Raw genomic sequence first — 70658 nt, 5'->3', positions numbered from 1 at the left:
GTCACAAAAGTGTAGTGATAGCGTTCTTACTGTTGCATCACTTAGCAGCCTTTCTGTATTCAGAGGCTGTGGCGTGATGAATGTAATGTCTGTGGTCAAACCCTGCTTTTCTGTACCCAATTCTCTGTTACCACGTGTAGGCCTCCTGCCTTACTTGTGTTGCCAGCCTCCACTGGGATTACTCGGTCTGAACCGGTTGCTCTTGCTCCATATCTCATCAACAGAGAGGAAGAGAAACTTGCAGGGAGCAAACAGTCTCATCCAGGAGGGGCATTTTGAAAGCGATCAAATTGCATTGCATGCAACACCAATTTCTTCTGCTGTCTGGAAAAAGTATATGGCTAGTTTGATTTCCACCACACGTGTAGCAAGTTAGATTGGAAGTGTCCACTCATCTTCATAAAACTCTACGATTATCAGTTTCTGTAGTAACACTTGATGTTCAGTCAGTTACTAAAATGGCAACTATAGCAGTATTGACTGGTAAAGGAAAAATCCTCACAGATGTGGTGGTTACTGCTGGGCTTGCTTTAGTCACGACTCTGAGCTGGGCCACCACCCCAGTGAGTGGCAGAGAACCAAGGGATACAGCACAGCTTATATATGCTTATCAAACCATTAGTCAATGTCTGACATTTTTAGGAATTTCCTTTGGTCCTGTCAGTTCTGCGAATCCATCACCTGACTCTGTCCTAGATGATTGATCTGTTCAGTTCCAGTCTCTGCCTCAGTTCCAAGCTCCTCCTCGGATCTCGATCTTCTTTCTGCCTGCTTTAACTCACATGCTCCTTCAAGCATGCTTAATCTTTGAACGAGCAGTTCATATTCAAATATACTGATTTTTCAAAAAACACCTGCGTTTCTGAGAGCACCTGTGTGCACAAATTGATCATCTGTTGCTTCTCTGTTCTCCCACCAATTAACTGGACTTGTTTTAAACCAGCCTTGTATTAGGGCTACGCTAGGGACATGGCCTGCTTCTGCCACTTAGCTGCTTCAGCACTTCACATTTCTGAATTCAAAACACATTTTCGTTAACAAGCAATAACAGAACAATGGAGAACAATTAACAATGGTTTGGTCACTGCTGATGAAAATTATGGTTTCTAGTGTATATTGCTATATGTAACATTTTTGAAACCTGGATCTGCAGGAAGAAAAGTGTTCTGTTTCATGCCCACAGATGAGCTCCCTGAGACGAGCATTCACATTTTAACAAGCTTTTAAATCAAAGGCTGTAAATGAGCATCAGTCTGCACAACCAGCTGGGATCTTCTGTTGTTCTAGGCCTGTATATTTGTCCCATTCAATACCTTGTCTGTGTCCTTTGCCTTTTTGTCTGTCCTGTGCTCTCCTGCTAAAGACTTCGTAGGCTTCGGTCTTCTAATACTGCTCCGGCTCCCGCATCTAATGCTCCTTATCTCTTATCTGCTCCACTGAGGTATCGCCATAACAAAAAAGTCCAAGAGTTTCAGGCAGTTGCCTCCTCTTCAGGAGGAAGGGAAGAGAAACAGCTTGTCAGATGAAGTGCTGATCCATTTCACCTATGCAAACAGGAAAGGAGTGAAGAAACAATGAGAATGTAGGTGAGATGCAAAAACCCAGGATTTCTGGGTAATATTACTGTATTCTGGTGTTTCACACACACGCACTTTTTTATTTTTTTCAAATCACTATTCTGTTAACTCTTTTTTTTTTTTTTTTTTGGTTAGATCTAGAAGTAGCCTGCTACTAAGCTACTCAACTGACCTGAATATCACCTACACGTGGACTTCAGAATTGCCTTTCTGTGGCCAGGATTAAATGCAGCCAAGCAGGAATGCCTGAACAGATCAAGCTTTAATGTTCAGATCTGTAATGGCGGGGTTCTGGTACACCCTTTTTTTCATGCCCCACAGACAAAAAAATACTACCGTTCTACAACCACACACTTTGCCCATCTGAGAGATGAACAAAACATCGTGGCGATTGGAAAAGAGTGGCATAAAGATAAAAGAACCTAGGTGATACCAATTTAAGCTATCTATGTTTAGGTTAAAAGAAAAGTTCAGGCTAGAAAAAAAATTTTCACACGTGCATAATAGAACAAGCTTAACTGGAGAATTCTTTAGGGGAACCGATGAAATGCAAACCATTTAAGGAGCGGTCACGATGTTTCCTAAAGGGATGCTTTCACAAAAAAAGTTGTTTTTCCCCTGACGAGTTTAATATTCAATGGAAATAAGTATTCGGTCAGAGTGAACATTAGTCACTGGATATGCCTTTTATTTTCATGAAGTCATCACAACAAAACATGTAATGTTATAAATTTCATGCATTTGCAGAACTGTTTTGACCCTGCTGAGGACACAGTTAACGTTCGGGATTCGGATGCAAATTTAGTGATGCAGGGTATGCATTTCTTTTGGACACTGTCTTCTTCCATTCTATCTCCAGCAATGTGCTGCTGAAAGAGTACGGTAACAGAGTCAAAAACAGCACAAGTTTTTTGTCGGTTTGTGTTTTGGAAGGATGGTTTTGAATCGCTAAGAGTTTTACTGTACTACCTGTAAGTAGATGTCCTAGGTTTTCTAGCACAGATCTATACAGTTCTTTAAGTATTTTCCCATGCGAGGGAACAACAATAAGAATGATATTTAGGGTGTTTGCTCTATGACTATAGCAACGGTCTTTTTGGAGGGGAGACTCGCTATTTGGTCAGTCTGGACAGATCAATAGTCATTGTGCTACAACAGGAAGTAGTGGGACTACAGGGCTGGAACAGGGGAAACGTGAGACAACTAGTTTGCTGCTTGCTGAAGCTCAGACACGCTTTTCCCCTGGATTATGGGACGCTAACCCACACATGGTAGTATACTATGACTCCGCTGCTGACTCCGCTGCTTGCTTCAGGAGAACAACTTTATAGTCGTTAGCTAACCAAAACGAAGCTTACTCAGCTTCAACAAGAATGTTGGGCTGTTGTATTAGACATGTGGGTTCCTAAGCAGCGGTGGCCTTCGGTGCCACATTCAAAAAGTACAGGAGAACCTGAAGGGAGGGAAGTGCTCGGCAGCCTTTCCCTGACCTGCTATAGGCTCGAGACTCACAGTTTTACTCAAAGAAGGACAGATTCCCTGGGGATTTAAAAAGCGACACACAGAATAGAGATTTGAACTCAATCTCCTTCTTCCTCGGTTAAAAAAAATAATAAAATACATATGTCTCATAGATGAAAAGAATGGTTAAGGGCAAGGGGTAGAGGGGCAGAATGTCTTGCTCTCTTCCCTCCCTCTCCTAGCAGACGGCGACATCATTCTCGCTACAGATGCATTACCAAATCAAATGCGTTACCTTGACACACTTTTTCCATTATGGTTAACACGCTATGCCTATGCACCATTTAATAATATCTCTGTATAACTTACATTCTACAAGCTTAGTGACAAGTGACAAAAGGAACCCTTGTTTTTTGCATCGTCCCACTTTTCCTCCAGCCATGATAAAAACTTTTAAGCATTTTGTCCTTGAAGTATCTTCAAAAGCCTAAATGTCCTGATAAATTAATGTGATAGCATCGAGGTGCACCATGACTTAACTACTGCTTTGCTGTAATCTCCCACCGGCGATGAGGCATGGATGGCCCGTTATCAATTACGAGGTGCTCTCTGGGAGGAGTTAGAGGAGACCCAGCACTGCCTGGGTCCTCATTCACTTACTGGACCCTGCGGAAGGCCACAGCGGTCCCAATTAGAAGGCAACACATGATGGCTGAAAGGAGGGGAAAACCCCTTTTCCTGATGTGATGTGTGTAAAAAATCGAATATGTGGCTCTCACTGTCCTGTCCATCTTACAGCTCTCAGCTTTCTTTCTAGGGCTAGCAATACTTTAAAACACTGTCTAAAAGTTTGTTCATGTTAGCCATCTCCTGCTTCGCTAACCTGTCTTTTCAGGTCTGCTTGTCTTAAGAGTAAGACACCAGATGTTTATATACGTTCATGAGTTTGTAAAATAAGTATAACTGCAAAATCCTTCTAGGAGCTCTGACATCCTGCTGAGTTCTCCTTAGCCACAGTGAATGCCCCATCCTTCCAGTGACTTTGGCCTTGGGAACTCGTAGGTCTCAATTGTGTCGGAGTTAGGTACAACAGAGTTACACCTCGATGCATCACATAAACCTGTGATGTCTCGCTAGACCAGGGGTCCTCAAACTGCGGGCCGGATACGGCCCCCCAGGGTCCTCAATCCAGCCCCCGGTATTTACAGGACCCTGCCGCCCCGCCCCCGCTGGGGATTGGGGGGGGAAACCAAGCAGCCGCAGATGACTTCCTGCCACGTCATCTGTGCGCCGGCCCCCTGTTTAGAGTCCTCAACCTTTTTATATTGTATAAATACCCCACAAAGTATTAAATTTGCCTGTTCTCTGAAAAAGAGTTATTAAAACACTAGAAAATGTAAAGTCCTTTGAGTACCAGTTACTCATATTTGCTTAAGTATTGTCTAGCTACTACTGAAAATACACAGATCTGTGAATCACCTGGACAAGTTGGAAACTGAGCAAAGTATACCAAAGAAGAAAAAAAAAAATCGTGGTATTTCTCCTTTCTTGGGTAGTACATTATACTGTCATGCTTTTAAATTTGTTTTGGACAGCTCGTTGAAACTAACAGAGTATGTCTAATTAAGGGGTTTTTGCATCCGTTTTATCAGTTGCCACAGTAATGTCTTGTGGTTTTATTCGTTTTGGTTTAGGAGTATTTTATTGCTCAGCTGAGATCAGGTGAAGTTGTTCATCTTCCTCGGCGTATTACCAATGAAATTATAAATAATACTCAATATGAATTTTACACACAAGGAGTCATCATCTTTGCAACAAGTCGAATCCTTGTGGTAGGTTTTCCTGACGGACAGAATTCCTGCAAACCTTATTACTGGTAAGAGTTTAATGACATAAAGGTAAGACTGTTCTACATAAAGCTTAATTCTGTGTGAAGAGTTCTACTAACTGGTATTGACAATTATTCCTTTTTTTTTTCCCCACAAAGACTGAGGTAAAAGGAACAAATATGTAGTTTTTTTTCAAATGGTTTTCTTTGCTCCAAACTTGTTTGCCTTATTTAATCATACAATTTGAAAACATCCACATTATGTTTAGATACTGGATCATGCATTTGTGTGGCTTTCTGATATCGGTTAGTGGCTAGAAAACAAATCAGCAGTTAAATGATGACATTGACATCGGAAACATAAAATTCGGACTGGCTTTCTAAGAACAGTTGATTGCACTTGGTGAAATAGCGTCAGATGGTCTATAGGACATTGGCCTATGATTAAAACTGATTTTAGATGTTGTGTTTTGTCAGCCATGCATGCTATCTATTTTTGGCATTAACAAATTACTCCTGATGACTTTTCCCTTCAAAAAGTAGCAATACTTTACTAATCTTTGTCTTGACGTGCCTTGGACACTATCTAAATAGCAGTATTCTGAAGTAATACTCTTACTATCACTGCAAAGATTTTGGGAATAGCTTGTGGCCTTTTTGTTTTTATGTAGAAGTTATACATGAAAGATGTTACGGTTAGCTTTTTCCTCTCATGTTCTATTCCCCTTCTGTCCCAGCCGCCATTGTTTTTATGTTCTTTTCTAAGCTGGAAACCTTGTTGCAGCCTGGAGAGCTAGTAAAATAGATCTCTAAGAGCCAGGGATGTAAGAATATTTTACTGTTATCTAAATGTTAACATCTTAATGGCTAAACGTCACTGAATATTGAACACTTAGAAGAATGTAAGTTTCTGCTTCAAAAGATGTATCCCCTTCCTTTTTGTCCGTGTATGACAAGCTGTAATCTGTGAAACATTTTGAACTGTTTTATGCTAGACCCAAAGGACACTAGATTTGTCAATTCTTTTAATTTCTAGGTTTAAAAAAGGGAACACATTTTCTGGGCAACTATTTTAGTTTCTGTTCTTACCCTTGACGACGACTCCTTCTGCTTTCTGCCCTACCAAAGAAGGAGGGGGCAGAGAAAGAAAACACACCTTTGGACTTTGTCAGGATGAAAAGAAGAAAGACGCTAAAGATTTTTAAAAAGTCCTGTCCTATAGTGATCCAGAGCTGTTCTAGGTTTTGCATTGCCACTAGAGGTCAGCGTGACAGCAACTTTGATAGACTTGTGGCTTCATTTTAAAAGTCGGGTAACACCTGGTCATGCTGGAAACATCTGTGTGTGAAATTGCAGGACAAAATCCACAAAAAATTGTAATAGTGTTTCTTGAGGAGTTAACATAGCAAAACTGTCTCTAGGCATTATAAATGCTGTGTATAGAATCAGTGTACAACCACTTGTGAGTTAGTATCTGATGAACTTATAAATTCAGTGAAATGAGGATAAGAAATTATCACTAGAGTAAAGAAGAATTATTCCTGGTGGTTCTGGCCAAATAGAAATTATGTACTTAATAGCATGCTAAAACTGATGCAAGTTGGTGTAGTAAACAGTGGCAAATTGTTTCTACTGAGGCTTACACAGCAGTGTGGATGCACTTCATAAGCTGACATATGTTGGCTGACAGTAGGGAAGTATTATGAAAAACACCTAGTTTTGCTGATCTCTTTACAAACTCTGTATCTCCTGTAATGTCCTTTGAGTCACATCTTGACAAACTGGAAGATGCTCAGAAACGAGTATGATCATTATTATGTCTTTAAGAAAATGCTTCACAGGAGAGATGTAAAAAGTATCTAGGTAGAAAAGTAGCTTTTAGTGGATTATTCCATGACTCGATCGTGAATGGCTAGCAGTTATTTGGAAGTCTTTTTCTTATAGATGCCTTGGCATTTGCAAAGCAAAGGCATATTAAAATCAATGCTTGGGTGCCGAGTTGAAATAACTTGTAGAAATTAAATGCACTGTACGTTTGTCAGCTTGTGTAGGTGCAAGGTAAATCTTGTGATGTTTGATGTCCTTTGCTTCCATGTCAGAAAGGCATTTATTATTCCACTGGAAGTTGTGAATGGTTAAAAGTGCCCCATGGGGCTCACCTCACTAGGGGGAGAGTGAAGAAATATTATGCGCTATTTAACACAAGTATCAGGAAGCCGTTGTTTTAACAGGTCTTGGCTGCGTGGAGTGTAAATCCCAGAAGTATGCACCTCAAATGCTTGATGTAGTCAAACTATTGTTTCACTTCTGCGTACCAAAATGTGCATGATAAATCTTTTTTTCCCTAATATACCCGTAGCCATGAAGAAAGTTGGAGGTGTGTTCATACAGTTGGCGGTGGTTTCTATCCTCAAGTGTGAAAATATATTTCACAAGAGGGGGGAAGCAAAATGTTTTCAAAAGTTCTTTGATTATGTAAATATGTGAACTGTTACGAATGAAACTTACTTGACAGCTCTGTTATTCTAGATCTTCTCTTAACAAAATAATACAAATGTCACAATCTTGAACATATCGAACTTGCTTTGTTGTAATAGCATGGTATGTCTTACATTCACTTTTACTCCTTTTAAAAGGCTCAGGTTCAAATTTTGCCTTAGGACTAAAGAATTTTCTAAGATATATCCTGCCACTCAAGGTTTGTTTTGGGTTGGTGAGGTTTGGGGTTTTTTTGCTAAAGATGCATCGTGAACCCAGTTCTGTTGTTTGGGGATTCCATGGCACTGAAACTGAGGAATGGCTTGGTTTGAACCCTGGAAAGTTTGTTTACTGTTGCTTTAGAATATCTAAATTCCTATTGTACTCTATTTAAGAAAACAATGTTAAAAGACAGTTTTGAGGAAAAAGCTATATAAAATTGGACCTCTTTACTTTTTTGTAACTTGAAAACCTTTTATTCTGCCATTCATTTTGGTATACAAAGTGCACAGAATCATTGAATCCTGTCAGGAGGCATTTATCTTAACGACTTTATCACCAGAACAACAAGCGAGGTTTCATTAAAGCTTTTACAGATAATGCGGTTGCATTTAACGCTGGCTTTTGCCATGTGGAAAAAGTGATGAGAAATCTTTTTGTCAGGAAACTTTATCTGTCGCCAAGGTAAGGCACCTCTTTATTTCATTGGAGAGTTAAACTTACAAAAAAAAAATTAAGGGTGTTACAATGGGCTCCTAAAACAATGAGGTGTATGCAGTCACGCTACTAATCTGTGTTTCTTCTTGTATTTCCAAACAAATTCAATTCCTTTTTTGACAGAAGAAGAGGTCTTAAATACCCTAAACTTCTGTATTTTTTAAAACAGACCCAAACTAAATCTATTAAGGGCTGAACCTTATGGTATAGCTGTCCTTTTAGCCAACAGAAATCACAGTGGAAAGTGACATTCTTAATAGCTTAAGAAAAACTTTACTTATTAAACAGATTATTTAAGCTGTGAAGTAACAGAAGTACATGCTCTCAATTCTGCCATTCATGGAGGTATTTGTTTCCAGCTGTAATGAAACTCCATGGGTTTCTTTCTACATGTCATATTTTTTTAATCAACTTTTCCATTTATGTTGTGTATGAAGAATATTTCTTGATGACTGATAGAAACCAGATTGCCAAGATTGTGACATGCATGAAGTCTTTTAGGAGCAGAGCCACAAACAGAATTGGGCACTTTAGCTGATCACCCATTCAATGCTCTTGCATTGGGCCAAGGAGGTCTGCTCATTTGTTCCTTTAGTCCAGAATGTGTTTCACTTTATCTTAATGTACTGTTACTCTGCATTGTAAACTCTTAACAGTCTTTCTTTTGGTATCACAAAGTAGAAATGGACATAACTAGGATACAAGAGGTTGAATAGAAGCTCTCGTAAATTTTCTTCCTTGGCTTCTAAACCATGCGGAGACCTGGGGGTGCAGCATGCAGTAAGGGAAACACCTGTTGAGTTTGGGGTCAGCAGACATGGCATTTTCTGAGTCTGTTCAGTTAGTAAAAGTCAGGTAGCATCTCTATACCTGTACAGCTGGGTTGGCTGTAAGGGCAGTGTGTTAACCTGCTGCTTACGACCAGAAGCTAGGAACATCACAGAATCTGCTAGTGGAACCATGTGATTCCAAAGGTTTTATGAACCCATTCCATTTTCTCCCTGACAAGATTTTTTTTTTGTTTTACTTTAATATGTGTTATGTGTAATAATGATGTAGGATGTAGTGCGGTAACTTTCTAGATGGTTTTCTGAGGCTGTTCCTGAGACTGCAGTCTTCACATCGGTAGAAACTGATTTTGCAATTAACTTCTTTATGTTTAAAGTAATTGTAGTTTATAAACTTCTGAATAGTTGTAGGTCAAGCAGACAATATATGTAAATCTTAATAAGCTGTTTTCCTCTTAGATTTCATATAGCGGTGAACTCATTTTTAGAGAAGCATAAACCTGAAGTGGTGGAAATACATGTGTCGATGATGCCTGCTATGCTTGCTATTTAGACTTCGATCCTGGACATTTTGAATGCGTGTCTGAGAGAACTCAAACGTTACCGTCCAGCTCTTGAAGTAGATCTATCTTTAGAAAATGCTATTGATAAACCTTTTGACAAGGTAACCATTTTGATTGTTCTGCTGTATCTAACTAAAGGGGTGTAGATCTTCAAACTGTCTACTATGCAAACAGAAATACTATTTGTAAAATAAATAACCAGCAGCAATTGATTATTATCCCATGACATGTTTATTACTGGTACAAGGAGAGAAACTGTGTTAATCCGTGATGGTGATGATACAGTTGCCAGTAGGGGGTTTGGTGTATTGGTATTACTGTTCTTTGTTTGCAAAGTCTCTATGGTAAGAACATCCTGATTCATGGTTGGTGTATTATGATGATCTGTGAAATTTCAGCTCAAAATACTTTAGAGATAAGTACGCGGTTATTCACCCCCACCCCCTTTTTTTCCTCTTGAATTTCCTGTTTGTATTTTTTATTGTCTCTATTAGGAGGAGCACTGTATACAATACATAATATACAACAGATGTATGCATGTGCATCTTTTAATCGCTCTGTATGTCATTAATTGTGTGTTATTTTTGGCAGTTCTGCCATGTTTGGCACACATGCTCTCTGTAGAGTAAAATCCTAAACACTGTATTGAAATACGGTTGTTACCTGCGATTGGATCTTGATGTCGGGCCTTCTGTACTTTAAATATTTGGAGGGGTTTTTCCTTATGCTCTATAGGTTGCATATCTGTGGGTACTCATCTTATTTTGAGAATTAAATGACATCGTAATGTTTTTTACTTTACCTAAGTAAAGGATACTAGACTAAAGGTGCAGGCCAATACCAGTAAAATAAGGGGGGGGTTAGTTTACCGGTATTTTATAATTATATGGAAAGTATGAACTGAAGGCATTAAATTATATACATCTGCTAATTGCTGAAATATTTTACATAAAGGCATCTATATTATGTTAACTTTGCAAAAAAAATTATTAGTTATCAAAAGAAATACCTCGTTATCGCATCCTTAATTGAGTGTTTAATCACTTTGGGAAACAAGTGACATCCCCTGTAAAGGAAATAAAAAATGTCCATTCTTATCTCTGTTAGTATACAATGTATTTGACATCCTGAACTCTCCAATTTCTATTTCTAGATGATACGTCACCTTCTAGATCCTCTGTGGCATCAGCTTGGAGCTAAGACAAAATCTTTGGTCCAGGATTTGAAGATACTATGTACTTTGCTACTGTATCTAACTCGGTATGATTGTGTTGCTTTCCTTAATCTTATAGAGTCACTGAAAGCAAGTGAAAAATCTTTTGGTGAGAATTCAGGTAAACACTGAATAACCATACAAGTTAATGCATGGAACGGTGAAATGCTGATGTCTTTAATTAACATTCCCAAACATATGAAGGTATCTAATTAGTTTTTATATAACCAGCCATAAGGACGTAGGTTTTTATTATTGATAGGTAATGCTTTCATCTTCCCACTTAACTGCTGTTGCTTAACAGTGTGAGATTTGCATTGCATTTCTGTCCTCTATTAAGCTAGTAATTGCATAGCAAACGGGTAGCACAGGTATTCCAGATAGATTCGTTTTTTTTACCGCAAGGGGTTGAAACACATACGCTTCGCAAATGTCAAACTACTACTGCTTTCTTTTCCCCTTTAGTTTGGCTGTTTCTTGACTCCGGTACTTCCATGTTTGTAAATGCCTGAGCTAGAGTTTATCGCATTGCAGATGAGAAACTGAATCGGAAAGGCAAAGCCTCTGAAAAAAGTGATGGAAAGAAGGAAAATGGTACTGATCATTCCTAATTTTAAGTTGGAGACTGTCACACAATTTCAAACACTCTACATATTACTGCTTGTGCTGTGGTTCCCTACGTGATCTTACACAGCTCAAGATCTCAATCTGTTAGCTGGGTTGAGACATAATCTTAATTCAGAAAGCGTATCGTAACATAAAACAGTCATGAAGAAGTAAGGGGTTCTTCAAGTTTGCTCAGCTGATCGTTGGAAGATCTTTTTTGGAGTTGTTGAATTACACTGGTATTTAGCTTGATCTTTTTTACGTGAACAGGTAGGAGGCTGCTGTCGCTTTCATTAAAAAAATATATTCGGGACTTCCAGAACTGAAGAATGAGTGAATATTTTAACTTTTTTCTTCATTAAAGCACTTAATCCCATTTTAAAATATGAGTGATCTCCAACCCATTAGCATAACAAGTTGCATATGTAGGATGTTGAATATTGTATTTGCCAACAACCATCACACGACTGACATCTAACCATTAAAGTTCTGAAGGATATTTTGGCTTTAAGAGCTGCTATGTTCAATCTTACTTTGTTTCAGTACTGAAGAGGGAATTTGTCCTAGAAAGTAACCCCAAATAGGAAGTTTTGAGAGAAGTTCTAAAAGAGATTGAAAATGAGAATAAGAACAGTGAAGACCTTGGTGGTCCAGGTGAGAGAATACCAAATGATGTAAGTTTTCACAGTACAGCTACTTTTTACCTCTACTTGACTTTTGAGAGAAGGAGCCTAACTCTTTACTGTAGTTTTATTAAAGAGGTAGTTTTACAGTTCATGATTTCTGGACTTAAGACAAGGAATTTTTGTACATATGTACATTAACTCTGTAAAACCATTTAGTTTTACTTAAACTCCTGTTCAGTTCTTGCTCTAAAAGAGAAATGCCGTTGGTTACTATGCAATACTGTTTAGGAAAAAAACTGTATAATTAAGAAAAAATATTTTAACTTATATTTCGATATTGTAACGATACCTTGGTATTAGCAACTGGAAACACTGAAAGATAGGAGAGCTACCTTTAAGATGAAGGTAAGGTGTGTTTTAGGATCGCAGTCAGGCTACATGAAGAAAAGCAGGTTTGATTAGAGTTGGCAAACCAGTTCACTTAATGTACTAGTTTAGTAAATCTGTAACTGTTGTTTCTTACTGGGAATATATCTGCTACATTTTTAGCAGCATGTCTAAAAAAGAGATCAACAACTGAAATTAAGCACATTTGCACTTGACAGCTTGACGTGAATGTTTCACGTTTGCTTCTTTAAATGAAACTGTTTTGTACTGCATTGACCACAGTGAACCGGTACTGCTGGCGTTGATTCTTAAGCATTTTTATCCTGAACCTGAAGTTCAAGAGCCTAAATTGTATAATATTAATTATGGAATAAAACTTTTTCAAACTTTTTTTCTGTGGTAAAGATTGACAGCTGCTGTAAAACTACTCGTTGGGGTTGTTGAGGCTCTGTTAAAGTCACAGCCACAAAAATCTTCCATATCCTGAAACTCCAAAGCAAATGCACATTACAGAATTTGTTAGAGCGTTCAGATTACTGTTACTAAATGCAGAAGTTAATACAACAGCTTTGCACTTGTGCAATAAACTGAATCTCTGTGATGGTTGACTCAGTAGACAGTATTTTAAGATTTCATATTTGGGTCCTTGGCTAAAGCTTTTAATTAAATGCTTGAAAACTGGCTTAAACCTGGGCACGATGCCAAAAGCAACACAGCAAGAGGGAAGTCATAGTTAAGCTCATTTTTGATCTTTACACTGACTAGTGAAATACAAATGAACAAAACACTAAAAATAAGACAAAAAGACAAAACCCACTGGTTTTCTACCCTTCTCAAACTGTGAAAATATGAGACATCATCCTAAGTTATATCCCTGAAAAATTAGACAATGGTATTTTTGATTCTAATGTTAGAAGTATGTTGGTAGGCTAGGGAACAGTTGCTGAAAACTTGATTAAAAATTCTGTAGACATTAAAGTTAGTTTGCCAGTCATTCTTTACTCTAAATGTGAAGGTAGCTCATAAAAATTCAGCAGAAAACCTAATTAAAATAAGAGTTTAAGTTGTTAGTGTGTTGCAGTAAGTTCTAGTTAGTACCCATAAATGTTTCTTCCATCTCATGAAGTGGGAAGTTTCTCAGTATTTCCTACACAAAAAAAAACCCCAAACAAACCAACCAAAACCAAAAAGCCACCCAGAATTCCAGCTATTGACATTCTGTTTGATTGTGTTGCTGGCACAACCCTTTAATTTTGTTCGCCTTTTTTAAAAATGAAAATGTATTGTTTGGTAAAGTTGTAACCCAGCAAAATTTTAGACTTGTTTATGAGACTAGAAGGTTTGCACAAAGTTGAACGCATGCTTAATGCTTTTTAGGATTTAGAACCACATGTTAGTAAAGCCTCAGGAAAGTAATAGTTGTGGTTTACACAGATTTCTTTGCTTATGTTACAAACATCGATGTGGCGGACATATTCCTTTGTGTACCGCAGTGTTACAGATGCTATTTTGTGTACAGGTAAGCTCTTTTACATTGGTAGGTATTCAGTGGAAATTGTGAATTATAGTCTTAGTGTTAAGATTAACTTAAATGTTAGTCTGAGAGAACATGTGATGATGCCATTAATGTAATTTTGTGTTTTAAAATGCTGTGTAAATTGTATCAATATTGTTGTATATTGTAGATTAGCCATCCTTGTCAGCACACCTCATTCTTGTATGTAAGTGACTTTGGAAGCAAAGGAGTGTGTTTGTACTTTTGTATAGTCTTTCTTTGGTGGTAGTCAGGCAGACGAGGAAGTTGGAATGTGTATTTTGAAAACAGAACTTGCTGAACATACTGAGATTACTATACAGAAATTAACAGGATCTTTATGTTCATTATGGTTGGTCTGAATTTTAACGCTTATGTGTTATTTTAGGAGTTTTTGAACAGTTTAATTTCTCAACTGTTTGGGAGCATCTGTTTGTTCATTATGATATCATGTTATTTGGTAGGTTATTTTTTAGGATTTTCTCTTTAAAAATATAATCTTAAAAATACCTTTCCATGGAAGATACAACTCAAGACAGGCAACCAGAAGAAATGCCTTGAAGTTTTGCTCATGATTTTCAGTATGTAAGTTACACTCCTTGTACAACTATACTTCCTTTAAATATTCTTAGTTTATTCAGAAGCATTTTTTAAAGACTTGTGTAAACTGTGCAAATTGGGAAATAATTTCTAAAATCTTTTTGAATCAGCTGTTGATGCCATTTAATAGTGATGCGTAAGGTTTTCTATTGATTCAAATCAATAAAATGGTTTTTTTTGGGTGGCAGTATGCTTGTTCACACGTTTTCATCTCATAGTTACACTTGTGCTTACTTTGCATGCAACCGAAGGAAATAAATTCATATACACTCCTAGTAAGATAACTCTGAAAATTTATACATTCGGACTCTCATTGATGTAGTATCACTGTGCAGAAGCATTTGCTATTAAATTGAATACAAAATTATCAATAAAGCTGTGTATTTGCATGCCAGTTCCTCATTTTTAAGTTTTTCACTGTTACAAAGCATATTTTTTGAAGCATATTATACCGTGGCCCTTTGCAGGTCTCTTGCTGTAGCATGCAAAAATGTATTTTCTTGCACTCACCCTATAGCCGAATGTCATTTTGATTCAAGTATATGTATGCTAAGACAAGTATTTCAGTAAACTGGCTGGTATGAGCTGAGTTTCACCAGCATGAGTTTGACAACACTGTCCGATGCAGGGCATCAGTTAACGCATTGTTACTTGGATGATTGCATCCTTTCCTAATTTTTTTAATTACAGAGAATCGCCATAGTTTTATATATATATATTTAAAAAAATTAGAAATTCTACAGCAGTTGCAGGTAAACTGTCAGGGTTTTTTGAAATATATTTTTTTATGATAAAGTATTCTATAATTATGCATGTGATTTTAACATTTAATATACAAGAATAAATCTCTTTCTGGTTTCAGTGTGTTGTATTAGAAGTCTCTGCGGTTTCTTTTCCTTCCCTGTTACAGGAGAGTTCTCATGAAACTTCTGTTACCTGTAAGAAGATTGTAACATTGGCACTGGCAATTTTAGTGCCTTTATCTGAACATGATGTACTGTTATCTGGATTATTGTTTATATGCATTGCTTCAGACAGAACTAGGGGGTTGGAAGAGGAAATTGAAATAAAAGGTTGTAGAGAAGGGGCAGAGAAAGAATGTAGAGAACTTAATTTACAATAAAAACATGTTATGTCTGCTGGTTCAGGCTCCTTGCAGAAAATAAGTAGAGGAGGTTGGTAAGGAACTTTTATGTAAGCAGTAGTCTAGATTTGCAGAGGGATTTAGCAGTGTCTATCCCAGATACTATTTGTGTTAGCAGAAGGTTAAATAGATCAGTAAGGTAAAGGAGAACACTAACTAGTTTGTATAGTATGTCACCAACATCAACTTGTCTTGAATTGAAGAATGTGTTACAGCATTTCATCGTTCTAAGTTACTTAGTAGGTGAGATGTGAAAGTCAATCCTACATATGCAAAGATAAAATGGTATTAAATGTATGTGTTCTATAGATTTGTCCAAGATAGGACCCTACTTAAGTCAATTTGGGCTAGTCTTTTTAGAGAGACGTGGGATTCTCCCCAGGCCTGCTTTGAGCAGTGTAACGTGAAGCAGATGATTACAAAAATGTTATGAGCAGCATGTGTATTGTACATACAAAGATCATAGCGTTTTCGTCAGTTTGCCATGTATCTGAAACCCCTGGCACATGTTTGTATTTCATTTTGTGAAAGGTGAGTTTTGCACATAATACACTGTAATACTGAATTGTAACTTGAAATGTTGGGTGCTGTGTTCTGGTTTGTTTGTTTTTAAGAAATGGTTCACACTTGAATGGTTTGTGTATCATTACACTCTGATGCTGCTACCTTTCATCGTGCTCGGCCCACTTTAAACATCTTTGCAAAGGAAGGATGCGGTAACATTATCAATCTAGTTAGTGTGCTTGACCTGAACAGCAGTAAAAGCAGCAGGCAGGTATCTTGAATGGCTGAACCATTTCTTTCGAAGTTAAGACTGACATTTGCTGCTAAAGAAAATTCCACTATTTGCATATGATGGTGGCTCTGCTAGAGGAGGGAAGGAGTAGGGCAGAGAGGCAAACTCGGAATTTCAGGCATGAAATGAAGGAAAGCAAAGAGTGCAAAAAGGGAAACGTGCACCCAAACCACCTCAAGATGATTCCACTGTCTATTCTTGTGCAATTGTTTCTTTTAAAAATTAGAACATTGTATTCACTGTGCCATGCAAAACACTTCTTGCTTCTCATAATGCCAGGAAACAGATGATACATAAACCTAGGAAGGAATTTGGACTTGCAAAAATAAGCTACCCCATCTTCTCCAGTGCGAGAAGTTTCATATTATGAAATGCTGAAAAGCAAGAAAAAGCTTATAGTTGAGGTAGTCTTTTTTTTTTTTTTTTTTTAATAATTAGTCCCTCTTTTTGAAATATAGAAGTAACTGGAAAGGGTAATGGAAACAGCTGGAGGTAATAAATCCCTAAACCTTACTAACAGAGAATAGAGAACTTTAATCGAAAAGTTACTGTTACATTAGGGGATTATTTGTGAATTCACAGAAAGTACCTACTGCAAAACGGTAAGATGCTGCCTGCAGCAGCTTAAATCAAATCTTTTTGTTATCATTTCCCCATGATGTGTCTCTTGTCATCCTTGCAGCCTCAGCCTTCCAGGCAAGCCTTAAGTTCAGTGGATCGTTCTTTCTCTGCTGGAGCTGCAGCACCACAAACTGGGTGAGGATTCCGTATCACGGTGGGGAGAGGCCATTTCTCTTAATTCCACAAAACTAAGAGTGCACAAAGTCTGCTGGGTGAGGACTGGCAGATAGGTGAGCCAGATTAAAAAAAAAATAATACTGTGCTGTTGTCGTGGCTCTTGCAACAATTAGAGAGGCAGTGAGGGGTGTGCATGCGCGTAAGGGAAAGTGAACCAAATCAAGCTGCCGAAGCGGAGAGGAGGCTGTATTTTTCGCAAAACGCTGTTTGTTACAAGAGTTGTCCTAAGACTGTCCCTTATAGAAGGTAAGATAAAACCAAGAGGAACCCAGGTCTCCGCCTCTGCTGCCGGCGGCTGGCGGTGTGCGCGCCGCGGGGCCGCCCTTGGGCGCTGCACACGCGCAACGTGCGCCCCGGAGCCAGGTCTCCCGGCACTGCCGGCCCGTTCCCGCCGCAGGCGGGCACAACGTTCCCAGCCGCCCGCCTGCCGCTCTCGGGGCCCGCGGGTGCAGCTCTCCCAGCGAGACCGCGCCGCTGCCTTCCCGCCAGGGCGGGAGGGAAGCGGCTCTCGGGCTACGGGAGCGCTTCCGGGGGACAGGAGCGCTTCCGGGGCGGCGGACCAGGGCCAGCAGCTGCAGCATGACGACGCTCCGTGCCTTCACCTGCGATGACCTCTTCCGCTTCAACAACATGTGAGCGCCGTCCGCCTCCTCCCGTCCCCTCTCCCCTGCCTTGAGTCCCCCGCCCGCTCTCCGCCACGCTCGGGCCGTGGGCGCACGCGGGGCTCCCCCTCTCCCCGCGGGAGCTCGGGCCCGTGGTGAGCGACGCTCTCCCCCCGCAGCAACCTGGACCCGCTGACGGAGACCGTATCCTTCCCGCTGCCGCCGGCCGCCGGGGAGGAGGCGCGGGGCCCAGCGCGGCCGGCAGCAGCTTGCTCCTTAACTGCGTGCCCCAGTACGGGACACCCTTCTACCTGCAGTACCTGGCCCACTGGCCCGAGTACTTCATCGTGGCCGAGGCGCCCGGCGGCGAGCTGATGGGCTACAGTGAGTGGCGCGGCCGCCGTCTCGCCGCCTTGCCGGTGTGGGGGGGCTGTAAGGCTTTTCTTAGGCTTCGTGTTTTCCAGATACTCCGCAGCGAGGAGAAACGTTATGCAGTGTCTTCCCATTCCATAAGTGGCTAAGCGTGTTGTATAGGGCTCATGGCAGTAGTTTTCGGTGTGGCGTTCCAAGCGCAGCAAGGAGGCTCGGCTGCGGTAACGCCCGCCCAGGTGTTACATGGGTGAATGTGTAAGTACGAGTGCTTCTGTGCTCACGAAATGAGGTGCCCGCACTCAGCTCTAACCTCACACGCTGCTAGTCATCAGTAAGTGAAAATGCTGGGCTTGGGTTTTGCCTTGTCCTGTAAGGGAATGCCCTGGGTCCAGATTTCAGTTGCTTATTTGCTGTGGGATATTCTTGTTTTTCAGAACTCATTCAGAGTAGAACTGTTGGTTTGTTTGTTCTTTCCAATTGGGTTTTTTCCCTTATTTTGGGGGGTTTGGGAAGGTGGACACAGAATGAGAGTCTTTGCAGGGACCCAGGAAATGAAGTGTTTAACAGTAAAGCTTAAAGCGTTTGCTGTACGGAAGGTTTCTCTGTACCCACCGCATCAGTTGCTTATTTAGCAGTGCCTGATGTTTATAAGAGTACCCTGTGGAAGTCTGAGTATTCATTAATGAGCTAACAGTAGCTTGGCTCTGTGTAGAAAGGAAAGGAACTATGAAGAACACACACCCAACCCCCCCCCTTTTTTTTTTCCCCCTTAAACATACAGTGTTTCTAGGGCCTTTGCTTTCTCTTGCCACATTGGCAAAGTTTCCCAACCTCTATTCCTCCATAGTCATGAAAAGTCTTCAGCAATTGCTGGGATGGTGAGTGAGTTTTGGGCTTCTAGCCCTCCTTTACTTTGGTCATGAATTCCACTCAGTTAAAGACTCACAAGAATTGCTTAAAACTTGCATTTGGGAGTCATGCCTCAAACAGTGAATTTGTGGAAATTTATTTATTTACATTAATCAAGAAACAACTGCAATACTTCATCAAAATGAAACTTAGTGGCTGTGAATCACTGAGTAATAACATAGAATCACTGCTTAAGCCTTTACCACGATCATTGCAATGTTTGTTTGGGGACTGCTTGGTTCTTTTGTAAAGTCGTGTGGCTGTGTGTGCTGCATTATTCCCAAGGTGCTCCTGCTCTGATGCTCTGTATGTTCGCAGTAATGGGTAAAGCAGAAGGCTCTGTGGCTAGGGAAGAGTGGCATGGACATGTTACTGCTCTCTCTGTTGCACCAGAATTTCGACGGCTGGGTTTGGCTGCTAAACTGATGGAACTACTGGAAGAAATTTCGGAAAAGTGAGTACTGTGCTTATCTTTAATCTTCTAAAAGTAATCTTTCTACAGACACCTGTCCATGGCTTAGGCATTTGATTTGAATGAAAGAGACCCAGAATTTTGCTTTAAGTAGTGTTCTGATTCGCTGAGGATTCCCTGTAATTAGAGAACAAGACTGAAAATGTTGCGTGGCAGTGTAAGATCTCAGGGTTTCTGTGAAAGCTAACTTGCCAGAATGAGTAGGATGTAGCCTAAATTCCAATAGAGATTCTGTGTAAAAGGTCCTTGTCTTGACAGCAAGAGTTTCATGACATGTCAACGATTTCCCGTAGGGTCTCCAGCATGCTTGTTCAGTAATTGTGGGCTTTTTGCAATTCCTGCAGGCAGCCTTAGAACCAATTCTGTATGGTAGACAGTAGCTTAGCTTACTTTCTATGTCGTGCTTGGCTGTTTGTACCTGCTGAAAATTTGAGTGTCAAATGAACCCACAGGGAAATGTCCTGAACTCATGATAGTAGGGCAACCCCACTGTAATTGGTAAAACTGGAAAATAGTACGTTTTGAAGAATCTGCCTTGTGAGGAGAAGGGCTGCCTTGTGTTAGGCAACTAAACTTTGTGACCCATTCTGCCACTGCCCCCTGCCACAAACGCTGAAGGAGGCAGTCCCTAAGCCAATGCAATCGAAAATGTGGATTTTAATTATTTTTTTTTAAATAAAATTTTTATTATGTATATGAGACCTGTGTGAGTGCTTAGCTTGCCCTGTTTGAATTTCTGTTCATAATTCTGAACCCATGGGCTGGTATAAAAGGATGGTTATGTGACAAAAATAGAATAAAATCTGAGTTTATAGAGGATTTGTCCCTTGGGAAAGGAGTGCATCTGTTACTGCAGTGTGAAAGGTGTTTAATTAGCATATAACATCATCAGACCTGCTTTTGGTCTGATTACAAGTTATTGATTATTTAGCAATACATTCACTTGCTATTCCTTACTATGGGTTTTGTTTGGTTTTATGTTTCCAAAGAAAGGGTGGATTTTTCGTTGATCTCTTTGTGAGAGTGTCTAATCAGGTTGCAGTAAATATGTATAAGCAGCTCGGCTACAGTGTGTACCGGACGGTATTGGAGTACTACTCTGCTAGCAGCGGAGAGCCAGATGAAGATGCTTACGGTAAGTGGTTGGTGTGCCTTAAGTTGAATGGAAGGGTTCTTCTGTTGAGGGTTCCTGAGCCTGTTTGTATTTTTTTTAATATGAAACAAGTTCAGATAGTCATTGATGAATGGGATTCTGTATACTGCTTTAGATAGCTTTTCCTACTGAAGAGTACATCAGTTACGAAACTTAATTGCAGGAAACGGAATGAATCTGTGTTAGGGGACGTTCAGGTTGGATGTTAGGAAAATCTTATCCACTGAAAGGGTGTTCAGTCAGGGCACCAAACCTGTCAAGAGCTCAGGGAGCATCTGGATGATGCTTTTAGTCATATGGTTTAGTTTTAGGTAGTCCCGCGAGGAGCATGGAGTTGGACTTAATGATCCTTACGGGTCACTTGCAACTCAAGATATTCTAGGATTCTAGGAAATCTCAAAAAATGATCTTAATGTAGTAGAGAAGTCACTTAATATGGCTTTGTGCAATGACTGTCTTTTATAATAGCATTATTTTCTTTTGCCATAGATATGAGGAAAGCTCTTTCCAGAGATATAGAGAAGAAATCAGTTATACCTCTGCCTCATCCTGTGAGACCAGAAGACATTGAGTAACTGTAAACGGTGATTCTCAGACAACCTAGTAAGAGTGTCAGTTTCCTTCTCCCCAAAGCCCCCAAGAACTTAAAGATGAGAAATATTAGGCTCCATGTTTTTCCCTGTGAAATACCAAAAAGCAATATTGAGAAGCTTACCAGCGCTACTTCTGTTGGTATTGGCTGCATATTCGTGCTTTTACCCTACTGTTCTTCCTTTCGAACCGTGACACTTTGGAGACTATTAAAATGGAATTGCCTCCTGTATGGTGTTGTCATGGTTTTCCTTCTCGGCCACGAAACAGTCCCCTCACTTTGTCACTCTCACAGAGCCCTGCTCCGAAACTGAAAATGTCTGGTCACTGCTCCCACACAGAAGGTGCCAGGAAGGAGTTCTGTTGCTGGCTCTCACCTTCCCTTTGCGGCCATATAACTGCTGCGACAAAACCTGGGCTATGTTCTTCCTGAGCCACAAAACCAGAAATTGGGTACATCAAAATATACTCTCCAGAACTCAAGAGGTCTCCCTTTCTCTGTGCCTTTTACTTACCTCACTCTCTAATATAATTCTTGGATCCATCTATCCCCTTCACCGTCTGTCTGGACGTCACGGATGCTGTTACTTGGAGGCATTGACCAGGCACTTAGTTCTAACAAAGGTTTCTGTCACTGTCTTCCCTGGAATTTCTTGGAGAAGCGTGTAGAGGAGTGAAGGCAGAGGGTTGATGAGCATTGATAATCTGCAGCTGTGGCCTTGCTGCCAAGGCAGTGGGTTGATTGACATGGACAATGTGCCGCTGTAGCTTGTTCTTGCTAAGTAGTTAAATAGCCCTGAGGAGTATGGGAGATGGGGGGGGGGGGGGGGGGGGAGTGGTGTGGTCTGACCTCTGGAGGAAGAGCAAAAAGCATGGAGAGTAGAATCTGACTGACCATAAAAGCCTTGTTGCAGCCTGATAGCTTGCTTGTGCTGCAACAGTGGGTGCCCCATGTGAGGCTGACTGATTTGGGCTCCGACTGCAACAACTGGCACCCAGCGTAGCTGAGGCAAGTGGGAGAACCTGCGCCCCATAACAGACACAGTGAGAGGTGAGCCGTTGCAACTAATTGATATGGGTGTATTACGATATTTGTTTTACATCTTAACTCAGATCGCAACTGAAGAGGACGTGTATTACTTGGGCTCAAACAATCTCCAGCTAGGGTTTTTTTCTTTTATTACAGTCCTGGGCATGCAGGCTTTTACTACTATTCTGGTTTTGCCCTTCTCCTTAAGTGGCCAGTGAGGTTTGCTCTGGCATCAGTCATGGCAGTTAATGTTCTCTTGTTCATCTGTTGTGTTTTTAGCACCAGTTTCTGTAGGCATAAGGGGTCCATTGTAGATCTTTGAGTCACTGTGTCATGCCATTCTGGTTTTTCCATTGGCGAAGTGCTGCTCTAATTCCCTAAGGGGCTTCCTAGGTCAGGAGGTAGTGGAGCAGGTTGCCACCCTGGGTCAGTGGTGAGTGTTGGCATGTATCATCTGACCTAGAGTTGATGTCTGTCACCACTTTAGCTCTAGAATTACTTGGAGACCAGGGACCCGTGAATCACCTGGGACAGAGTCAGGTGATGGATTTGCAGAACTGACAGGACCAAAGGAAACTCCTAAAAACTTCAGACATTGACTAATGATCTGATAAGCATATATAAGCTGTGCAGTATCGCTTGGTTCTCTGCCACTCACTGGGGTGGTGGCCCGGCTCTGAGTTGTGACTAAAGCATCTTTAACAACAGCAATCACTGGGGCTTATCCGTAGGACCCCACCATCCACCTGCGCCTTGTGCCGTGGGTTCCCCATGCTGCTGGCTGTCCCTCGGTAATGGGGTGGGGGCAGGGACAGAAAGAATCACCGGACTGTTAAAAGTTGTCAGATGCAAAGGATTTAACCGCTCGAGCCACGTGGTTGCTTTTTGGTACGGAGGCAACGGCTGGTAGCGGCTGGGCTGCGAGTGGGCAAAGGGCAGAGCGCAGTGAACCCTGCAGCCGCAGCGAGCAGCTCCCGTGTTCGGGCGGTGTGAACAGGCCCGAGATCCCGGCCAGTGCTCAGCACAGGGTCGGTGGAGCGCTGCTGCCACCCGGCTCCCAGAGGTCGGTACTGCAGCAGTCTTGGCGGAGCGCTGATCACAGGGCAGTGATCACCAGGTTGCAGACTCTTGCTCCATTCTTCTGATGTTTTTTAGTCTTTCTGTTGCCTGCTTCCTTAATTTCTAGTGCTTTGGTGTAAGTTCAGGGAACTCTTTTTGCAACTGGTGGCAAGCTCAGGACAGAAGGAGTACTCTCCCTTGCAGAGCGGGTAGCTGACTGAGGGAGGAGGAGAACAAACCACCACGAGTCTCTAGCGATGCTGCATGAAGTCTTTAATGAGAAGGAGGAAATGCAGTGGCACAGAACAGAGTCCAAGACACATGTCTGCAGGGTTTGGGAAGGTACAGAGAGAGAATGGCCCATTTCTCAAGGATGAACTGCACACAAAGCACTTGCCTTTTCCCATTCTGCTCTACCTGGTGGCAATCCCAGGCCCAAGAGCAGTCCCCAACTACAGCACCCTCCCCTGTCTCATCAGGAGGTTCAGCAAAGCAGAAGAGAACAAGCCCATTCTTGAGGGGGCTCAGAGGAAACCAGAGCCAGAGGAGACATGGCTGGGGGGGGGTGGGGTGTCTGCCATACAGCGAGGAGCAGCAGGCACAGGTCCCTCCTGCCAGGTGGGATAAGGACACCCAGCCTGCCTTTAAGGCAAGGGAATGCCTGAGCTGCTGCAGGGTTTCTGTCTTCCTTCTCACTCCAAAGGGGGTGATCCACCATCTTCAGCAGTTCAGACTGCAGCGGGGGATAGGCAGACACAGCCCTGCCCCCCCCAGACCAAAGGAGCCCCCAGAAGAGATGGGAACACCCCCAGCACTGAGGGAGCTCCCAACAGCAGCTGACAGAGAGGATCCCACGGCTGTGCTCTGAGGGAAGGAGGTGAGGATGGGGCCTGGCAGGGTCACCACCACTGGGGAGGCCTCAATGGCCACGGTCGAGTCTGCACAGCGGGCGACACAGGGCTCACTGCAGCTGCTTGCAAGAGCGGTTGGGCCATAAGCGCCACAGGGGTATGGAGGACAGGGTCTGAAGCAAGACATCTCTTGATGAGGGAGGCAAAGCTGAAATACAGAGCAGGCAGTGAGCACGAACCTCGGTATTGGTCTGCCCTTCCTTTCCTCAGCTCTCTCCATGGACACACTTTGTTTTAAAAATGGACAGCGTGCCTACGTGTGCCATGACCCTCATTGTGCCCTGCAAGTGGCACGGCACAGGAAGGCTGACTCACTTTTGGAGTAAGAGCCAGCAGAGTGGGTTTCAAGCACCTGTGGGTTACTGATCGTACCCCATCTCCAGAAAAAACATTGCACTGAAGAAGGCACTGGATGCACTGGGGCATTTGGTTAGAGACCATCTGCTGGCGGCAGGTCTGTTGGGCACACCTCCCTGCCGCTGAGCCCCATTGATCCCCTTCTGCTGGAAAGAACCCCCTCCTCTTCCCCAGCCAGCCCCATCAAAAGGGAAAGAGGTGACAGCCCTTAAAGAGTTCTACTGCAGGGCCAAGCTGAGGCAGCCCAAGGATCAACTTGAGTAGCCATCATGACAGCCGTTCAGCCCACAGGGAGAGATGGAGCAGACTTAGGCTTACCTCGTTTGTCCAGGAAAGGGAGGCAAGAGAGGAGGATGCAGGCCCTGGAGCATCGCAGGCTTTTATGCTGTGTCCTAGGGCCCTGGGGGGCCACTGACATTCCTTCCTCATGAAGCATCTAAATACCTAGCAGCTCCTGCCTGCCAACACCTCATGTTAATTAAGCCCTTGCCTCTTTCATCTGAAGTGTTTTGCTCCCGCTGCTTCGTACCACTTTAGAATCGTAGAAGGAATCATGGAATGGTTTGAGGTGGAAGGGACCTTTAAGAACATCCACCTCTGACCCTCTGCCTTAGGCAAGGCTACATTCCACCAGATCAGGCTGCTCAAAGGCCCATCCAGCCTGGCTTTGAACACTTCCAGGGAGGGGGCACCCACAACTTCTCTGGATGGTCTGTTCCAGTGTCTCACCATCCTCATAAAGAATTAATTTCTTCCTAATGTTTAATATGAATCTACTCTCTTTTGGTTTAAGACCTTTACCCCTCATCCTATCACTAGACTCCCTGATAAAGAGTCCCTCCCCATCTTTCCTGAAGGTCTCTTGGGCGCCTTCTCTTCCCTAGGCTAAACAACCCCAGCCCCCTCACTCTGTCTTCACAGGGGAGGTGCTCCAGACCCCTCATCATCTTTGTGGTCTTCTTCTGGACTCGCTCAAGCAGGTCCACATCTTTTCTGTGCTGGCGGCCTGAGAGCTGAACACAGTACTCCAGGTGGGGTCCCACAATAGCAGTGAAGAGGGGCAGAATCCCCTCCCTCGACCTGCTAGCCACACTACTTTTGATACAACCAACTTTGTGGGCTGTGAGCACGCATTACCAGCTCATAGTCAGTTTTTCATACACCAATACACCTAAGTCCTTCTCTGCAGGCCTGCTCTCAATCCACTCATTGCCCAGCCTGTATCCATTTGGGATTGCCCTAACCCAGGTGCTTGCACTTGACCTTGTTGAGCTTCATGAGGTTGACACGGGCCCAGCTCCCTAGCCTGTCAAAATCCCTCTGGATGGCATCCCTTCCCTCTAGAGTATCAACCACACTGCTCAGCTTATTCTCATCTACGAACTTGCTGACAGTGCACTCAATCCCACTGTCTGTGTCCCTGACAAAGATGTCAAATAATACTGGTCCCAATATGCCCCTAAGGGACACCACTCATCACTGGCTTCCACCCGTGCATAGAACTGTTGACTGCAACTTTTTGAGTGCAACCATCCAGCAAATTCCTTATCCACCGAGTGGTCCACCCATCAAATCCATGTATCTCCGTTTTGGAGACAAGGATGTTGTGCTGGACAGTATCAAATGCCTCACATGAATAGATGATGTCAGTCTCTTCCCTCATCCTCTAGTGCTGTAGATTCTCCACCGTAGAAGGCCAATGTTTGTCAGGCTTGATTTGCCTTTATGGAAGCCACATTGGCTGTTATCAATCACATCTTAGTTTTCCATGTGCCTTAGCATAGTTTCCAGCAGGATCTGCTCTGTGATCTTGCTGGGCACAGAGGGAAGACTGAGCAGCCTGCAGTTTCTGGGTTGTCCTTTTTTCCCTTTTAAAAATGGGAGCTATGTTTACCCTTTTCCAGTCACTAGGAATTTCAGCAGTTGCCATGACTTTTCAAGTTTCATGGATATGGGCTTAGAAAATTCATCTGCCAGTTCCTTCAGGACCCTCAGCTGCATCCCATCAGGTCCCATGAACATGTGCACATTCAGGTTCCTTAGATGGTGTCAAACCCGATCTTCTCCTACAGTGGGTGATATGTCATTCTCCCAGTCCGGGCCTTTGGATTCTGTGAATTGGGTTGTGTCACTAGAGCACTTGCCAGTGAAGACTGAGGCAAAACAGTTGCTGAGTACCTCTGTCTTCTCCATGTTGGTTGTAGCCAGGTCTCCCATTTCACTAATTGCGGGGTACAGTTTCTTTTATCTTCCTTTCTTGTCCTGTGTACCTGAAGAAACCCTTCTTGCTATTTTCCACATCCCTAGCCAAGTTCAGCTCCAGCTATGCCTTGGCTTTCCTGATCCTCCCCTTGCACTCCCCGGCCATTTCCCTATAATCGCCCCAGGATGTGTATCCCTGGGTCCGCTGCCCATACGTTTTGGTTTTGTGGTTTAGTTTGGCTAAGAGGTCTTGATTTAGCCAAGCTGGCCTTCTGCCTCCCCTGCATGACTGCTTTCACATTGGGCTTGAGAGCTTCTTGTACCCTGAGAAAAATGCCTTTCAGCGTCTCCCACCTCGTGTTTGCTCCTTTATCTCTGAAGGCAGTTTCCTAAGGGATCCCTAAACAGCTGACAGCTTGCTTGTGTGAGGTTTAAGGTTGCGCCTCTACTTTGGCCCATCCTGTACCCCTCAAGACTGAGAATTCTACCAGGGCATAATCACTGCGGTCCAGGCTACCTCCACTCCTGACTTCACCAGTAAGGTCTTCTGTACTAGTAAACAACAGGTCCAGCAGTGCCTCTCCTCTGGTCGAGCTCTTCCTCACCTGCGCTAGGAAGTTGTCCTCAATACACTCCAGAGGTTTCCTGGACTGCTTGCATTTTGCTGTGCCGCTTTTCCAGAACAAGTCTGGGTGGCTGAAGTCCCCTATCAGGATCAGGGCCTGGCAAGCATGATGCTTCCTAACATTGAAACAATTCTTCTATGTCCCAGATTCATAAGGCAAATTAACTCGGAGTTCACAGTCTAGAGGTGAGGAAGATTTTAAGTGGGTTTGCCTTTGTCACATTGCCCTCTTCATGGTGAGTGTGGCCACCAGTCATGGTCAAATTCAGCTATGAGGGACGCTTTGAGTTACCTCTCAAGCGTTTTCAGTGCAGGCACTCAAACTAACCCTGAGAGACCTTTCTGCAGTGGGTCATTGTAGACAGACAGGAGACAGTGGGTAAGTTCAGGCCAAGACTGCACAATCCCATACAGAAAAAGAGACGAACCTCTGCAGGGGTGTGGCAAAGCTCAATGGCAGAGAAAGATCCACTGGCTGGAGGACAGTTCTTTGTGGGCGGGAGTGAGGGCCATGAGGACCTTGCTTACTCTTACCAGGCTCTGCCACAGCCTGTTTTTACCTCCCATATGCCCAGTGAATGAAGGCAGATTCACAACAACAAAGAGCATACCAGAGGGTCATACTGGTCTCTCTCAAGTGACTTCTCCATGGGATCTTGTGAGGGACTGAAAGAGTTATTGTGTGTTGATGTTCAAACATCCTGGTGAGACAGTCATGCTCAGCACAGTAAGGATAAGGAGCTGGCTCACACAGAATGAGAGGGTGTGCTGGAGGGTGGACAGTTCTGTGCTCTGTCAGGTCTGGCATGGCAACACACCCTACAGGGCCAGAGGCCATTCAGAGTTTGAGGAAGGGGCTTAAGACCACCCAAAAGACCCTTTGCAAGCACCCCCTACAATGCTGCCTGTGCAGAAAATCAGGAGGTAAATCCTCTAGGGGTGTAACTGGTGCAATTGAGAGGTGGGAACTACACTATAAAAGGCACAAACCAGGGAGTCACGTGTGTGCGTGCGTGCCCATCAGCAGAGGATCAACCATTATCAGTATGGGTTCTGTCCTTCTTTCTTTCCTTTTCTTTCCTTCTTCTTTCTATGGTTGTTTCTCAACAAGAACCCACCTTGCCAAGGCTTTTTACATTTTCCAAGTTCAAGTTAGCTTTGTTATACTTAAAATGTTTACTTGGTTGTTTAGCCGGGGGGGGGGGGTGGGGGGTGGGGGGGGTTTGAACCTTAGTTGCTCTCCTCCCATCTCAGAGGTAGACTGTGACAGATCTCCACAGCCATATTCCCTGACAACTTGACCCTCACACATGGGGGAGCTGAGCTTGGGAAGTGGAGAACCTCTTGGAAACAAGCAAATCAAGGCATAAGAGGGTGATCAAAGAGATGCCCGTGTCCTTCCCTGAAGGAGACCCACACCCAAATTGACCTGTTTTGCTCAGCAAGGTCTTCCCAGAGGCAAAAGTCCTGGATGCCCTACTTTTGAGGAGGGGGGGGGGGGGGGGGGGGGGCAGGGACCCAAAAGCTCAGTCCTTTTTTCTGGGTCAGGAATGGGGTGGCCCATTCCATACATTTCAAACTACAAAGGGAGACCGGGTCAGTCTCCCAGAGCACCTGGGAGTCATCGTGATGTGGAGGAGTTGGGAAAAACCCTGAACTCCAGGCAAACATGAGTCATCCTGCTATGGACTTCAGTGGACATGGTGTCCCGACCTCAGTCATGCCAGGGATACCAGAGTTCATAGCCTCATCCCTCCCCAAGTTCTGCTTTCTGTGCATTCTGTGATTCTATGAACATTCATACACTATTGCCTTCTGGTGGCTGCTCAAGGGCCCATGACACTCAGTGCACCCCAGAATACTGAGGTTTAGAAGGGACCTCTGGAGGGCCTATGGGATGACTTATGGCTACAAGCAGACCATGCAGTTTTTAAGAAGAAAAAGAAAAGAGTTCACGGACAAGTTTTGTCTGGACTGTATGAAAAGTTTATTTGTGAAAAGGTTGTGATGATTATTAAATCATCATTAAACCATCATTAAGAAGGAAAAGAAAAAAAAAGAGGGGAAGGAATTGTAGAATAATTCTAGAGGAATGAAGGCAGGTTAATTAACATTGACAATATACAGTTGTGGGCTGGCTTCAGGGGGGTGGGCTGGCTGATGTGGATAATGTGCAGCTGTGGCTGGTTCCTGCTAAGCAGTTAAATAGCTCTAAGGGGTATGAAGGAGGAGAATCATATGAAGAGAGACCTGGAAGAAGCAGAGGGAGGGTGCCCTGAATGTAGGAGAGACCTTTCAAGTCCCTTTCTTTGAGGCCCCAGAGTCTTCAAGTGCCTTTTGGGGCACCTCAGAGGCCTCCGAGTAGCTTTCTTGGCTTCCCTGTGGCCTTTCAGTGCCTTTCTGTGTGTCCTGGGCCTTTATGTTCAGCTCTCACCCCTCAGTGTCCCTTTCTGTGTGGCTTCAGGCAGCCAGATGACATCCTGTGCACCTCAGGGTCCTCTGAGTGCCCTTCTTCACAGCTCAGGGATCTGCATATACACTTCTGTTTGCTTTTCACCCCTCGGTATCGCTTTCTGTGCAGGCCCAGAGACTCCAAGTGCCTCTTGGTGAGACCCATGGACTTCCTCTCTCACCTCTCTTCTCTATTCCCACCTTCTCTGTTGCCTGCTTCTTCCCTCCTTCCACCTCCTCCCTCCCCTACCTCTTCTCTCTTTCCACCTCCTCTGTTGCCTCCCTCTGCTCTCTTTCTGCCTCCTCTCTGAACTTCTTCCACCCTTCCACCTCTGCCTTATTAGTTTTCTTTATCAGAGGAAACCCTGAGTTGGGTGGTTCTCCTTCCTGGCATTGTGAGGCAGATGAACCACCAGGGATCCTAGCCTATTTCCACTTGTTTCTCTTCTTTCCTTGTCACCAGGCAGAGCTCCAGACATGGGGTCCAACAGTTCCTATGAGGAGGAGAAGGTGCTGCCAGCAGGGCTCATTGTGATGAAGACCTTTGTCATTTGTTGCCTGGGTTCCTCTCATCCTGGCCGCTCTCCCAGCTGTTCATCACTGTGCTGGCAGGGCTCCCCAGCTAGCCTGTGCCCAGTTTTCCCTGTTGGGGGGGCATGTGTTCCCCTGAACAGAAACACTTAAGGGCACTGGGGGAGGATGCCAGTGCCTGAATCTCAGAGCAGCAAAGAGGTGTCACTGGTAGAGCATGAGTGAATGAACTCGCGCTGTACAGCTGCTTTCAGCACTCCAGTGGTCTCACCGGTTGCACCCCAGCAGCACCCTCCAAACGCCTCTGAAGGACAAGCTCAGTCCTGCCAGAAAAGGAAACCAGCTTAGACAGGCTGGTTCCAGGGCATTGATACAGTCTCAGTCCCTGAGCATTCTGGATTTGCCAAGGTGTGCTCCTGAAGCAGAGCTGCCAGAAGCCTTTACCCCAGAGGCGACGCCAGGCTGAGACACCCAGATGCCCCAGCTAGGTCCCAGGGAGAAACCATCTCTGGAGGAATTTGGGCTACTGCCTGTCAGCAAGGAAGGCAGAGGCCACCCTGGCCCCGGTGCTCAGCATCTCTTCTCCCTCATGCCTCCCTACTTGTACCACACTCAATTCTTTCTTCCTTTGCATGTTGGCACGCTGACTGTCCCTGGTCTCTTCACAGGCATTAACCTTCCCCTCCTACTGCTCTCACCAGCTCTGCTGGGCCATAGCTGGTGGGAGCCACACACACACACACAGACACACACACACCCCTGACGTGTGGATTTAGACTCTATAACTCAAAAGTTATAAAGTAGGTATGTTTATTGCGCGCAGATGCACGGGGGATCGCTCCTCCACAAGCGTGCATGCCCGAAGTGACAAACCATCTCACATTTATACAATAAAACAAATGAATATTCAATTAACGCCTATACATATTCGTTACCTAAACCCCGCTTCGTATGTTAATTAGCTTATCAGTCCTTTGCCTGGAATGTGGTGGTCTTGCAGGTTTGTAGGTGATTCATGTTCTTGTGACCATCCGATCTTCTCCAGCAAGGAGACTTAGCACTCCCTCCCTCTAGATAGCATTGGAATATCTCTCATCCTTTTCTCATTCTTTTTTAAATAGCCCCTTTGTTAGAGGAAGAAGGGCAGGCGTCTCCTCAAAACTGTAGTCTGTCTCCTCAAAGCTGTGTGCCTATGTGACCAGACACCGCACCCATGACTAGTCACCATACCCACATTCCTGAGCAGACATATACAATCACAGTCGGTGTCCATTGTCCCCATTTCACACTATTTCTCCGTATCACCCCCCCACACCCACCCCCACACCCCTGCACGCACACACCCCCACCCCCCCCTACACACACACACCCCCCTACACACACACCTCTCCCCTTACACACAAACACCTACACACACACCCCTACACACCCCCTTACACACACACACCCCTACACACACCCCTATACACACACACACACACACACACACGTGTGCACACATGTGTGCAGACAAATCACACATCCACTGACCCCTCATATACCTCCCGTCCCCATTACAGTGATCACTGCACCAGGCTGGAGCACTTCCAGTACTCAGACATTTGCATGACCAGCCTGGCTGGAGAGGGTAGAGGCTCAGGATGTGGAGCATCTCCTATCCCTGCAGTCCCTCTGTGGTGGAAAGAGGGCTGGGGAGAGCAGCCATGAAAGGGTGTCCTGGCCTTCATTGTTTCCTGCCCCTCCGTAGAGGAATGAAACTGAGCTAATTAACATTGATAATACACAACTGTGGGTGGCTTCAGGGGCAGCATATTGGCTGATGTAGATAAGGTGCAGGTGTGGCTGCTTCTGTTAAGAGGCTGGGCAGCCAATGAAGAGGGAGCAGCCAAGAAAGAGACGAGGAAGAAGCAGGGAGAAGAGAGAACATGCGCCTGGGGTGAGGAGAGACAAGGAAAAGGCAGCAGAGGGACTGGTGTGAAGGGTATGTTGGTATGAGATGGTAAAAAAACCTTGTCGTAGCTGGCTAGTTTGGAGAGTGCTTTGACTCCCCTCCTGGTCCCAGGATGAGAGATGTCATGGGTAGAGATAGTGTGGGGGAGCCAAGACACCTCCACCCCCCACACCCCCCCCCCATCCCTCTCCTTTGTGATGTAAAAGAAAGATAAACTAACTGCAGTGGGATTCACAGTTCCTTGCAGAAGAACAGCTGGAATGGAAAGAACTGACCATGGCTAGGGAAGACAGGGAAAATGCATAGCAAAATGCACAGGACATATGTGTCCTTCATCCCTCATTCCTCCAGCTCTCAAGTGCTTCAGGAGAAGAGGAGCTCTTTGCTTCCCTCTGCCTTGCACACACTCAGACTCCGATGCAATGTCAGCATAGTTCTGTCCATGCAATCCCCCTTCTCCTCTCCCCACCCACCCCTTACGTTTCTGCAGCGTTTACACTTTCCTGCGTCATTCTCCACTGTTCCCAGCCAGCCAATCTGTTCTCATAATTGATGTCCTGCCCAGCCCCAATGTTTCATGCTCACTCAGTGTTTAATCTTCACATATCTCTGGACAGCTACAAAAGGCAGGTCCCTAAAAGGACAGGGGCTCTTTCCCCATGGCTCCCTGCTTGTTCTTTGTGGCCACGCTGGCTCCTCTGGGTAAGTGAACTCAACTCACCCCTGAGCACCTACATCAATTCCACCACTGCTGCCCCAGCTGCATACTCAGTTGCTGGCAGTGCTCCATTCTACAAAGCTTCCTATGCTGAGGATGGGTATTGAACGAGGTAGACAAGAATCCCTGAATCTCCTGCGACGGCTGTTTATTTTTAATTCTGTGCACAGCCCCCATATTGTTCCTTTTTTGGACACAAACTGCCCAGGAATGTGTCTTGCCTATCGGAGGGGGACTGGAAACTCACCTGCTAATCTGAAGAGCTGGCCCGTCCCTTCCACTGATCCCTGTCCTGTCCTGTTCCTTTTCACCTTTTTTTCTACCAACCCACAGTGCCTAGTTCATGTTTTTCCATTTCTTTTCCTCCTCCTCAACACTCCTCCTTTTTCCTTCCAGCATTGGCTCTGGAACAGTCCCCAGACACAGTGATACAACAAGGCCAGTCTGTGAACCTGACCTGTTCCAAGAAGTCGTCCTCCAGTGTAGCTGTGTACTGGTACAAGATGCCTTTGGGGAAGGACACCCGGCTGATCCCAGTGGCTTATGCATTAGAACGTGGCAAAGCAAATGTTGAGGAGGATTTCCAAAGCCGTTTCAAAAGCAGTGGTATACAAGGAGATGGGATGACTCTCTTGATTGAACATGCCTTTCTTAATGACTCTGGCACATATTACTGCGCTGAGAATGAAACACAGTGGCTGGGCTGCTGAAGGAGCTGAGCGCAAACCCCTCTGCACAAAAGGGATGTGCTTTCCTCGTTGCCAGTGCTGAACAAGGCAGGATGATCCCTTCCCATTCATTGCCTCTGCTGCTTCCTAGCCTTCCCTTGCTCCTCAGACTCTGAGTTTATTTGTCCTGCTTTCTCTCCTTGCTATTCCACTCCTCCTTGTCTCCTTTTTCGTTTAACTCTCATTTACGGTCTATTCACTTCCATCAAAGCTTCTTCCTCTCTCTACCTCCCTTTCTCTCCCCATCTTCTTCTTTCTGTCTGCCTTCAATCTGCACTCCACAGACCTTCTCTCATTTAATTCCAGCCAGGCCTGTTCATGAATCTCACCATCAAGCAGAAAGTTGTTTGCATGAGAAGTTCTTGGTGCACCTTTAGCTAATGGCAGGGCCAGGCAGGCAGTATAATTGCGGGTGTGGAGGAGCTTCCCACGTGCTCCTCCATTGTGAGGACCTGCCAGAGGCTGCCCTGTGGCCAAGGATGCGTGCAGCACAGCATGGCTACACCTGCTTGGGTCAGCTGTTGTGTGTGGATCACGAGCTCCTGCATGCACGGTGGCCTCCGAGTCAGGATCACCACCCCTTGACCCACAGACAGTTTACCTTTCCCAAAGATATTATAGAAATTACAGATCATGTTAGCAAGCTGTGCAGCTAGCAGAAGGTTTCCTGACAGGTTAGAGGGTTTCCTCTGTCGTCGTATACATCAAACAGCAGACCTCTCAGCTGTGACCCATGGACTAACAAAGGGGTTGCAATCCCTGGTTTTTGAAAACTGAGAATTTCTCTCACTTTCTTCTCTGCCCATCCACCCCCGTCATTTTGTCAGGAGCTGTTCTTTCTTATCCTAGAACAATGTTATTTCTGAGTCATAGATCCTCCCCTCCACCCTTCCCCAAGAGACATGTTGACTTTTACACAAACTAGTGTAATTCATTGCCCAGTTCTGTTCTTAATGCTTCTTCCAACTGTCATGCCTTTTTGGAGAAGAGCTTTAGCTGTGTCTCACCTTTGGAGCCTTTTTACTTAAGTGCTGCTGCCACATGGTTACTTCTCTTTCCATCCTGTCAGGTTGGTGCAAGGTTTTCATGCCTTCATGCGTGCACTCAAATACATTACAATTGATCCCACTGGGCTTTGTCCTGAGAAAGTACAGGGAATTTTGTCCTGTTGACCCCAAGACTCCAATCGGGGCTCACAGCTCTCTAATCCCCTCACTCCTGCTGTGCAGAGCCATGTGATAAAAACAGTGTGTGGAAATGTCAGCAGAGAGAAAGAAAAATAACATCCTCACATCTTAGTGCTCTGCAGATGTCTGTTGTTCTTAGACAGCGCAAAGGAGGGAACAACTTTGCCAGCAGCCTCTTCACGGCGCTGTCCACCACAGGCATTAGTGATGTTCTAGCTGTGTAAGAGTGGAGATCCTGCGAGGATATTCCAGCAATTGGAAAATCAAGAATGGCCTATAATTTGAAAAGTGGAATTTCTTCTTTACCCACTGGAGACCTTGACACATTGGTGGGGATAATGACAAAGGACTGGAACTGATTCCACACTAAACCTTCTGAACACCCTTGCCTGTCATACTTGAGAATGCATTTTGCCTGGTGACAGAAGTATTTCTTTCCCCTCATTTTCATCTCCTCATCTTTTCATCTCATCCTCTTTGTCCTCCGACTTTTTCTTCTCCTTTCCCTTAACGTACAAGGAAAGATAGCACCCACCCTCCACTCACAGTGGTCAGGGAGGGAGATGGGAGTCAGTGATTTACAGGTACTGTGTCACAGACCTGTGACTTTCAACCGCTCATACATAAGATCTCTGTCTCCTGGTGGAAATAGGCTGAAGGGCAGGGTGCCCAGCTACAGCTCAGGGTTTTTTCGGGAAAAGGGCAGATTCTGAGAAGGAATTCAGCAAGTGCTTCCAGAGCAATGGGACACAATGCTATAGTCTGATCCTGTTTGTATATTGTGCCTATCTCAATGACTCGGGCACCTATTACTCTCCTAGGAGGTATCTCACGACAAAGCATCTGAAAGCACCATGCTCAAACCTCTCTGTAGGCAAAGACACTTGTTCCTTCATGCCCTGCTCTTCCCCTCGCCCTCCCTTTCCTCCAGTGGCAGATTTCTTTTCAATTTCTCCCCACTTCACCTATTCTCTGCTTTTTCTATCTTTCTATTTTACTCAAATTTTTTTTTGTTTGGTTGGTTTTGGGGTTTTTTTAGAAGACAGCTACACAGCCTGTTGTCAACTTTGGCAGCTTTTTCATGGACTTTCAATTCCAGTGCCAGCTGGGGCTAGGAGGAGTTAAAACCAGAAGCCAGGAATATCTCTGTCCTTTTGACTCTTCCAGGGAAAGTAAGCAAGTCTAATATGACCAGTTAGCTGAGAAAAAGGCATAGATAGCAGCCCCAGTGGCACAGGTCCATGAAGAGAACAAGCCCTAGCAAGAGGTTTCTTCATTCCCCAATTAGAGCTTTTAAGGTGGTTCCACTAGGGATGTTCAGTCATATTGTTGGGAGCAGGGGTGATGGGGAGTGTGTGTAACTGGCTGCTGTTTTCTACAGTAGGAATATGCTGCTTGTGTGATTCAGCACACTCTCTCAACTGATTTACGCAGTTCTGTAGCCCCTGAGTACATGCTGATAAACAGAAAAGATGTTCTTCTCTACAAATGGCTGCATGTAACTGAATGAAAGGCTCTGGATAAGTCTGCAAAATATTCCAAGACCCTAGTTGGGAGGCACTGCAAATACTAATTTTCCCCAGAGTGATATTCCCTGCCTCTGTCCTCCATATCATAGCCTATGGAAGGCACACAGTTGTGCAAAGAAGTGGTAACTGAAAGTCTTTATTTTTTGATAATTTTCACATGTCCAGTCCCAAAACAGAAGAAAATGATGAGGAGAAAAAGCAGGTCACATAGAACAAAAGTATTATCAGTTGGCAGATATAGTTGCTGTGATCCAGGAGACGTAATTGCAAACCTTAGTGTAAACCCCAGGATAGCCTTTCTGCGCACATCCAATGCCCCAGGAAACAATGCCCTGGAGCTGCCCATTGCACACTACTGGGCCGCCGGAATCCCCCTGTGCACATGAAGGATACAAATATTCAGCAAATGGTACCAGCATAAGTGATGAGCCAGAGATCCCAGAAATCACTCATTCAGGGCAAATCCATTGGGCTTTTCTACACAGAAGGTCTACAAAGGTCATTGCTGATTACCACTCTACATCTGATGCTGCTGTGCCTTTAGTTCTGAGGGCACCTCAGCTAAAGATGAGTAAGCTGCCTGTTCTTGACAGATGCAGTCCTTGGCAGATGCTTAGGATATGTGTGTCTTAGACATTATTCTGTCAAATATTTCATGGACCTAGGCACATGTAAAATGCAGAGCAATTGTCAGGTGTGTTCATTTTCCATGCTGCCTGGATCTTGGTGTACTGGCTATTTTCAGTGAGTCCAAAACTAACATTTGTGTCCTAAGCTCTAAAGAGACCGTGGTTATTGTTGACTCCCTGGTGCAGCCTTCCTCCATTGTCAATAGCTTAAGGTTCAGGAGGTGGCATAGTCTGCTTCTGGAGATTTAGGGCAGAGATATTTACTGTCTCAAAAAGGGACAATGACTGACTGACTGGTAAAAAATGCTAGCCTCACTCAGTAAGCAACTTTTGCCCTAAGTCTCTGCTGTTGTTCAAAAAACAACATTCAGACATGCCAGTGCAATGAGTATAGCAGATTCTCTGATATGAAGGCCTGCTCTACTGGCAAAAGACAGGAGAGAAGCATACGGGAAAGGAGAGGCAGGTGTACCTGGCAGGAGTCTTTTCCTCCCTCCATGAATCCTACACATATCATGTTCTTGGTAATTTGGCCAGGGTAAGCTTCACTGCACTCGCTTGAGGGGAGTACAGGAGCCTTCAGGCACTGCAAGGTGTCTGGATAGGGATCTACAAGAAAATAGAGGGAGAGATGGTTGATAAAGTCTCTGAGTTCATTTCAGAGCCCCGAGAAGATCTTTCTTAGCAGAAAAGTAATCGCTGAATGTCCTGTTTTAGCTGTTGTCATTTTTACTCTGAACAGTAGTTACAGCATAGATTCCTTTTGTTTTGGTGGAACAGATCCTGCCCATGGGTCCACCATTCTACACTGCAGCCATATTAGTTTTTCTGATACCTAGAACACCATCAATTGGCAGATGTGGAGCTGGGAGCTACTCTTGTAGCACGTATGCTGGAGGAAACCTGTGCCTCAGGAAAACCGTCCTCTCCTCTGATGCAGATTTAGTTGTCGTCAGTGAATTAGACACCAGTCACCATCCACACCTCTGACCATTGGTGTAAGGGAATGGAGCCCTCTTGTAGTAACTTTAGATCCACAATCACAGATTTGGATCTTGCTCTCGGAGAACTGAGAACTCTATTGACGTTAGTTAACTAGCTGGTGGTCGGCACTGCAGAGCTGATAGCGCAGGACACAACTTATGGCAGCACAAACATGCTGGTGAATGGCATATGGGTGACTTGAGTGATCATATCCATGTTTGTAATGCAGAACAAGAGGAGAAACCTTATAAAGATTTGCCTTTAAAGCAGTGAAATGGTTATTGTCTTACACTGACTGATCACTCCAAAGGGGCCCGTCCCACAGCACTTCTTTGTGCTTTACATTGTACTGTTCAGTGCCAGCTGTGAGGTCTTGGAGTGTCTCACATGCCCCCAGACACCACACGCTCCCATGGAGTACTCACCGGTACTGCTGAGAGTGTTGCCCCATCCGGAGATGAGGCATGTGGTGCCTGGTGCCACACAGCTGGTAGGCAGAGGAATGGTTTGGACAGCTCTGTTGAGCTGGGCTGGCCTGGCAAGCTTGATGAGCATAATGTCATTGTCCAGTGTTGCTGAGCTGTAGCCAGGGTGGCGGATGACTTTAGCTGAGTTAATCAACTGCTCGGTCGACTCTGAGAGTGCCAGGTTGTGTTTCCCAAGCTGCACTTGGATGCGACTGGAAAAGAGGGGGAATGGCATGTACCTTACTGCTGCCAGCAGGTCATAAGGAAACTTGTCACCATACACTCTCACTTTAATGTTGCTGTCATAATAGCTGTTTTCATGCAGATTATCTTTCTTGTCCTGCAGCAAATTCCGAGGATCCACACTGAGATCTTACCCACCCCCAGTACAGGTGGTGAATTTCTGCAGGTTTATTTTGTTGAGCTGGGACAGGCTGAATATGTATCAGCGCTTTGTACAAACACTCCAGAAAAAGGCAAACTGCTATGCCCCTGACCTCATTCCTCTTCCTGTTCTACACTGACTAAGTTTTAGCAAGATGAATCCAATTTCTAAGAAATCATAGCCTGTAAGTCATTGTTAGTTTATCACACTGTCATTTCAGAAAGTGTTCTGCATTCTCAGAAACCTTTGCAGAAGTGAAATACTGCTTACGATGCCTCAGTCCAGCTTCCTAAATGAGCCACCCATTCCTTGGTTGCCTCCAGAATGGAGTCACTTACATATTTAGATCTCACATCTCAGAATTCCTGCTAGAAGTGAACTGGAAGAAAGAAAGAGGTTACAGAAGAATGTTTTTTTTTTTTTTTGACTCACGACTTGTAGCAGTGAGCAGCTGACAGGACCCACTGGCTGTTGATGAGGGAACCTCCACAGAAGTGATACCCAGAGTTCAGGGACACCTGATAGGGGACAGAGTTCGCCGCACAGGTGTAGCCTCCAACGATCTTGTCATCATCAGCAGCATTGATGGGGATGGCAGCTGGGAGATAAGTGTCATAAGGACATCTGGCATAAGGAATATTATGACCTTGTGACTGACAGAAGCATCTCACTTGTAGGCTCTACCTCTGTGGAAACTCACAGTAGCAATGGTGGGCAAGTCTAATGGACATTCATTCGCTGCTCCCTAAAATAAGGTGATGTGACTTAGATGGGCATCTCATGTATCTGTTGCTAGTCCCAGAGTGAGCATAAGAACATAAAAATGTTCTTTCTGGATTGGATCAAAGGTGTGTCTGTCCCAGGGTCCTGTCTGCAGTAGCAGTCAACAGTGGGCTGAGTGCAAGTACAAAAAAAGTCTGCAGCAGTGTTTCCTTGGAGGACTCACCCGTAGTCCAAAACTTTACAGCAGCTTTAGGACTTCCTGAGCCAGAGGTGTTATCTTTGTACTTCATAGTCCTCAAGACAGAGACAGTCTTTTTTGAAGCTACAGACACATTTCAGAATTCCTGGGCCAGGAACTCCTACAAAGGTGTTCATTCCCCATCTTGTGGCACAAGCAATTGTGAACAAATAGCAATCACAAGAAACTGCAGAGCTTTGCCTTAAAATTTTTTCAAGTTGAAACTGGACTTCACTTTCCCACAATAAACCAGCTTGCAGATTTGCTCAGAAAATGAGCTTTCTTATACATTACAAAAACAGAAGCAAAAAATATGCAAAAACAGAAGTAAAAAATATACTTACTAGCCACACCAACAAAGGTGACAAACAGTATGTATTTCATCATCTTGACACAGCCTCAAGCCCAGACTGGTGGACTGGAAGTGTGAGCTGCTAGAAATACATCTTTTGAAATGGCCTTATCTCTAATCCAAGGTTTTCTCCAGACAAAAAGTACACAGTGAAAAATTTGAAGATCCAGATGTGGGCATTAACAGGTGCTGGTAGAAAGTACAAATAACATATCAGTTAATCATAAACCTTTCCTAAGATAGCTATTTTAAATTATTTTAGAGGGCAGCCTTCAATTTAAAAATATGTTTGGCCTTTGGAAGATGTATAGTTGTTTGTCTGCCTCATTCTTACACACAGCACCTGTTGAAAGCAACCCTCAAACCCCTTTGACATTCCTTTGTGATAATGGTATCATTCTTAAAAATGCGTATTTTTTACTGGAAGCTGAATATTGTAGGTAATGGACTAAGATACTATACATTTGTTTGGAAAAAAAATAAAAACAACAGCAACAAAAAACCTCCAAAAACACTCTCAGTGTTATTAAGTTTATTTTAGCAAATTTCTTTTTTTAGCTAATGTATGTGTTTTTGTCATATAGAACACAGTGCATTCCCAAATAAAATTATTCATAAGTAATTTCAATAAGTGAGCACAAAAACCCTATTTTGTGCCCCCCCAATTGAAATTGTTCAAATATGGGAATACACACCATATCTCTTTGAAATAATTTCTCTTATCTAATCTATATAATATCAGCCTAAGTACTAAACCACTTTCTTTTTTCTTTTTTTTTTTTTTTTTCTTCAATTTTGGAATGTTCTATAGAGACTCATTTTTGCCACAGAAGAATTTCAGAATAACATTCATGTTTATGGTTATACTGTATATGAACAAAAATCCTGTGAACAGAAAACAGATCTTCTGAAATCCTTCTCTGAAAGAGCGATAATTGCTGTCATGATGCTGAGTTTGCTAAAACTGAATGCATTTGATGAATAATCATTTTCCAAGCAGCTGCCAACTTCATCATGTTGGCTCCTGAAAGACATAGGATAACCTCAAGTGACTGTAAAGAGAAGTCATGTGGTTTGAGATGCTGAAATGGCATGAGAGACTAAATAGGAGTAATGTTTCTACTCCATTTCTTGATCAGCTTTTTTGAGAGCCCTGGAGGACTGGTACACACAGCGGCACTGTCCAGATGGGAACTTTTCCTTCATGTTAAAGGACAAGTCCATGGCCAGGGACTCCTCCAAGGAGCTGAATGACTTGTCTCAGGCTTTAAACTGGTATCAGTGCACAGTTTTCTTACAAACATGTTTTATCCTGGGAAACAAATAACGATTGGAAACTTCCCATGGAAAAGGGAAAGGTCTGTAATAGCACTAATCATGGCAAAAATTACCAAAGCTGTCTAATCCCATCATGACTAAGTAGAGCAAGGCAAGAACAATTCTTAATCTACAATAGAATGTAATTTGATCTCCCTGTGGATTTATAATTTCTTTGTCCAAAACATGCCATTGGCATAGAGACAGGCTGTCATCAGATATTTTAAAACAATATTTTTCCTGAGATATAGCTCTAATAACCTATTAGGTAACATTTAGGCTATGAAGGACAGCTTTCTTTTCTTTCTTTTCACAGGGTTTAGTATTTCATTTAGTATCCACCCAAATTTCAGCAAAATCCAGTAATTCGGCATCTGAATTGGGAAGATCAACCATACCTGCCTTTATCTTGGTATTGTTTTGTTTTCCCTTGTTACTTGTTTAATCTACTCTGGTCTTTATAGTTATTCGTAACAGCAGGAAAGGCATCATATAGGTCTGGCTGGTAATCTTCTTGAAGAAAAAGGTCTGTCTGAGACTCTTTATGCTACTTGCTTAAATCAGTGAGGGGGCACTACTGACCCCTTCCCAAGCTACTGCAAGAGCTCATGGCAAAAGTCCTGGGCCATAGTTTCTGTGGCTCTTGTGTTCCTAAGTCCTTGATGGCAGACGTCGAGTGAACACACTTCACCCAAGTCCCTCCCATGCTCCTGTCTGCCTCTTGGGGACCTGTTCCAGAGGCTCTCGTGAATTCCAGAACTCCAGGGTGCGTGCCAGCAAAGCAGCTCATGGAGCAAACTGATCTCAAAGGAAGGTAAACAGGGTGTTTGTGGTGCAGAACGCAGAGGTCATCCAGCAGACAGACTGCTTCAGAACAGCCCTTCAGGGGTTGTGAGAGCTGTGAAGGATGAAGAGACTCCTTTGCATTCAGGTTGAAAATGGAACACCTTCTCCCACCCCTCTTTCCTTTCTTTAAGATGAGCAGTGCCTACCTGAAATGTAAATACCCTCTTTTGCTCAATGCTGCTGAACATTCCACAGACCCATGGCAAGGGATTTTTCAGGGACTTTCAAAAAATACACTCTGGGGGGTACACCTCCAGCTGCAAATGAGCCTGTCATTTAAGGCAGTGATGCTGCAGCAGAGTACTGGCAGCTCCAGGCACATGGGAAGGAGGAGGGTTGGTGAATGGAAGGCAGCTGTGTTAGGTATTATGAATGGGCAAGCAATGGCAGCTTGCATTTCTAGAAATCCATGTTCCTAGTTCAAGTATTTCAGTCAGCTGTGTCATCACTGGACTCAGATAAAGTAAATACATTTGTCCAAGCTGATGCAAGATCCTGGGAAAGGGAAACCTGGCAAGACTGTGAGCTCACAGAGATAAGCTTCCCAGGGGTGTAAAGCAGAGGAGTTTCTGAGTGCATCTGATGGAGCTTGGTGGTGGAGGCACTGTTGACTTTCTCTTCCCAAGTCTCTCCTGCCTGGGAGAAGCTGGTTGAAATACACCCCATCTGGCCTTGGAACATCAGGCCCCCAGCTACCTGAGGCTAGGCGAGTGTCTGGGCAAGGGGGTTGCATCTTCTGATCTTTTCAGATTACAGAATCAGAGACAAGCTCCTGGTTTATGATGTTCCAGTGCAGTGGTCTCCAAAGTGGGGTGCATGCACCCCTGGGGGTATGCAAGATGTGTGTGGGGTGAAAATACTAGAACTTCAGTACTGTATGTAAGTAATTATCAATTACTAAATATACATCTACTGGGGGCATGTGCTCAAAAATATTTTATTGATAGGGACATGCGATCAAAAATGTTTGGAGACCACTGTTCTAGTAGTTTCAACAAATACCTTACATGTTCTTTTTACGTTCTGCTGTAGCATCAGCCTCCAACTCTGCACAGCCTCCATACTGTTTCTGGTTTCTTCACTACCAGGGCTTTCCTCCTCTCTTGCCCACCCCTGGCTTCCCCCCAGGAAATTAAATTTCTGCTGACACTCTCAACTGCATTTGCTATTTTCCATGTCTCAACTTACACAGATGTGCACCGTGTGCTTTCCATCATTATACAGCTGTTGCATCCTGTTCCAAAGGTGCCGTGGAAGTGAAGGTGCCAGTGTGAAGGCTGCATACATTTCATTTGTGAAGTTCTTTGGCAGCTTCTGCTCTTCTGCTTTCCGACTCAGGGTGGTAAAGACAAAGCCTCACGTTTCAGAGGAGCACAGAAAGAACTTGGGAGGATATTTCAGGAGTTGCTGTGAAGACTTACAAAGTTTTTTGTTTTACAAATGTTTTACAAACATTTTTGACTCTTGCTAATTCCTGCTACACCTTAAAAGAATGGATCCAGGCCTGGTGCTGTGAAATTCAGTGCTCCTCCTCTCACTTTCTTTTCCTGAGGTTGCTGATAAGACTGTGGGAGGCTACAACTGCCGAGAGCATTCAGGTCCCTACCAGTGTCCTTGAATGGTGGGTATCACTTATGTGGTGGTTCACTCATCAACAATCAGTGGGTCTGGTCAGCTGCTCAGTGCTAGAAATCCTAAGTATTAATTGGGTTGTGTATCTGGATTCTAGTTGAATCTTGCAAAGCCACCAGATTTAGAATATGGTGCCTAGCAAAAGAAGAGAATCCAAGGTGGCAATGCATGGTGTACCTGAAATGAAAGGAGAAACACGGTACCCTCTTTCCCACTGCATTACATGATTTTTCCAATATTCCTGGACTCTTGGCATCCTTTCCTGTGCATCCTAAAATGCCTTTCTGTACACATTTGCATGCCCATGTGGCTTACCATTATGATTTTGCTCTTTTTCATTCCTTCAGACTTTCTCCATGGATTTTTCTTGTCCTGAATTTAAGGCATACCTCTGCAGAGAGAGCACAGATCAAGGATCATGCTCCTCTGCAACAGCAAATGTAATCTTCCTTCCCTAAGCATTGCTCTAGCTGCCTGAAGTGACCCATCTATGCTCACACTGTTGCCACTGCTGCCCCATGGGGATCCACTGAACAGGATGCCCAACTAGCAAGACCTACCACCATAGCTGTAGTGACCAGACTCTGTTGTTTCATGAAATCATAAGGCTCCTAAAGCTCTGTGACATGTGCACCTTTGATTAGGGCAACACTCCCTTACTCTATTCCAAATGTCTGCCAGACCCCGTGTGGCACCAAGTTTTTCTACCCACAGTTAACTGCTGCTCTTCTATGCTGGTAATTTTGCAGCTGTATACAAGTGAGGCTGGGCGAATGCAACACTGTGTGAAGGAAGACAGTGAACTAGTCAGGAATGCCACATTAATCATTCACCATCCTAGATATGATTCAAGGAGCCTTGATAACAACATGATGTTGATCCAGTTGGCAACCACCACGGACTACAGGGCCAACATTCAACCCACAGCTCTGCCCAGTTCCTGTGCCAGGGAGGGTCCCGAGTGCCTTTTTCAAAGTGAGGAAACACACTGAGCAGTGGCTGTATGTGCGTTGCATGTACCTGGTCACACTTCTGCTCTGCTGCCAGATCCATGAGACCCATATGCATTTCACTCCTGCATTGCAGCCTTTCCATGCTCTGCCTATGAGTTCCCCAAACTGTCCTGCCAGTGTGCCTCAATGAGTCCCAAGACAAAACCTTGTTTTCACTGCTGTCCTGGGAGCCAGTTCCCCTAAGGTTCTACACCAGCACCGTGATCTGTGTAGGATTCCTGGATGATGGGAAAGACGCATGCCAAGTAAGCATTCGCGTCTGCACAGAGCCCTGAGTCACACACCCCAGGGTACCTCCAGGAGCACAGTATGTCAGAGTTCGGCAGAGTGCTTATGCCTCCTCATCTCCACGTTTTCTGTTCTGCTGCAGTATCCTTCCAACAGGGTTTTGATAAAGGGTGGGCTTCACCAAACTGGCAGGTCCAGCCACATGTGCTGGGCACTAAGTGCAGTAGAAGTGGATTATTGCAGGGTAGGATAGGTCAGCAAATATGGGGTGCTATCTTTGCGTACTCCCAAATCAGGACTTGCTGTACTTGACTTTGCATTCCCTGGTTTCTTTGTTCCAGGTTAAAACCTTTCCAGGTGAGATCATCTCATACTTCTAAATTTTTCTCTCCAGGGTGACTCAGGTGGCCCCACTCCCTGCGTTGGAAAACTCCAGGGAATTGTCTCATGGAGAACAGAGTGTGCTCTGAAAGTTTATCCCAGTGTCTACACCAAGGTCTACAATTATATTGATTCAAGAAACGATTGCAGCCTAGTGGTATGTTGATGACTGCCTGGCTCCTTGGCCACTACCCTCCTGCCCTATTGCTCCTTTTAGGATGATAGCACAAACAAAAGCCTTCTTTAAAGAGCCTTACAGATATTTGTTTTGGGGACTGGCGACCACTGTACACAAGCGGGGTTCCCTGCAGCCTTACACGAGATCTTCCTGAACCTTCCCGTCTGTTCTGGCTTAGGTGTGTGTGCTAGGAGCAGTGCCCTAGAGCTACTGGGCTAGCAGACGAGGGGCTAGGGAACGGTGCAACTGTCTAGGAAGCCAGGCACTTCCTTTTCCTTACTCCTGGCCCCTTACTGAGAAAGGGAGGAGAGGGAGCAGGTCCCTAGGGAGGAGGTTCCTAGAGCAGCAGAACAGAGTCCCACTTTGCTCCTGCCAATGGTGAAGTTAGCATCTCACCAATACTGTGACAGCTTTGGTGGTGGTCAGTACAGCTATGGTGGAAAGCCAAGCAGTGGTCAGAGATCACAGACACAGAGCAATCAGGTCATGAGGTCAACAGCTGTGACCGATGATTATCAGCATCCCCTTTGCTTCCTCAGGGACACCTGAAGCAGGTGGGCTGGGTTCACCAGGATCTGGCAGGTAACACATACCAGCTGCTAGGGAAAGGAAAGCAATAGCAAGCAGGTGGGGAAAATGCCCATGATCTCATAGCAGTGTAAAGCACGGAAGAAGATAAGAGTTAGAAAGGAAGGATGGGGAGTGGAAGGGAGGGGAGGAGCAGGGGCAGTACTAGCTGCATATTTATGTTTACCTTGCTGCTGCTCTTTTTTGTTATGTTCTCTTTTGAGGAATAAGAAAAGTTATGTCTTCTTTCATAGTGCCTGAGCTCTGCTGCTAGGGAGGGGTCCTGGAGCACTGTGGGCCAGAGGCACTGGGGGAATAACAAAGAAGAGACTGCAGTATCAGGATCACCGAAGAAGAACATTGAAATTAAATATATTTACTTCATTCAAAGTACTAGCAAGGAATAAACCAGCTACAATCATGTAAGTTTTTTGAATCTTACATATTCAGAAAAGAATAGAGAGTGGTATAGGTTATGACAAGGCTAACTAGGATGCATTTGGCGGACTAGAAGAAGCAGACTGTTCGTGACACTAAATGTCTAACCACAGTTTTTGCTTTCAGAAAAAAAGGCTGGCAGAGATGCCTTGCTTTTTGTAATAGGATGCAGGAGCAGGCTGGAAACTAAGACCATGCGTGGCAATCAGTTAGCTGAGGGGAATGTGCTCGAGCTTGTATAGACACAACTATTAACATGATCAGTCATGCTGAGAGAGCATAGGGAGTGGGGGACGGATGGCACCAAGGAAAGGGAACACCTTGCTGTTAATTGATGGTAGTTAACCACCAATCGGGGATTGCCTAGTATGCAATGCTTAGCTCTAAAGAACCAATCTGTTTAAAACGCACGACTTCTGAAAGTATATATACCCATGTTTCTATACAATAAATTGACATTTGCTTGCATCAAGCTGTGTCCCGTCTCTCCATCGCAGCAATAGGAATTGAAGTAGATCTCACAGGAAGATTAAACTGCAGGGAAGATACTGCCCTGACACCAAACCCAAAGAAATTTAGATGCGATTAAACATGATTTTTGTGCCTATGCTATCTTGGTCAATCATCTTTGCTTCTGCCTACATATGTTCTGAGTTGTGAGGTATCATCTTTCAGGTACTAAGAAGGTCTCTCCAGAATGAAATGGTATATGTCTACATTTACTGGAATAAACCAGTCTGGAAGGATGGCTCAAGTTATATCCACGGGTGTAAATGAGCCAAAAAATCATTTATGAAGCCAATATTCCCAGGTTCGTGGCTAACAGATCTCGTACTCAGGCATGCACAATGATGGAATGACAGATGGTACCACATTCAGCCAGCAATTTACTGGTCTGCAAGCAATCTCACATTTTTGTCAGGAGCTCAGAACACTGCCTGTCTTGTAGAAAAGCTACAGCAAAATTTACAGTCATGTGAATGCTCAGCTTTGCTTCTAACGGCTCACAAAAAAGGGTATCAAAGGTGGACTGTCCCTCCTCTCTTCCCCGCCCAAGCCTGAGAGAAAAATCAGAGCAAGGGGAGGGGCATCAGTCTCACAACCTCTTCTCTCTCACCTTGTGATGAGCAGAAATGCATTGCTCTGTGACCGTGCTGACTGTTTTCCTTGCTTTTCTACCTGGTGAGAGACAACAAATCCATCTGCAGCATCCAGGCCGTGCAGGACTGGCATGACGTAAAGGACCCTTTCTGGCCATCATCTGTACGCCTCCCTTTTTTCTTTTTTCCTCTCACTCATGCAGGTCCTGGGGTGGGAAACCTTATCACACAGTGGCCCAAAGAGACCCTTAAGAAAGCTGGAGAGACTGTGGACATCACGTGCTACCAGAATAATAGCAGACTTGCCTATATGTTCTGGTACCAGCAGCCTCCAAGGGATGGTCTGAAGTTAGTAGCCAGCACTTCTACGTGGATGCAGAGCTCTTACGAGGAAGGTTACAGTAAAGACAAGTTTGAGATAAGCAGAGACAGTAATGATCGCTCTGTGATGACAATCAAGAACGTGACATACAAGGATGCAGCCATGTATTTCTGTGCTATGAGTGATGACACAGTACAGCAAGGGGGTGGAGCACTAAGATAAAATCCCCACCTTGCTGAAGTGAGAGATGTGAGACAGATTGGGGATGGGCAGAGGAAGAGCAGAAGAAAGACAAGGAAGAAGTCGGGGAATGGAGCCAGGACTTTGGAGGGCAGGGGGGCAGACAAAGCAGTGCAGCAGCATCTAGCTTCAGCCTTCAGAAATACAAACCCACATATCAGCATTAAGAATTGAGGCTGATGTGGTTAGTGAAAGGCAGCAGATATCTCTTAAAATTGGTGCTACAGAAGCACAGCCATGTTCTGGGCCACTAGTTCCCCACAGACCCCACTGTAGCACCAAGGAAAGGGTACAAAGCAGAAGGAGAATTCAAGGTTCTGCTACATACTGATGATCCACCCAAAGACAGAGGTGCCCAGTCAGAGGTCGACCAGTGTGAGAAGAGAGCCCAGCCTCTGATTATGGATGTAGGAGGATGGCACCATTACAGGTGGGAGGAAACATATACAGGGGACCTGGCATTCCTTCCAGTCCGGGAGGGACAGCCCCTTGGCAACTTGACAAGCAGCAGCATGCTCTGCGGCACTTTTATTTACCTACCCACACACTGCTTTGTTACAGGTTCCCTCTCTTCCTTGCCCTAGAAACACATACAGTTCTGAGCTGGACCAAGGCATCTCTTCACAGCAAAACTTCATGGGCAGAGAAGGGAAACCACAAGAGGCTGCCATCATCTGGTGTTCCCATTGTGAGGGCCAGCTGAAGGCAGAAGTTGCCTCCTATTGTGCCTCTACCTTCATTGCTTGCAGAGATGAGCTTTGAGTGAGCTAATTGCTCGGCCTGGGAAAAGTGAGGGTGGGGTGTTACTGGGGCTCCCCTGCCTGCCATTGCCTGTCTGTGCTCCTGGTTTTATTGCATAACCTAGGACTTACCTCTCATTCAAGGAAAGGGAACTAGCACACAGAAGAGCCAAAGGTATCTTTAAGAAGGTATGGCTAAACACGTGTATTTTGGGCTTCTGTTTTTAGGTTGTCCTTGACAGTCTGCATGCTATTGAGCACAAACCAAATGTTTGTCTCGTGCTCTTATGGAAGTTGCAGCATATGAAGCACACAACTATCACAGGTAGCAAATGTACTGTGCTGCTCACTGATGTGGCAAAGCTGGATATGCTGAAGGGAAACATACTATTTGATTATGGAAAAAAAAGGAGTGTGAGGTGGTGAGAATAGCTGGTGAGAGCAAAGAGCAGGAATCAGCCAAGAGCAGAGCATGTCCTGTAAAAGATGCAATCCTGTTTCACCAAAATTGCTAGAAGGTTTTTGTACTGCCAGGGTGGATCACTCAATTTCATGCCAGGGTCCTAGTCTCCTGATTGACTATGCTACCTAAATGTTACTTTGCTTCCAGGCTCTGCTCTGAAAGAGGCTAAACTGTTCTTGGCTAGGGAAATCCAGATGCATGACGGAAAGGCATGTTCGTTGCAGTCTCACCCTGGATGCAGTGAAGGCTCTGAAAAAGCTAAATCTAGTTTCATGCTGGATTTAATCTGGTCCTCCAAAGACATTTCTGAAAGACTCAGCCTCACACACCAGTCCTTGCATACCTTGGCAGCCAATATTCTTCTGACTCCAGCAACAAGTGTAACACCATTCCCTGCTCCCAGGGAGCACTCACAGGCTCCTCAGCACACCTCCAGGTCCGTGATCTACTCGCTGTTCATATCAGACTACCAACACATAGCCAGGACGCGCTGGGGAAGCATAGTCTCTCACAAAATGCAGGCACACTGAGTTCCTTATCCTCTTCAGCCTTGCATCTTTACACAGGTGCCAAACACATTCACTTTCTTGCTGTCTGGAATTATTACTGCTGATCCATGTGGCCTATGAAAGTTTTGGGGAAAGCTGTTTATGCTGGAATCATTAAGGAATATGAACACCATAGTAGTAACTTTGTGAGTGACTTTTGGGTGATTTAGATATTTTTAGGTTGTTTGTTTTTTTTTTTAATTCTCTACTAATAAATTTGCAGTTCCTGAAAATCATAATGTTACAGTCCTAGCTCAGACCTCTTGCATAAACACTGAAAGCCAGCTTTATCAGCTCTGGGAACATAACAGAGGAAAGATCCCTTTCTATTTCTCAGTGCTTGAGCATTTTTAGTTTTGAGTGGCAAATGCATTTTTAAAGCCTTGTGAAAACAAACTTATGGGTAACCGTCAAAGTTCAGCAGATTAATCAGGTGGCTATTGACCAGTCCCAGCTGTGCAGTTTCCAGGTGGTAGCAGAAAACCACAGAGATCTCTAGTGGTCATTGCCATCTTGAAGGTCTGAAGTCACAGTTCCCTTCTCAAGCTCCGAGGTACAATTTTCTCCCATGCGGTGCTGCTTTTGCCAGCTTGAAGTGGCAATACACAAAAACCCCAGCTATTGTAAGAAGTTTCTCATGAAACAGCTACTCTCCTACTTGTCACACTCCTTGTCCCCATATTTATTGTCCTTTGTCTCCTGCTGTAGAAGGTGGCAGAGGAGCTGCTGCTACAAGAGCCATCGTCAAAGGTAGTTGTGTCAGATACTCATCAGTGACATCACAGGCACATCTGTGTAAACAGCTGTATATTTGTAATGAGTAACAGTTTGTCAGTAACAGCATTCTAGAGATTATACTAGCTGCTCAAAGGATGAGATGATGGAAGGAGAGGATCTGTAAAGCCACATCTCTATGCAGATAATGGTGCTATACAGTATGGTGTGGTCATCCTCCCATGACTGGGAGGGTTTTGCAGAGTCATAGAGTTACAGAATGGCTGAGGTTGGAAGGAGCCTCAGAAGGTCATCTTATCCAAATGCCCTTCTTGAGCAGGGCCACCCAGAGCCAGTGGACCAGGACTGCATGTAGACAGCTTTTGATTGTCTCTCAACATGGAGACTCCACAACCTCCCTAGGCAACCTATTCCCGTGCTCAGTCACCCTCACAGTAAAAAAAACGTGTTTCTTTGTGCTCAGAAGGAACCTCCGGTGTTCCAGTTTGTACCCTTTTTCTCTGAGCCTGTCACTAGCACCACTGAGAAGAGCCTGGCTCTGTCCTCTTTACATCCTCTTTTCGGGTATTTATATACATTATTCATACTCCCCCTGAGCCTTCTCTCTCTAAGCTAAACAGTCCCAGCTCTCTCAGCCTCTCCTCCTGTGCGAGGTGCCCCAGTCCCTTCATCATCCTTGTGGCCCTTTTGTGAATGCTCTCCAGTATGTTCATGTCTCTTTTGTAATGAAGAGCCCAGAACTGGATGAGGTGCTCCAGGTGTGGCCTTAACAGTGCTGAATGAAGGGGAAGGATCACCTTCCTCAACCTGCTGGCAATACTTTGTCTGATTTATCCCAGGATACCATTCGCTGCCTTTGCAGCAAGGGCACGCTGCTGGCTCATGTTCAACCTGCTGCCCACCAGCACCCCAGGTTCTTTTCTGACAGGCTGCTTCTCAGCTGGATCACCACCAACAGGCACTGGTGCGTGGGGTTGCTTCTCCCCAGGCATGGGACTTTGCACTTTCCCTTGTTGAACTTCATGAGGTTATTGTTGGCCCTTTTCTCCAGGCTGTCGAGGTTCCTCTGGATGGCAGCATATGCCCCTGTGGTGTACCAGCTGCTTCTCCCAGTTTGGTGTTTTCTGCAAAATTCCTAAGTGTTCTCTGCCCCATCATCTGCATCATTAATGAAGATGTTAAACAGAAGATGTTTCCCACCACAGCTGCTGTTTCTCAGGCTTCCTGTGAGACAAGAATTAACTCCAAACATAATTAACAGGACAGACAACCTTGTGTTAGCCATCCAATACAGGTACTGCATTGGGAGCAGAAGATGAATGTTTGGGAAACATATTGTTCTTTAGTGGAACAGCTTGGGCCCAAATCAATATCATCTAACAAGAAGCTTGAGTAGACACAGGCTGGAAGAGGAAGGAAACAAAGGGAAGAAAAGAAAGGAAATATACATACATAGGATGGTGTAGCATCACTATCTGCATATGGATGTGTGTTGGGTCTGGCTGAGATGGAGTTATCTTTCCCTGCAGCAGCCCTCGTAGTGCTGTGCTTTGTATTTGTAGCTAGAAAGGCGTTGATAACACACCAGCATTTTGGCTACCACTGAGCAGTGCTCACACAGCACCAGGGCTGCCTCTCCAAAACTGCCCCCCCCCAGCTCCAAAGGCCAGCAGGTAGGAAAGAGGCTGGAAGGGGGGACAGACAGAACAGCTGACCCAGTCTGACCAAAGGGATGTTCCATGCCATGTGATGTTGTGCTCAGCCATAAAAAGCTAAGAGAAAGGAGGCAGAGAGGGGATGTTTGCTATTAAGGCACTTGTCTCTAGAGCAACCTTTACGTGCACTGAGGCCGTGCTTCCTGGGAAGAGGCTAAACATTACCTGCTGATGGGCAGTAGAGAATCGGTCTTCTTGTTTCCCTTTGCTTCTGCATGCAGCCTTTGATTTTTCTTTGTTAAACTGCCTTTCTCTTGACCCATGAGTACTTTCTCATCTCATTTCCCACTGCCCTGCAGTGTCCTTCTGAGGAGGGGGAGAGATAGGGGATTCGGTGGGCAGCTGGCAGCCGGTGAGGGTCAACCCACCACAGGCTGCAATCTTACACATTCTCTTCTTCCACCCCCTTGCCTTTTCAGTACACAGATATGACCTGAAAAGGGGCTGTTGCTTAATTTTAAGGGTTTGTGGCTGAAAGTACTGAATGTTTATGAGAAGAACTGAAGCTCAGGGTGTCTGTGGTTCTGCCTGCTTTCTTGTAGCAGGATTGGTGTAAGTGATATGATTGCTACTCTTCTGTGAAATTCCCCCACTGAAATGATACCATTGTTAGAAAACACGGCCCTAAATGTCTCTTGCATGCATGTTCTCGCCTTTCCTTGTCTGAAGTTTTGCACAGCTTGAGAGACATGGAAATAAAAACGAGGGAACTGTCTTTCCTCTCTTCTCTCCCTCACACTTATCTGGATTCAGAGCCTACACCACTTTTCCTTTTGGCAGGTTACAGATGAACATTAAAGTGTGACAAGACTGGTCTCTGCTGGCATGTCCTGGAAATTGCCCTTTGAACATGGCCGGAGGAGGTGTTCGTGCCACATAGAAACACTCCTTCAGAATTAATACAGAGGTCATTTGCTTGTTTTTTAATGAAAGACAACATATGGGAGAGAGTCTGTTAGTGACAGTAAGGACACTAATGGAGCTGTAGACTGGAGAAGGAGACAGAATAATCTTAAACGAATTTTAGCAGAATGGCTTTAGACCCTGAATAAACAGTGCTGAGATCAGAGCCAGATTCAGACCAAGGCCGGCAAATAATATCCTGTCACTAGTGTTATTATTTAGGCAAAGCCAGACAAAATCCTAAATATATTTTTAAAAATAATTCAATCTAAACAAAGAAAAATGTCTGCAGTCATTTCCATAATTAGTGACTTGAGTGCACAGTTTTGCTGTTGTAGAGGAGAGGATACCATAGGGGTACCTGAGACCATCTGCCCAGTACCTGGCTTTCTGTAGTCCTGTGTCTCCGTCCTGAATGTTTCAGCCTAGTCTCTGTGTCTCATTCCCTTCCCTGGGACACCAGCAGCTGGGCCCAGCTGAACAGGATGTATCAAAACTCATGTGTTCTTCTGGGATACCTGGAAATGAGAACATAATTTGTGTTTTTACTAGTAGAATTGCTGCCTTTCAAAGGTTTGTGTCTTGTACCTACAGCCTATTTTTTTAATATCAACAGACTTAAGTGAAGCCATTAAAAATCAATATGAACATGTTTACTGCAGGTACTTGGTCATGTTGCTGACTGTGTCGACCTTTTATGTGCCAAGATTAGGCCAGGATGGGCAGCGCATGCCCCAAATCCGAACTGCTTTGTTCATGTGCCTGTCTTCCCTGTATTGCCTCGGTGTGTGCTGATGCATACACCCTTACTAACACAGACTTTTTCCTTTCGTGAGTTACATCACATCTGGACAAACCTATGGGGGGAAAAAACAGTTTTGTGTCTCCATTTAGTTACATGTAAGGGAGGGGCATAAAAGTGTCCTTTTACTGCCAGTCCCCACCCCCTTTGGACAGTCTCCAAAATGAAGGCGTGCTCTTACTCCTAGATGAAGCCTTTCCACAGTCAAGGTCGTGGGCACCCAGGAGAAGCCTTTATGTCTGCTTCCTGCAACGAGGCAGTCAGAGGAACGCAAACACAAGGCCTCAGCATCCCACTGCCCTTCCTTTCAGAGCAGTTGTGGCAAGTGCAGCCCAGACCAACATGCATATTCATAGTCAGGCCAGGCTGCAAACAGAAGCACCAGTCAGAAGAAAGCAAATCACGCTTAATGCAAACCAGTTACTGTTGGCTTGAGGTTTGGTTACCATCCTGGGGAAGAAGGAGAAAGAGTGGGAAGGAAAGCAGCATCAGCAACATCAGGAAGTTACTAAGTGAAAAATAAATGCATTTAAAACCAGCTAGTAAAAGAAAAAAACCCCCAAACACCTACTTTTTTTGTCATCAGGAAAAAAATGTAAGGATTATAAATTCAGATACACAAAAAGGTAGTTGGACTGCCACACAGAAACAGCAGTGGCAGAGGAGGGATGTGGCCTGTGGTTCCCATAGCTGACTTTCATGGTGACTGGGTGACAAAAATGGGAGGGCAGAGCCACGAGTGGGATTGTTTTTGTACAAGGTTATATCGTTGTGGGGACAACTCACAATGATGCATTCCCCAGGAGGCCTTTACAAAAACCCTTATGTGCATAAGCCTCGTGGGAGTGTGCTAAGACAGCTACAGAGGACTCTGCAGCACATCGGGCACGCGCTGTCTTGGCTTTTCTTGACAGACCTGGTATGCTATGACTTAATGGCACCATCTGGGAACTGATCTTGCCTTCTCTGGAAAACAAGCCAGGAGATTCTGAAGCACTGAAATAATTTTCAGCAAACCATATTGACTGCAGGTGGATCTGAACCCTATCAGAGTATGCAAAACAGAGAATTAGCATTTTTTTCTGATGCGATAATGTTTGCAATAGACCACAAAATGGTTCTTTATTAATGTGGTACAAGTGCTAGAGAAAGAATTCTGACATGCCACAAGTATCTCTCATTTCACCAGAAATCTGGTGGGGGTTTTCTCTCTTAAATAAGCCTCTGGTGCCCGTGGACTGACTTGTACCTGTGGCTTTCTCTAATTCTGCTCCACACTGTCACTGTGGTTCTCCCTAATGGATATCAGGTGTTTGCCTGAGACCAGCCAACTGATTCTTCTGGGCTGCCCTTGTGTGGGTTAGTTTTAACCTCCCAGAACATTGAACGGGATACAAGGTGGCTGGCCTGCCACTGAAGGGAGAACAAATGGATTTGGTTTAGCTCAGTGCCACAGAAAGCAAAAACCCTCTATGAAAAGGCATGCGACTGTGGCAACCACAAAGGGTATTATTTGATTATTAACTCCACGAGTTACAGAAATGGAGGCTTCACAATGCTTAGAGTACAAGAGCTCTAAGGCTCTTACTCTAAGAGTAAGGCAGCTCTAGTTGCAGAGGAATTCTATTTCTAGACGATGACAGCCTCTACTGCTTTGAGTACTTTTACATGGTTTCTACAGCTGCAAAATGACCAGAGCAGCTAATACCAATGAGATAATATGAAGATTAGAGACAGGCTGTAAAACAATCTGAGGTGAAATGTAGACAATAAAAATAAGTATCAAAAAACTCTGGGAAATGCTTTTATAAATGCTGCAGATTATACAGTGGGATTTCATGCTGGTTTTCTACCAAAGCCCTTCAGACAGAGACTGAAAGTTCTTTGGGATTACAGATACAGTAAACATTGCTTAAGCTTCTCCTTACTAAAGTCAACTGCAGTGCATCCCTTTTCTTAGCTTATGGTACGACACTTCGTCACTGTGATCAGCAGATTTTTGGTGATGGCACAAAACTTACGGTAATGGGTAAGAAATCTTTGTTTTCTCCTTTAAGTCACTTCAAATCCCAGGTCTTCTCTTTAGAGAACTTCAACTTTATTCTCCCTTTCATTGTTAAACTGGTGTTCTCCTGATGAGCTAGTAACCCAGCCTACTTTGGAGAATAGACTTTTAGTAGCTTAGTAGTTGAGGTGAGGACGCACATTTTACTTTGGAGAACTGAATGAATACATTTTCAGTGAATAAAAAGTTGCCCTTAGAAGGAATTAGGATGAGGAATGGCTTTAAAATATACGCATAAGTATATTGTCTTAAGGAATGGACATAGCAAAAATCACTGTTCCCCCAAAGTATAGCTATTCTCCATAATGTTATTTTTCCTGGGGCTACAGGTGATTAAGGACAAGTCAATGAAAGGCTATCTGTCTGGAAAGAACTGATTTTCAGTTACACTTCGGACAGGTCTAGAAAACAAAATCAAGACTCTACAAATGTGAATTACTTTGGATCTTTTCTGGGTAGTGTGGTAAAGCATGCGTTATCATCTCAGATAACTGGGAAAGGCAAATAAGTGTACTAGCATTTTGAAAAAAAACAGAGCCCTCAAATAAATACTCAACCTTACCATAAGCCATAACTAACAGCACTCTTTAGCTGTTTAATTCCTTGTTGTTAGACAAAACAACTTCCCACAGCACAGCAAGTTTTTTCCACAAAACAGGCTGGTCAGGATGGTAATAAATAGATCATTTAGGACAATGGCCTTACTATCTCAGAATAGATGCTAAAAGGCTACTGAAAACCATAGAAACAGGATAAGTGGTTCATTTCAAATAAAAGTAGCTGTCAGGGTATGTTTCTCTCTCTGCCGTGCTTCTGGATGTGGACTCTTTCCAAATCCAGGGGAAAACAATGCTGCTTCTAATGCTCTGATAAATGATGGTGACCTCTTCTTGTGATCATCCTTGAGTCAGAAGAATTGATGCCTCAGGCTTTTGTACCACTTGTACCACACCGTTCCACTGCAGAATAAAATGATTATAAGGGATAAAATCTAATCTCCATAGGAAGAATTGGGTGGTCAGCATGTTTTTTGAAATCCAGTGTGAATCTGAGGTGCCTGAGTTGATGAAAATCGATAAACTGATCCCTCACTGACCATAGTCAATTATGCAGCTAACTTTAATATCCATAATAAGAGAAGGGGGAGAATAAAGAAGAGACTTCCTTCCAGGGAAGGAGAAAGGAAGAGATGTTTAGGAACTGCTGCAATGGAGAGAGTGGGCCAGGGTCCTGTGTTATATATCACAAATTGTTTTGTAAGTGAAAAAAGATTTATTTGACAAGAGAAGACTGGAAAGCAAACGAGGATATTAAGGAAATAAGGATTTTAGCTGAAAATAAGCAAAGATAATTACTCTGTCTGCATATGGGAAATATTTTCTAATAGTACACCTAGATAAATAGATAAGTGTTCTCTAAAGAGATGGTGAAAGTTACAACAACCAATTCGCCCAAGCCTGAGGCAAAAGGGCTCTGGAAGAGGTATTACTGAGATGTATCTCATCTGGTTAGATGCACAGATGGAGTGGTGTTCCCTTAGAGACCTTTCTATTTTTTTTAGGGGACCATAAATTAATGTTCTTTGTGTTTCTTCTTTTGCTGATAGTGCATGAGGTTAGCCCACAGGCTTGGCTCAGAGGACTGAGAGTAGAGGAGAGGTTTTCCTGCAGCTGCAAAACAGTGTGAATATGACAGACAGCACTTTGGCAGTGGGACAAAACTCACAGTCATAGGTAAGACAGTAGTCAGATCTCTGTGATATATGTGATACTGGTTTAGGGGACAAGAGCATTCTTAATTAACAGCAGAATAATGATCATTTTTCATACAGCCATGAGGACAGGATTAATACTTCACTGGTTGCATATTAAAATTAGATGTGCTACCATCGAAGTGTAGAACCTTCAGGCATGTATTTTGAGATCCCTGTGTCTGTTGCCTTTGTCTTTCCCTGTTGAGAACTTCATGAGGGGAGAAAGTAAGAAATAATTCTGTTTTCTCCCATTCACCAAGAAAACGTTAGAGAGGCTGGAAGTGAAAGATCTGTCTTTGGTCTGTAAGCTTTTGCAGCTCATCTCTACAACAATCAAAAGCAACATTTCAGAGACAGAGCCCAGATTCTTGTGTCTGCTGGATCAGGCAGGGAAAGTGTAGCCTTGCTGGTGCTTTGCTCCCCTCTCCAGGGATGGAAGGCAGGCTACCTAAAGTTGCTTTGGAACACTGGCTTCCTCTAACAGCCCTTTTCATGATTTCTAATTCTCAGAAAGGACTGCATTCTTTTTCTCTCTGTGCTCTTTTTTCCTGTACTCCTTGTCTTTTTCCCCATTTGCTTTCTCTGCCTGCTTCCCTCCCAGTAAAGGGTTTAACATCACCTATATTGGGGCATTTTGTAATCATGGAGCAAAGTAAGCTTTTCCATCTACTACTGCCACATCTGAGAGCAAACTGTAGCAACACAGGCTGGTGCATGCTCTGTTAACCAGTGCCCTTTCAAGGGATGGAGTGGCTGGCAAGCAGGGTGCAATGGCAGTGTGGGCTGTAGGCTGGCTGTGCACAGCTGTGCTTTTTAACTGCGCTACTGACTGTTGTAAGGACACTTAACCTTTGGAGCTGACACTGTACTCGGAGTTACAGGTAAGTAACTGTGATTAACCAGACTGTTCAATGCAGAGGACACTTGGAAATTTCCCTTGTGATAGTGATACGTAGCATATACACAGATGATTTTTAAAATGACAGTAGAAGTGAAAGATAACAAGAAATCATGAAACTAACCTTGCCGTGATGGGAATAGAACTGTGGTACTTTTCTCTTAGGTGGGTGAAGAATATGTGACAGAAAGTGCGTGAGTTTACCCATTGAGGTGATGAAACGTTGTGCCTGTGACTGCCGTGGACACTGGAAAAGCAGAACAGAGCTGACAGTTGATAACACTCTCTTCTGATTGTCTCTGCTCTTGCTTGTACCAGTTTCAAGAATGCTTACTCTCTGGCTTTCTTTGTCTTTCCAGTAGTTTTATCATTCTTTCTGTCTGCCTTTTCCACTTGCCTTCCTCTTTGAATTGTTTTGGTTTAGTTTGTTAAATCTCTCTCATTTTTCTTTCGTGTCCTCCCTGTTTCCATGTCTTCACTCATTAGCCACCTAGGCTATGAGCCAATGAACTTACGTCAAAGATACTTTTAGAGTAGGAAAAAAATTCATAAAGCCAGCTACTAGAAGGCAGCAGTAGAGATGATCAGCCTCTCCTTATATCCACTGGAACAAAAGCAGAGCAATGCCAGCCCTTCTAGGGAGTTATCTTCATCACCTCTTCTGAAGTCTCTGCATGCTCATGTGTTTTCACAGAAGGACCCTGGGGATCTTTGTAGAGGAAGCACTGACAGTCATGATTAAAAGCTGAGAGTCAACACTAGGGCTTAGGAGTCAAGATCTATGCAAGATAAATTTTCTTCTAACTGCTAATTCTCTCTGCCCTTGGAAGGAGGGCGTGATCAGGAAGAACATGTACAATTTATAGTGCTATCGCACCAAAAACCAGTAAAAGTTTTCTTTTTGGCTCCAGAGTTCTCTCTGCATTTCTATTTCCATGTTCATCTACAGACCTGGTGGATATATCAGTCTAGATGAGTAAAAAAGGTGCTCTAACAAAGTATATTGAAAAAAAAATATGGTGGGTTTTAGGGTCACTGCCTAGCTTCCGAGTAACATCTCATTGTGGCCTTGTACATCCTTTTGACTGTAGAAGTCTGTGGTTTTTAGTCTTATATGTAGGTATTAAACACTTTTGGACTGGAGACAACTTTTGATTTGTGAGTGTATAGAATCTTGCATCGTTTTGGTAAGATGTATAGTCTAGAATGAGGGCTTCTGATACCTAGGATAACCTAAATTATAACTAACATAAGAGACATTTCATAGTCTTAAAAGAAGGTGGAGAGTTAAGACCTAAAACAAAACTTGTCCCAGGCAAATTCAGGTTACCTATCTAAAGTGTTCTTCACTTCATACAGTGAGTAAGATTAGCTCCTTCATTTCAAGTCACCCTGTAGAGGGGGCAGGGGTCTGGGTGGGGTATCACATGGCAGTGTGACACTACAGATGCTGCAGAACATTGCAATAACCATCATGTCTTACTAGCCTCCAGGAATGTAATGCAGGCAGTGGAAGATGCTTGTGCCTTGTAACACAGACACTTATCTATTAGTACCATATTACAAACACAGGGCTTATAACACTACGGGGTACTTTTCTGCTGACCTATTTGCTCAGCTTCTTGCCAGCTTTCCTATTGTTCTCACAGAGATAATACTAGAAATACAAACACTCATGTATTTCTCTAGTCAAATGTTTTATGTTTTTGTGTCTATGTACCTAATAGATATTAATTGCCTAATAGACAGGTGTTAAAAGTCCAGCTATATCATATATATATTATTATTTTGTATACCAGCTATGTCAGGAGTCTGAGTGATAAATACATTTATCACCATGTGATAAATTCTCAGTTAATTGAAAGGCTTTTTATAGATTTTCCCAATACCTCTGTCAGCTTTTGTTCTTTTTTTCATCATTTTACATTAAAAAATGGGATTCACTGGAAAATATAAAACTGTCTTCCCTGCCTGGAGAGAGTTCCTTAAGATCCACATTTTCAGGGGTGTATGGAACATGGTTCATCCACCTCAGTCTAAGGAATGCTGGTCAGTGAGAAACCCACAGGAAGCTGAGCTCCCAAGTGTGTCCTAGCCCTAGGGGAGATAGGATCAGTTCACGATCAGTTTAGTTGTGTATGGGAAGGGTAACTTCTTTTGCATCATCCTGCTTATATTTATGCACTGAGATTTTATTAATGAAAGGGAACAAGTTGTTCTTACATTCTCATTTAGACACTGTGACCGCTCGCTCAGCTCGTGTTGGGTTTGGCTAACAGCGCATGCTGAGGGTTGCTGCACGCCTGAGCAGCGCCTCGGGCCAAAGGGAAGCACCAGGTAGGCAGGACCGGTGCCCAGAAAGAGCCAAAGGGCCATCATATGGCCGCTGTCACCGGCAGAGTGCTGGCTCCTGCCGCCCCTGTCTTCTGTCTGGCCTTTTCTTCAGAACCTGCTAACTTACGGAAATGGTATAGATCAAACCTCCAAGGTGGAAAGTATGAAAACATCAGCTTACGCAAAAAAGCCTTTGAAGCACATCCAACAGCAGCTGGATGCTTCCTGGTGTGGTACAGGGGATGCCTGCACCGTGATGGAGGAGGAAGGATGAGGGGTGAGCACCCTCCCCATCGGCTAAGTCACTAAATTCTTTTTCTGATTTTTTTTCCTCCTAAGTGCATAAATTAAAGAATTATGTGTTATAGGTTATGAAACCTTATACCTTGAATGGTGAATAAGTGAACTCATGAGACAGACTAGTCTAGGGAAAAGGGGATTGAGCTCCTGTTTGTCATGTTTGTTGCATTTCTTAATGAGCTTATGAAAAAAAATTTAAATCACAGAGTACGTTGTCCTGGAAAGTTGAGAGCTCCAAACAGATGACATTTGATTTGATACCTCTTCAAAATATGGAGTATGTCCTAATGCTGCTCTATATGCATTCTTTTCTAGACATGTTTGATATCTTCCCTCAAGTCAAAGCAAAAAAAAGGGTAAATGATACATGAGAGGTTGTTTTAGATATTGAAGATTTTAAAACCAAGGCTGTAAAGAACATTTTCACTACTCTGCACTGTAACGGTTGTTTAATATAAAATAACTTTGTTTTCTCCTTTTTTTTAGAGTATCTGAATGCAAGTTTACCTAGAAGTTGAATAAAAAAACATCCTTTAGCCCTACTAACGGTAGAAATTCAGCCTAGCTGTTCGTAAATCATCTTATATAACTGCAGAAAAAAATTCATTTATTTTGAGTCTCTTATACTTGCACTTGTTTACATATCCGAATTTATTTCATTATATTTACTTCCAGCTTCATTATTGTTCTAGGTTAAAAGTGTAGAAAAGTTTGGAGTTTGATTAAAAGAAAAATGATTGTGTTCATATCACATGTACATCATTATAAATACATTCCTATAATCACACTGTTCCCCAATTTTTTTGAGCTTCAAATAAACAGCTTCAAAAGCTTGTGAAGTGAAGATAATAAAGATTGTTCGGTGGTTTCAAGTATATCTGTAAAAGTTAATAGTGTTAAGGCTATGGAGAAGCCCATGTGTATCTTAGTTGTGGATGTTTATTACTGGTTGTTTAAATTTCTGTGTCTGTCTCTATGAAAAAGTCAAGACACTCAAGTTTAAAAATGGAGCAGTAAAGTTCTACATGTGCTTTAGCTTATGAGATACTGTTCTCTTGTAAGAAGTACACCGATTACCAACAGAACACGACCATAAATATGGGTGTTTGTGGACTTAATTCTTATTTATGGCTCCCTTCTTCTTTGCCAGAGAAGTGTCTTACAGTGAGTGTAACTAACTGCATGAGTTCTGCTCTCAGGGGCGATAAGAGTAAGGAAATATGATCAGGACTGTTGCACAGTGAAAGGTGACCTCAGGAACAGATTATGCTCATCAAAGTAGGAAAAAGTACTTATACATATATAAGTAATATCACTCAGATTCCGCCCACCTTTCCATCCGTGTCTGTTTGCAGAACCAGCTTCTAGTTCATTTTAGCCAGTATGCAATAAAACTTTTGGAATAAGCTGAACAGTGTAAAAATGGATAGTTGTGACAATATAGAAATAGCCACATTCTTTCTTTCTTTCAGGAACAAGCACATTTTGAGTGCACATATCCAATATATAGCTATATCTGTCAATTAGAATTACCTTAAATATTGTCAGTTTATGCCTCTATCTTTTGGCATCATCAGCCAGAAAGATGTCCCCCTCTGCCCATATAGTCCTGCTGACCTCATTAAATCCAAGCAATGTTTCTGCAAGTTGTGGCCCTCACTTTATTCACTGCCTGGCTACATCTTATTTGTGTATTAGAAGGAAGCAAAATTGCTAAGTCTAACTCTTTGTAGAGTCAAATGCTTTGGGCTTTTTTTTTTTTTTTTTAATCCATGGCTAAGATTGCTAGCAAAGAAATTAATTTTGTTTGGTGGTCATATGTGAGGTTTTGGACAGAGATGTCAGAAAGCAAATTCTGCTGTTAAATACATCTATCACTGTGTGATAAAATGACAGTTTCAGGCTGGTTTTAAGGTTTTGCTGGCTTGCCTTCTTTCCTTAGTTTTGCAGTAAAGTGTTGAATGGTTAACGAGCAGTATCTTCTTCTCAGCAATGTGTGGCAGCCAGCATCCCTCAGGTTTTACTTGCAGCTGTGCTGTTATGCGTGCTTCTTCACTTATATGGCAGTTTAGAGATGTGTAGCTTTTGCTTCCACTGCAAAGTCTTTATTAACTTCAGTGACAACAAACGTACTTGAACCAGTATTTTAAATGTTAGGTATTGCTCAAGCGAAGGACATGCAGATACACTTGCTGGATCTCAGTCTGTAGTGTGGCAAGTCAACTAACCTTACCCTTTCCTTGAGTTTATGTTTGGGTATCTCTTTATTTAAGCCTCCATCTAGTGCTCTTCTGATTGAGACAAAACATCTGCCTCCTGCCTGTGGTCTTTGCAGTTTTGTCTTCTCCCTCACAAAAGTAGTTGCCCTGTTGATAGACAAGACATCTTAGCTTTATGCAAACCTTCCTCTTCTGCTATTCCACTGATAATGCTGTCCATTCTCCCACTGGCTCTCCTTAAAGCATACACAAACCAGTCTATTAGGCAGAACCAAAGGAGCAGTAGGCCTGCAACATGATTGATGCTGGTAGTTAAAAGAGGAGGCAGACTGTAACAAGAGTTGGGATCAGCTGCTCAAGGAATCAGCGGTCCTGCAGGGCAACATGTTCACAGCTCCTCAGTACTGTGACATGAATAACTAAGGAGTAAGAAGATCTGTGCACCCAGTGGTCCCCTAATCATTAAGTATGAGGCTGAAGTATATTTCTAGTTGGAAGGGACCTACAACGACCACCTAGTCCAACTGCCTGATCACTTCAGGGCTGAAAAGGTTAAAGCGTGTTATTATGGACGTTGTCCAAATGCCCCTTCAACACTGACAGGCTGGGGCATCCACCACCTCTCTAGGAAGCGTGTTCCCATGTTGGAGCACCCTCCTGGTGTAGAAGTGTTTTCGAATATCAATTCTGAGCCTCCCCTGGTGCAGTTTTGAACCATTCCCACGTGTGCTATCACTGGATACCAGGGAGGAGAGCTCAGTGCTCCCTCTCCCCTTGCCCTCTTTGGAAGTCACAGAGCGCAGGGCCACCCCTCAGCCCCCTCTGCCCAAGCCAGGAAGACCCAGTGCCCTTGGCTGCTCCCCATGGAACGTGCCTTCCAGCCCCTCCAGCAGCTCTGTTGCCCTCCTCGGGACGCGTTCGAGGGTCTTTGCAGCCTCCTCACAGTGTGGGGCCCAGAGCTGCCCCCAGGGTGGGAGGTGAGGCCACCCCAGCACTGAGTGTAGTGGGATACCCCCCCGGTCTGGCCGGTGACGCTGCGGGTGCTGCGCCCTGGGGTGCGGCTGCCCTCGGCTGCCAGGGCTCACTGGTGGCTCCTGCGGGGCCCGCTGCCCGCCAGCACCCCAGGGCGCTCCCTGCGGGGCCATGGCCGGCCACTCTGCTCCCAGCTGGTGCTTGTGCCTGGTGTTCCTCTCTCCCGGGCGCAGAATCCTGCATTTGTTCCAGTTGGATTTCAGCCACTGGTGACTGCCCAGTGCTCCAAGCTACTGAACTCAGCAGCGTAGGTCCCAGCGCATGCGGGCTGCCAGGGCTGGGGAGTTCCATGCCAGTGGCTGGGCAGACCAAGCCTCTGAGACCAGTCTCTGGGACCCCGAGTGTCCTGGTGTCTACCTATCTAATAGAAATGAATTCTCTGATACGTAGTTTTTAAAAGGCCAGTTGTATTGGCAGTCACACAGCACAAACACAGCACAATTTTAAGGAGGTTCTGATTGAAGACAGTAATGAGGGCTCTGGGCCGTCTTGCTTTCTGTTTCAGGGAAGGACAAAGAAATCCTGCCTCCAGCTGTGGCCATCTTTTCCCCATCAAAGCAAGAGATCCAACAGAAGAACAAGGCCACGCTGGTGTGCCTGGCCTCTGGATTCTACCCTGACCACCTGAGCCTGGTCTGGAAGATGAATGGCGCTGAGAGGACAGAAGGGGTGGGGACAGATGAGTTTTCCACACGGAATGAGAGTACCTACTCACTGACCAGCCGGCTGAGGATCTCGGCCCAGGAATGGTTCAACCCTTTGAATCGGTTTGAGTGTGTGGCCAATTTTTTTAACAACGGAACACAGGAATCAATACACAAATTCATCTATGGTGATGCTGGTGAGTAAAAACTGTGTATCGCCATGCTGTACAAACTAGAAACCACAGAACAAGAGGGTGTGGGTTAGGATGTAAAGCACATCTATACACATCTTCCATACATGACGCTGTTATAGCACAAACATATGTAAATATGTAGGTATTTTCATATGTCTCTTCGTATTCCTGGGCCTCCATATCTACATTATCATGGTACATCTATAAATTTTCCAAGTTTTCTTCAGATTCATCACTGAGAAATCTCTGTAGTATAGTAAAATTATAACATAGTAAAATATATAGTATAGTAAAATGAATCAGGCAGTATATTGTAAATTGTAAATTCTAAAATTTGTGTTCTCTTTGCATTGAAGAGAAATGTGACTTTCAGATCACTTTTGTCTTTCAGGTTGTGCGCTCACAGAAGGTATGTGTGGGTTCTCACAGGAAAATACCTGTATGTGTTTTAATTCCAGTTTTACTGATGCTAAGTACAAGGTGCGTGAGAATTCTGCTACAAGAATAATTGTACTTCCTCATATAAGTTATTTGTATGTTAGATAAAAAAAAAAAGAATAAAAAGACTTTGGGAGGGTTGTATTTGTACACTGTATGTAGCTATGCTTTGGGTCTTTTAGCTTTTTGTTATGATTCCCTCTAGAAATAACAGAAGAAATTGTGGAACCTTTCTATAGAGTGTAATTTGCTCTTTTCATTGTCTTCTCCAGTCCTTAAGAATTCCTTCTGCTGGGGAGCTGCTTGCTTACCCATGAAAGAAAAAAATCATACTTAGCCAAGGGATTATGACATCCAGATTCAGCACACGGAATTCTGAAGATTTCTAACTAATCAGGTTCAGTCAATCTATCAATAATTCTGGTTACAAGCCACATTCCCCCCCAAATGGCAAGGATATTCATATTAAAAATCATGTCTCTTTATATATACATATGTACACACTCTTTTTTTGACCAGCTTCTTTAATGCTTCAGGAATCTTAAGGCTGAAGCAAGATCAGACTGGTGTTTCAATGCTACTGCCATTCCTTAAGAGCAAAAAATCAACAAGAACAAAATTTCTAGATACCATGCTATTCTGGGCTGTGTAAAACTCCCCTGATATATCAGCAACACTCACAAGGACAATAACAAGTGAAAAAAATTCCTGCCTTCTGATTCAGCTTAATTCAGGTTCGTGAGAAGCGATTCTCGTGAGCAGCCTTGTTTTTCAGTAGGTGTGGCAACATGACGGTTGAACGTTCTCACTCAGGACATACTGTCTTAGCATAAAGCCAACCTCTGTCTTTCCTATTCTTGCTTTCTCTCTTGGTTCTTTGAATCACAGTCTCTTTCCTCCTCCCCTGCTATCTCATGGCAGCAGAGCCATTAATTTGACTTCAGTTTGTTTGTGTCGTTCAGCTGAAGATTTCAAGGGTTTTTATTTGATTAAAACTACATTAGGTTTAGTCTCTCATGATGATGATAACTCAATACACAAATGTGTTGCATTTGCAGAGTCCTACTTGCGGTATGGAAATTCCCTGAAGCTCACCTACCTCATTCTCTGTGGCAAAGCCTTGCTCTATGCGGTTTTGGTGAGCAGCCTGGTGTGGGCAGCCCAGGTAGGCTAGTGTGGTGCTTGAGGGCTGAGCTTCCTCACTAGTGTGGGGGTCAGTGGGTACAGATTGAATCTGTTCACCACTGTGGGGTTGTTCTCTGTGTGCTGTGCTGGGCTGTGTGGGGGTTAGTTCGAAAACCCACAAGTGATGAGTTTTCCATTATTGTTTCTCCAGAACTCCCATAAAAACGATGCTATCTAGCAAAGAAACTCCTTCTCAGAATACTCTTTAAACACATGGATAAAGACCAGAATTAAGGACAACGTCTCTAGAAAGTAAAGAAGGGAAATATCAGATATATTTTTCCATAAGCATTGAAAAAGGACTCATGCCTGCAGTGAAAGTAATAAGCAGAGTTTTTGAGGAGATACGTGTGATAAATCTGAACAAAGATTTACAAAGAACAATGGGATAAATATGAACAAATGGGAGAAGTTTAAATAACTACCAGGAAATGACTTTTATCAGTCAGTTTCTTATATATAGCCAAAAGATATTTCCAGTGTGGGTAGTAGAAGCCTCAGCACTTGTTCCTTTAAAAGCAGGACTCAGAGATGTATTCAAAAAGTGATTGGAGCAGATGAGGGTGAGTATGAACACAATCTCAATTATGGTATTGTGTTTTTGAAGGATACTGGAAGGAGTAGGTTTGTATTTTACTGGATCACAATCAGAATCACAGAATAGTTTTGGATGTAAGGGACCTTTAAAGATTATCTGGTCCAACACCCCTGCCGTAAGCAGGGACATCTTTCAGTAGACTGTGTTGCTCAAAGCCCCATCCTACCTAACTTTGGACACTTCCATGGATGGGGCATCCACAACTTCACTGGGCAACCTGTTCCAGTGTCTCCCCACCCTCATCATAACAAATTTCTTCCTTATAGCCAATCTAAAGCTACCCTCTTTCAGTTTAAAACCATTCCCCTAATCCTGTCACTATAGGCCTTGTAAAAAGTGGCTCTCTGTCTTTCTTGTAAGCCCCCTTTATAGATTGAAAGGCTGCAAGAAGGTCTCCCCGGAGGCTTCTGTTCTCCAAGCTGAACAACCCCAATGGCCTCAGCCTCTCTTCATAGGAGAGGTGCTTCAGCCCTCTGGCCATTTTTGTGTCCCTCTTCTGGACCCTCTGTAACAGGTCCGTGTCTTTCCTGCAGTGGGGATCCCAGAGCTGGATGCAGTGCTCCAGGTGGGGCCACATGAGAGCAAGGCAGAGGGGCAAAATCACCTCCCTTGACCTGCTGGCCACTCTTCTCTTGATGCAGCCTGGGATATGGTTGGCTGGCTGGGCTGCAAGCACACATTGCTGGCTCATACCCAATTTTTCATTCACCAGTATCCCTAAGTCCTTTTCTGTAGGGCTGCTCACAATAAATGCGTCACCCACTCTGTACTGATGTTGGGAACCACCCTGATTCAAATGAGGGACCTTGCACTTAGCCTTGTGGAACTTCAGGATGTTCACATGGGCTCACTCATCAAGTCTGTCCAGGCTGCACCACTCAGCTTGGTGTCATCCAGAAACGTGATGAGGCTGCATTCACTCCCACTATCAATGACACATTGCTGAAGGGATTAAATGGTATCGGTCCCAATATTGACCCTGGAGGGAAACCACTGATTGCTGGTTTCCACTTGGACATTGAACCATTGACTGTAACTCTTTAGGCACAGTCATGTGCCAATTCCTTACCCATATAACAGTCCATCCACCAAACCCATATCTGTCCAGTTTAGCAGCAAGAATGTTGTGGAGGACCCTATCAAAGGCCTTACAGGAGTCCAGGTAGATAATGTCCATAGCCCTTCCCTTGTCCACAGATGCAGTCACTCTGTTATAGAAGTGCACCTGATTAGTCATCTAACACACAAAGTTATGTGTGAAGATATTAATTCAGTATGTAAGTAAATAATTTGTACAGGTTAAGATACTTCCTTGGTACAGAAATGGGCGAAAGTGTGGAGATACAACATGGTCATTTCTGTTAATGTTCTCAGGAGACACAAGAGCTGGGAAACCGATAAATATGGTCTATTATTTCCTAGATTATTTTATTTGTTAATTTTGTTTTGTTTTTTTGTTTGTTTTGGTTGTTTGTTATTACTATTATTATTATTATTATTAATATTAATAAATAATAATAATAATAATAATAATAATAATAATAATAATAATAATAATAAATTATACCGGTTTGTTCTGTTTTGTTTCCTCTTAGGCTGGTGGCAAGCTGTGTAGGGAATAAATGAAGAGTCCTCTTCATCACATCAGCAGGAACACAGCAAGTTACTCTGCCGACCTTTCCATAGCAAAGGATCTATGCTTCTGTCTAAGAACTTCTGAATATTATTTCTTAGTGATTCTCTGTCCCCATCCTGCTCTTTCCACTTTATTGTAACCACTGCTGGGTTTTCCCTGTATTTCCAGATCATATTGTATCATATCACATAGAATCATATTTTTAAAACTAACACCTTCTTAATGCTCGGAGGCTGAGAACCCAGCTCCTTGAATTGGGAATAAAGTGTTAGCTTCTTTTACATTCAAGAAGTACGAACTGTTGCTTTTTAATTTGCTCTTTTGTAGCAACAATATCCTACAACAGAACTTCCAGCGATGTATAGTATCATATGGAACTCACAGTAAAGAACATTCACTGACAATCACTGTAGGAATAGCTCCTCTGTTATGAGAACAGTAGAAGGCTGACACAGTGCTTGTTCTGTGTGCCTGCAGCAGGAGGGGGGTTGCAGGCTTCAGAGCACGCTCCAGTGCCAGCAGCTGTGAGGGCGAGCACTGGGGCCAGCAAGCGAGCAGGCTGCATGCCCAGGTTTGGTTTCTGGGTCACCCTCAGGGTCCAAGAGGGTCCCAGTCCATGCAGGCTGCCAGGACCGGGGAGTTCCATGCCGGTGGCTGGGCACACCAAGCGTCTGAGATGTCATGCTGGGACCCTGAGTGTGCATGTGCTGTGAGTATCTGTGAGTGAGGGGCTCTGTGCTGGGACGAGGAGTGGGGCTGCAGGTCTCAGAGGCTCACGTGTCTGCATGCCAGTGTGTGAGGGTACCAAGGATCAAGGACCAGCTGCTGGAGAGACTGAGCATCCAAGGCCAGCTACTGGGGGAGTCCACGTTGTGGTTGTGTGTATATGTCCCACTAACAGACCTTCATCCTGATCAGCCAG

At 44.0% G+C, this 70658-nt stretch overlaps 2 protein-coding genes, 1 non-coding gene and 1 gene segment (V, D, J or C); 3 read left to right on the top strand and 1 right to left on the bottom strand.

Moving 5' to 3' along the window:
* The first annotated feature begins 17436 nt into the window (after positions 1-17436).
* On the top strand, positions 17437-21447 carry LOC101916754 (N-alpha-acetyltransferase 20). 2 transcript variants are annotated; one of them, XM_055807202.1, is made up of 6 exons: positions 17437-17748; positions 17898-17922; positions 18012-18102; positions 19285-19453; positions 20461-20606; positions 21114-21447. In XM_055807202.1, exons 1-6 carry the CDS (start codon positions 17696-17698, stop codon positions 21197-21199), a joined length of 570 nt encoding a protein of 189 aa, XP_055663177.1. In that variant the 5' UTR covers positions 17437-17695; the 3' UTR covers positions 21200-21447. The 2 variants fall into 2 exon arrangements, with proteins under 2 accessions (XP_055663177.1, XP_055663178.1); XM_055807203.1 differs by having other exon boundaries at positions 17498-17748; positions 19318-19453.
* Positions 21448-22670: 1223 nt separating this feature from the next.
* Positions 22671-22755, top strand: LOC114011569 (small nucleolar RNA SNORD45). The gene has a single exon (XR_003553515.1). It is a non-coding gene; the product is annotated as a small nucleolar RNA SNORD45 (small nucleolar RNA).
* A 13859-nt stretch (positions 22756-36614) lies between these two features.
* Positions 36615-60862, bottom strand: LOC101916582 (trypsin I-P1-like). Of its 3 annotated transcripts, XM_055807381.1 has the most exons (9): positions 59281-60862; positions 52901-54156; positions 46622-46741; positions 44383-44458; positions 40265-43851; positions 39392-39557; positions 38533-38786; positions 37596-37732; positions 36615-36868 (listed from the first exon to the last, which is right to left on the bottom strand). In XM_055807381.1, the coding sequence occupies exons 5-9, from the start codon at positions 40305-40307 to the stop codon at positions 36719-36721; spliced, it is 750 nt and encodes a 249-aa protein (XP_055663356.1). In that variant the 5' UTR covers positions 40308-43851; positions 44383-44458; positions 46622-46741; positions 52901-54156; positions 59281-60862; the 3' UTR covers positions 36615-36718. The 3 variants fall into 3 exon arrangements, with proteins under 3 accessions (XP_055663356.1, XP_055663357.1, XP_055663358.1); XM_055807382.1 differs by lacking the exons at positions 44383-44458; positions 46622-46741; positions 52901-54156; positions 59281-60862 and having other exon boundaries at positions 40265-40461; positions 43624-43813; XM_055807383.1 differs by lacking the exons at positions 39392-39557; positions 40265-43851; positions 44383-44458; positions 46622-46741; positions 59281-60862 and having other exon boundaries at positions 52901-54266.
* LOC101922302 (T cell receptor beta constant 2-like) lies at positions 56349-70019 on the top strand. The segment is given in 5 exon segments: positions 56349-56469; positions 65547-65882; positions 66271-66288; positions 67376-67482; positions 69696-70019. Coding segments are annotated over 5 exon segments (492 nt in total).
* Positions 70020-70658: the final 639 nt, after the last annotated feature.

Source organism: Falco peregrinus, chromosome 6, assembly GCF_023634155.1.
Source record: "Falco peregrinus isolate bFalPer1 chromosome 6, bFalPer1.pri, whole genome shotgun sequence".
Taxonomy (NCBI): Eukaryota; Metazoa; Chordata; class Aves; order Falconiformes; family Falconidae; genus Falco; species Falco peregrinus.
This window is presented reverse-complemented; position numbering and strand designations above follow the sequence as displayed.

Coding starts and splice junctions, on each gene's coding strand:
- LOC101916754 (XM_055807202.1), top strand. CDS start 17,696: ATGACGACGCTCCGTGCCTTCACCTGCGATGACCTCTTCCGCTTCAAC. Junction 17,749..17,897: donor CTCTTCCGCTTCAACAACAT/GTGAGCGCCGTC, acceptor CTCCCCCCGCAG/CAACCTGGACCCGCTGACGG. Junction 18,103..19,284: donor CGGCGAGCTGATGGGCTACA/GTGAGTGGCGCG, acceptor ATTATTCCCAAG/GTGCTCCTGCTCTGATGCTC.
- LOC101916582 (XM_055807381.1), bottom strand. CDS start 40,307: ATGATGAAATACATACTGTTTGTCACCTTTGTTGGTGTGGCTA. Junction 38,787..39,391: donor GCTGCTCACTGCTACAAGTC/GTGAGTCAAAAA, acceptor CCTCTTTTCCAG/TCGCATCCAAGTGCAGCTTG. Junction 37,733..38,532: donor CAACACTCTCAGCAGTACCG/GTGAGTACTCCA, acceptor ATTTTCTTGTAG/ATCCCTATCCAGACACCTTG.